Raw genomic sequence first — 72089 nt, 5'->3', positions numbered from 1 at the left:
AAATGCAACATCAATTTTGAAATTTTAGAATTAGAAACCATATACCTTTGATGGGATTTCTAAATTTTTTTCAACTTATGAAAAGTTGGAATTTGAATTCCAGCACCTATTTGATTTCAAATGTGGAATTCTATGAAATTGCTTCAACTAATAACAAACAAGTCATTCTTATCTAATTCCAGTTCATGTAGATTAATGTTGGCTTAAAGCTTAATTTCACCCCTGATATTTAAAGTTTGATTTAATCTATTTAAACTTTTTATTTAAATTAGTTCAAAAGATTCATTTCAAACTTAATTTAGTTCAAAAATAAAGAAAATGAAAAAATTGAGCTTTTTAATTTTTGGTTTGAAATCAAGAAATCTAGCTCTAAAATAAAGAAATTAAATTACTTAATTTTTTAATTTAAATTAAGAAAGAAAAAATTTAATCAATAAATTTTAATTTTTGAATTAAATTGAATTTAAATTAAAACTTTTAAATTAATTTGAAAAAAAAAATTGAAACAAGGAAGCCCCTGGATCAACGAGCTTCAACCCTATACATCCAATGTAGCTGCACAAAAGTTTAGAAAATCTATTCTTCTGTATTGAAGTGAATTTAACTTTCATGAATTGAAAATCAAAAGGTAGTATTAGAGATTTGGGGAGTTTAAAACACTCGAGGAGAATTTTTTTTTTTTATGAGTATTATAAAAGAATAAACTCATATGCTGGATATTATATGTAATCCAAAATTTTAAACGATAGATTTAGAGATTATTTTTATTTATATATCCTTCGTTCATTTATTTTTTTTCGATTTCTATTTAAAATTCTAACATTTGAACATTCCTAATAAATAGATACATATAGCCATGTAAATTATATATGGAACAGCCCACAAATCCATTATGCAACTTGGTCATTAATTAATTACCGATAATAGAATATCAGGGACATGTGAATCCTTCATTGCATGACCATTACTACATAGACATTATCAAAGTCTTCAAATGCATCATGGAACTGCAAGAGAATTCTGTGCCTTTTCACATTCTCAACTGCAACTAACAGATGTTGTCATCAAATACATCATAATGAAATAATATTTTAAAATACTACTTTAGGGTTTTTTAAAATATTTAAAATTTATCAAAAATTTAAAATATATATACGTGAAATCCATCTATTTAATAAGTGAGTTTCACTATATATCTTATATTTCGAGTCTAATCAATTATAAATGAATGGAGTGACAAATGATATTTATTAATCAATTTTTATTTTATTTTAAATGTGCCATTCAATCAAAAAAATAATTATATGGCACGTACAATCAAGACAATTGATATTAAAAAAAAAATTGTGATTTAACCTTATAAAATAAGGGGAAAAAAGTTCTAAATACACTATATAAGATCTCTTCTGTAATGTTCATGAATTATTTTAATGTTTCAATATCTTTTATAGTAAATTATTTTAGTCTTTTGGGCGATCACTAGGCACAGTCTTGTATAAAACATGAAAATAAAACCCACATTAAGAAGATAACCATATGAGGAAATTGACTCACAAAGAGAGAGAAAAATAAAACAAAACTCTACAGAATGAAAGAAATAGAAGAATAACAACATATCTATTATTAAAAAAATAAATTGGAGTTTATTGAAATCAAATAAAGTAAAAAAGAAGTAGGGCTAATTACAGCGACAACCTCAAACTAAATTAAGAGTTATAAAATTTACTTTAAAAAGAAAAAAAATTAATTTTTTTCCTGAGTTATGTCAATTAATGTGTCTCTCAATATTCAATAATTAATAATTTAGTTCCTATATTTTGATTCTTTCAAATTGAAATTAAGTTTCTTTATCCCTATTTGAAAACAGTTTAATGGGTCATAATATAGATATTAAACTATTAGTTTTTGAAAAGCCAATGGACATGTATATAAATTTTGACATAGTTTAAGGAATAAAAAGTAATTTATCTTTAAGTGCATTTTTATCATTTCTTAGAACATTAATGAAAATTAGACAAAGAAATTTCAATTTAACGGAATTAAAATATAAAAATTAAATCATTGATTTATTAAAAATTAAGAATATATATATTAGTTTTGATATAATTTAAAGCAAAAAATTAATTTAATTTAATATAACTTAATTTTGCAGCAACGCATAATTTTAAATAATTAATATAAATAAATTGTAAATGTAATAATATAATAAAAAATAATGCACCAAATACTCAGTTGAGTTTTAAATTAAAAAAAAAAATTTAAAACTCAAACATTTATGAGTGAAGTTGCACAGGCGTATGTTTCCAATAATCAGCCATTAACATAGTCTCTTGACTATCGGGAATGAGCTAGTTTTGCCTTGAAAAGTTTCCAACGCACTTGACACTTGTCCCTACGGTGGAGCCAGCGGTGAGTCCCCATGCAACCCACCAAACACCGCGCCCTGCAGTTGCTACCTACATTGATATCGGAATAACCAGTCAGCCGCTAGCTGATAACTAATCAGAATTTCTCAAAGCAAGATCAGCTTTTTAGTGCTAAAAATTATGCTAATCACAGCTTCAAAAGGAAGAAAATTCTCCAGAAGAACAATTCCTTACTCCTCCACATAAACGACGACTTTGCCTTTCCCGACGTGCAAACTAATGCTTAGCTGAAGAACAAACCCTGAGATATGTATTCCCGTCAAAAAGACCAGCCGACACAGATTCCATACATACTGTGACTTCAACAGGAAACTTAAATTTTATTGGTATTATTATTTTTTTTTTGTAATCCATTTATTTAGACTTCGTTAATTTGTTTTAAATTTATATTTTTTTTAAAAAAAACTTAAAAATAATTTTGCTTTACTTGAGAGGAAAAAAAAGGTAACTGCAACAAGAAATTAATTTTTATTTTTCCTATATATACATAAAATATGTAATTATTTTTACATTTTAAAATATTGCTTTTTAATTGATTCAAAGTGAAAAGGGGTAAGTCCATTTTTGGAGTCCGCTCTAGTTCAGCCTGAAAGACGTACTCTGGAAGAAATGAAGTCTTTTTTTTTTTTCTAATTGGAAAATGTAAATTCTGGGTCAGGGTTTTCTTTCTAAGATTCAATATTCAAGCTTTCTTTGTGTATATATATATGCAGCGGAAATATGAAAACTATACATATATAGGTGGAAAGAAAAAGGAAAAAGAAAATGGCTGGCAAGGCTGCATGGCTTACTACTGTAGTTGGCATCATCATATTGGTTTGGCTATTGTCTTCACCAATAGCCTACACTATTGATGAAACCAAAATCCCCAACCCCAGTAAGTAGTGTAATTAATTAACCTATTATGCACTTTCCTAAGTACGCTTTATATATATTAAAACATTTAAATATCTACTGATTAAATGTAAATTCTTAATATAATTAATTGTTGCAGGAGATAAGAAGAGTGGACAACATGCATTTTATGTCGGGGAAAATAAATTGGGTGGGCCTCCTCATATTTCACCACCAGACGGACATCAACGCCCGGATAATAAAGGTGGCAGAAATTAAGCTGAGGAATTTATATATTATACATGTACACGTCCTATTAAGCCATCAATAAAGCCCTTCTGGCTTTCTACAGAAAAGATAAGTAAATGAATAAAGCCCTTCTAGCTTGAGGCAGCACAGATATGTATAGCTATAATAATAATAATAATAATAATAATAATAATAATAATAATAATAACAGCAGCGCCTGATGAATAAGATATTAGGATATTATTTCTACAACTATATTTGATTGTTTAATAAGTTTCCCTTCTTTCATCCATTTAGCTTGCTAGCTAGGGGTGTAGGAAATAAATAACGAGAGAAATGATCTTGTTTGTATATTTTGTAAAATTAATTAATCTATGTATTAATAAATGATCTTCTTTATCCATTTGAGTCTATAGATTAATGTGGTTGTTAATTATTTATTATAGTTTGCAGACTCATGTGAATATGTTTCAAATCCTAAGCAATAACAATTCCCATTCTAAAGATTTAATGTATAATACATAAAATAAACGAATATTATGGAAATTAAATTTATTGAACTAAATTAATTTCTGAATTCATCAATTCCTATCAAAATGGTCATAGTTGATTTAGGCATTGCATAAAGGATATAAAAAGAAAGCTAATAAAGTTAAAAGGATGGAATGTAATTACATGAAAATGGAAAAGGAAGGTTTATTGTTCTTATTTTATTTAATTTTTTAAAAAAGTAATATGAGTTAATGGGAAATTAGTTTTTAAAAAAATTCAAATATGCCAATAATAATAATATATATGATTGGTCTTTCTACATTTTTTAAGTGTAAAAAAATGAGAGGCTTTGACTTTTAAATTTAAGTTTTTTTTACCTATTTTATTTACTAACTCCGCCTAAATAGTTTGCGCTTAGCCGGTCCCAAGCCCGGATAAAGGAGGAGGGTTGCGGTAGGTGATAATCAGTGTAAAAATCTCGTCACATCTTATGATATGGATTCAAATGATATAAACGTTGGGGCGTCCTCTACTTAAGACAAACTACATCGGAGTCCGGGTGTAGTGAGAAATATGCAAGAGTGTAGGGCATTCACCGAAAGGGATGCGCTATGCTGGCGCCCGGGTGTGGTGTTAAATGAGTAAGGGTTCCCACATCATGGACGGGTATGGGTAAAGAAGTTAGTCCGTAAGACAGATAGTAGAATAGATAGTAGAATAGAACACCAGATAGGTATAAAGAACAATAGAAGATATCATAGAAGGAGATTAATTAGGAAGGAACATGTTAGGAAGAGAATCAGGGTTGGTACTTGGAATATTGGATCACTTACAGGAAAATTAATGGAGCTTGTAGATACCTTAGAAAGGAGAAGGGTGAATATTGCTTGCATTCAGGAGACTAAATGGGTAGGAGAGAAAAGTAAGGAAGTGGGTAATTCAGGGTACAAACTGTGATTTACCAGAAAGGAGAGAAATAAAAGCGTGTAGGCATAATCACAGACAGGACGTTAAAAGATGCTGTAATAGCTATGAAAAGAGTAGGAGATAAAATTATACTAGTAAAGCTAGTACTAGAAGGAGAAACAATAAATGTAGTTAGTACTTATGCCCCACAAATAAGACTAGATAGTGAGAGTAAACAAAAGTTTTGGGAATATATGGATGATCTAATGCAAAGCGTATCGAATGAGGAGAATGTTTTCATTGGTGGAGATTTGAATGAACATGTAGGAAGTGATAGGCAAGGCTATGAGAATATTCATGGAGGTTTTGGATTTGGCAACCGAAATGAGGAAGGAAAAAGCATTTTGGATTTTGCTATGGCATGCGACCTAATACTAGCAAATGCCTACTTTATAAAAAGAGAGTCACATTTAGTGACTTTCAAAAGTGGGCAACATAGAAGCCAAATTGACTTTCTCTTAACCAGGAAGACAATTAGAGCTCTATGCAAGGATTGTAAGGTCATTCCGGGAGAGGCTTTAACAAGTCAACATCGATTAGTAGTCTTGGATGTCAAGTTTAGGAATAATTCAAGTAAAGTTAGAAGAAATAGTGTAGCACAAACAAAGTGGTGGGAGTTCAAAGGAGTAAAGTAAGTGAAGTTCAAAAATGAGCTTCTCGAGTCCAAAGCATGAAATCTGGATATGGAGGCCAATGATATGTGGATACAGATGGCATCAAATATTAGAGAAGTAGTTAGAAAAGTACTTAGAGAGTCTAGAGGACATAGACCACCCTCAAAAGAGAGATGGTGGTGGAATGAGGAAGTACAAAAGGCAGTGAAGAGAAAGAGAGAATGGTATAAGAAATTACCTAAGTATAATAATAATGAGGCATATGAACAGTACAATATAGCAAAAAAAAAAAGCAAAAAAGATAGTTAGTTAAGTAAGAGCGTAGGCCTTTGAAAAGTTATATGAGAAGCTTAAAACTAAAAAAAGGGAGAAAGATATTTATAGATTAGCAAGGAGGAGAGAAAAGAAATGTCAAGATATCAATCAAGTTAGGTATATTAAGGATAAAGAAGGACAAGTGTTGGTGAAAGATGAGAACATTAAAGAAAGATAGAGAAATTATTTTGATGATCTCTTTAATAATAGTCAAAATGGTAATAGCGTGATTATAGACAATAGAGCAATAGAAAAGAATGTGAATTATACTAGAAGGATTAGATCTTTAGAAGTAAGGAAAGAACTTAAGAGAATAAAAGTGGGTAAAGCCTGTGGACCCAATGAAATACCAATTAAAGTGTGGAAGTATTTAGGAGATATGAGAATAGCACGGTTAACTATATTGTTTAATAAGATTCTAAATTCAAAGAAAATGTCTGATGAATGGAGGAAGAGTATTTTATTACCTATTTTTAAAAATAAGGAAGACATACAGAGTTGCTCAAACTATAGGAGAATTAAACTCATGAGCCATACTATGAAGTTGTAGGAGAGAGTTGTGAAACATCGACTACGTCATGATACTTCTATCTCTCTCAATCAATTTGGCTTCATGCCTGGTCGTTCAACTATGAAAGCGATCTTTCTCATCAGAAGCTTGATGGAGAAATATAGAGATGCGAGGAAAGATTTACACATGGTTTTTATCGATTTGGAGAAGGCTTATGATAGTGTTTCAAGAGATGTCTTATGAAGAGTGTTAGAACAAAATGTGGTATCTATTAGGTACATACAAGTATTGAAAGACATGTATGAAGGAGCAATTACTATTGTGCGCACAGTGGGAGGGGACACAAGAGATTTTCCTATCTCAGTTGGATTACGCTAAGGTTCAGCTGTAAGCCCTTACCTTTTTACATTAGTTTTAGATGAATTAAAGAAACATATACAAGAGAGTATCCCTTGGTGCATGATGTTTGTGGATAATATAGTTCTGATAGATGAGACGCAAGAAGGAGTTAATAGAAAGCTAGAGCTTTGGAGAAGTACTCTAGAGTCAAAGGGCTTTAAGTTAAGTAGAACAAAGACAGAATACATGCATTGCAAGTTCAGTGAAGGTCGAATTAGCGATAGGGAAGGAGTTAGTTTGGATGGAGTGATACTGTCCCAAAGTAATCACTTTAAATATCTCGGCTCAGTCCTTCAAGTAGATGGGGGATGTGAGGAGAATGTTAGTCATTGGATTAAAGTCGGATGGTTAAAGTGGAGACATGCCACGGGAGTTTTATGTGATCGCAAGATTCCCAATAAGTTGAAAGGAAAATTTTACCATACAACTATATGACCGGCCATGTTATATGGCAGTGAGTGTTGGGCATTGAAGGAGTCGTATGTGTCTAAGATAAGAGTTGCGGAGATGAGAATGTCAAGGTGGATGAATTGCCATACTAGACTATATAAAGTCCGTAATGAGAGTATTGCAGAAAATATAGGAGTGGTATCAATTGAGGATAAGTTGAGAGAAGGGAGATTGAGTTGATTTGGTCATGTGAAGTGTAGACATACGGACGCTCCAATTAGACAAGTAGAGCACATTAAGGTAGAGAATAGAAAGAAAAGAAGGTATAGACCTAAACTGACTTGGAGGAGAGTAGTACAACATGACCTAGAAGCATTACACATTTCCGATGATTTAACCCAAAATTGTTTAGAGTGTAGAAAGAGAATCCATATAGCCGACCCCAAATTTTTGAGCTAAAGGTTTAGTTTAGTTGAGTTGAGTAGAGTTTACCTATTTTATTTACTATGTGGTATATTACATTAATTATTATGAGAAAGAGAGATAATTACATTATATTATATAACTCAACAATTATTATTTTTTACAAATTCTCTTAAAGGAAAGAAAAAAAAAAACCACTTTTACTATAATATGTTTAAAATAATGATCGAGTGCTCTTCATCCATTAAAAGATGATACCATACGTGTCATTTACTTGAAAATTGCTAAATTGTCTTAATGCCATGGAAGCATCAAACAAAAAGAAGAATCTGAGTAAGGGTGTCAATTTTAGACAGATAATAAAGTTTGGGTTGACTTATCTAAATTTATATCAAAATCGTATTGTGTCATAAATTGACCAATTAATTCGATTTGATATATTTATAGTATGCTTTATTATTTGTATCACATGTCAATTTGCGATTCACAATTCATTTTGACCCGTTAAACCTTTTGCCCCCAATCCGTTTAACCCATTAACTTGTAAATGATATTATTAAATATTATAAATCGATAAATATTAGACCAATTATTTATTATTTTAGAATTTTGTTACTTTATAATAATTGGTTTATATTTTCTTTATTAAGTTAGAATTTATATTTTTTTATAATTATTTTTTTTAAATTAGTTAAAATATTAATTAGCTAAATTACTTGTTTTATGTCAAATTCTATATTTTTATATATTATTAAATTTATGCATAATTAAAATTGTGTAAATTTCATGTAATATATTATTTTATGAAAATTAAATGTGTTAAATAATAGCAAGACTTTCAAATGAGTTATATTGATTGTGTTAAATCATGTTAAATAGATTGAATTGTGTAAAATCATGTTATATGGGTTGATTCGTATCAAATTCTGTTAAATGGGTCATATCATATCGAATTAATTCAAAATAATTTAATAATAATCACGTTATGTCGTATAACCCTTATAATAAAATGGTTATATTTATATTTAAATTTTTTACACGATTCATTAATTATGTCATGTTTATGTCAATTACGATCGTATATATGTTCGTGTCGTTGATACTGTTTGTATATCCGCAAGTGCACGGGTCACAGTAGTATAGTTTTAAAAAAATGATATCGATCCCACAGGGAATTGTGCTTAAATTGGAAATAAAAGTATAAGCTAATTAGAATGACAAAAATTAAAAGATATTAAAAATAAAATCTAAAAATTAAAATTAAGACAAAAATTAAAGATGTAAAATGAAATTTGGAATTAAAATTGGTATTTAAGGAATTAATGCTAAATCAAACAATTAACTAAAATTAATTAAACTAGATTACCAAAAATTAATGTGGAATTTCTATTTATGAAATTTGAGAGGAATTAAATCTAAATTCAATAAAAATAAAAATAAAGTGATTCTAGAGATTGGATTTAAATTTAAATTGGATTTAAATTGAAATTGCTATTTATGAGATTTGGAGGATTTAAATCTAAATGCAATGAAAATTAAATTGATTCTAGAGATTGGATTTTCAATATTGTTTGCATGTGGTTTATCCTTAATTTAGCCAAACACATGAGAATTGCAATTTTGAGGGAAATCAATTCTTAAATTTTTGAAACCTTTTTCAAGCATCTCAAAATTGGTTTTCATTAAATCAAACCCTGTTTTCACGGTATTTCAAATCTAACAAAAACCCAACTAATGCATAAAATTGATTTTTGGAAAATTCCCCTTAATCTTCTTAGCTTATTTCTAACACCAAGAAAATAAAGTTTATTGCAAGATTATCCATCCCCAATATTCACTTTTCAGTCCATCTATTAAGGATTAAAACTTAACTTAATGTGGGCCCATTCATCAAGCAAGGCAATAAGCACACAAGCAATAAATCAAAATATAACAAATCCCATTTAAATGGCTAAATCAGTTCAAAACCACAATACAAATCAATATTTACAAACCCATCTCTAGAATCTCAATCAACTACTCACAAATCATTGTTTAAAGACAAACCCAAATGAAGAAATGAAGAAATAATGGAAATGTAAGCTAAAAGGGGTAGAAAAAACCCAGCAAATTGCAGAAGGATCTCTGCAGAAAAGTGCAGAAACGTGATCCTTGCTGCTGCTGGAAGAAAATGCAGAAAGTGCTCCTCCTTCTCTCTTTCTAACTTTTCCGAAAATGACTCCCTTGCTCTCTATGGAAAGAAAGTGATAAAGGGCACTTTATATAGGCGAGGGGACTGTTCTAGAATGGGTAAAAGGGGGAAGGATCCAGAGAAAGTGAGGTAAAAAGGCTGGAGTAACGGAAATGCCACGTCAACAATTTTCCAGTAAAAACGACATAAGCCGAGTCAGTTGTGTCGCGGGTTGTGTCGCTCTCGGCGTGAATATCTGACGATCGACACAACATGCGACATAAGATAATTCGGTTGTCTTTGCAGTTGTGTCGCTCTCGCCATTTTTTACTCAACTTCAAAATTTTTGCAATTCGATTTTAATCGCCTCCAAATGGCTACTCTGATCAAAATACATCAAATTTCTCCAAATTTATCCTACAAAACAAATGAATTCCAAAAATTAAACTAAGAAAAGTGAAAATTGCAAAATTGACTAAATATATACTAATATCTAAAATAATAGCTATGAATAAGGGTAAATTATGTGCAAAAATTACTCCTAAATGATGATCTAAAATGCATGCATCAAATTCCCCCATACTCAAACTCTTGCTTGTCCTCAAGCAAAATTTCATTAAAACTCATTTGGAAGGGAATAGAATCAGTCTTTGAAAACACAAAATTCACTAATCCAAACTACCAACTTACCTCTAGCCACCAACATTCCAAATTCCCACCAGCAAAAGCACAAAGAATGAAGCAAGCACTCTCAACTATTACAGAATAGCTAAGAATTAACCAATCAACCCAAGCAACAAATACCAATCAGCTACAAGAGTCAATTGTGCCAAAACAAACCTAAATGAAATAGATAGCCAATGTGTCTCAAATAGATGGTGAGTAATGTATGGAAGATTTTATTGCCAAACCCATATGCAAGCATAAAAGATCTAACTCTACTAATGTAACAAGCATTTTTCAAAGAATCATTAGGTCTTTTTAAGGGTTGTAATGGGGTCAAATAGGGTAAGATTGTGGTTATCAAAGAAAGGGAATAAGGTAAACAAAATATGAGAATAATATTAACCATGAAACTCAAAGTGCATCCATTTTTTTTTTTTTTTTATAATACTAATTTTTTTTATCAAGAGGAAAGAAATTCACAATGAATCTTAAGTGCTAACACAATAAAGGGACTACTTTTATAATATATTTTTTTATTTTGTATGTGTCCCTATTTCACGTCACACCCAAAATTACCTTTGGGATATTTTTGTGACTATTTATTTATTTTTTTTTATCAACTTTTCACAATTACTCTAGCACTTTTCAAGATGTTTCAATCCTCCAAGTTTTTTTTTTTTTTTATGCACTTAATTGCTAAAATATTATTCTCATAATAGGTGGTAGTGTTTAGGTTTAATGGCTAGGTAAATGATTTGGGTTCCAAAGAAATTAGGGATTTAAGGTTCAAGGGGGTTTGCAAGGGTTAAAATGAAATTAAGGTAGATTAAGGCTAAATGTGAGGTTTAAAATATGAAGAAATGCCTAAATCATATTCTTATCAAATGCAAGTTAAAAATTTCCCTTTGAAAGATCTAAGATGCTTATTCTAGGAATGGTGAGACGACAATGACCATTTTCTTTCTTAAAGGCTTATCCAGACACTCAAAACTCAAAATAACTAATCAGAATCTGCATACCTAAATGAATGTATTAATTTTCAGCTATTAAGTAAGAGAAAGAATAATGCTTAAGACTTTGTACCCAGCTGGAACTTTCATTCCACTAACCATCTAAAGGCAAGTTGGATTGCTTGAATAAGTGGCTTATGGAATTCAAAGACTGGTTTAAAAATCCAAAAATTTTAAATGAAATGCATGAGTGTAAATGTCAAGTCAACCTATATGCAACTAAATATGCATAACTAAGTGTATGAAGCTATATGCAAGTGTATGTATGTGAATATGTACAAGTATGAGTGTGTCGCTAAATGAAAAAGGAAAAAGTAATTTTTGCAAAAAATTTACCCTCTCCCCCATACTTAGAATGAACATTATCCTCAATGTTAAAAATGTGCAGAAAATGGGTAGCTGATATGTGCATAAAGAATTATTACCATGTTGCATAAGCGAGAGCACAACTTGTGTTGTGATGACACAAGTCGAGATGAGAATTGTTACCTCATTGAAGTGCAGCCAATTTAATTAGATAAAATTTGGACAGCTGCTGCACTCATTGCAAAAGAAACAGTGCAATGGAATCCATTAATTAAATCGATTAATCTCAAAAATTTGGAATAGGGAAGTTAAGCGCAGAAAATATAATTATCAAGTGTAAATTCTGAAGGAGCATATTAAAGCAAGTGAGCAATGTACGAAAGACATAAAAGAAAAAATGTATTTTATGAGGAACTAAAAAAAACTGAATAAGTAAAGGGTTGAAGTAAAACAACACAAGCAAAATAAGTTCAAAATACTAAGTAATTAAGCAAAGAAATTAAAGACATGAAATGTAAATGGAGAATAAAAGCTGGTCAGTCGGGTACGAGAAGTCCTTTGCCCTTGCCATCTTGTGGAGGCGGTGCTTGTGGTGGCTGCTGTGGAGAGATGATGCTCAAAATCAGTGCCTGGTTTGTTTCGATCTTCTCCAGCTTAGCTCGCATGACTTTCAATTCATCTTGCATTTCAGCACTTCGATCCAAATATATGTCAGCTAAGTCTCGCAGTGTCTGAAAATTAACATCCGTCATTTGCCGAAAAGAATAGATCTCATCACTGAGATTCTCCATGAATGTCAAAAGAGTTGCTATGGATGGTCCAGAAGCAGGTTGAGCGGCTGGTGGAGCTCGTCTTGAAGGTTGTGTAGAAGGCTGCACAAATGGTCGCTCAGAGTCTGAGGATGAACTAATGGCAGTGGGAGAACCAGGTGGTTTGTCTGTTAGTGCAGGAATCTCATACTGCTTAGTAGCTTCATTTTTGATACAAAATTTTTGGTTGGCCAGATGAGGTCCATCCAAAAATAACAAACCAGTTGGAAGAGCAGGACACTTGTGCATTTGAGGATTAAACCCAAAATAATGTGCAATAGGTGTGACTAAGCCTCCAAAGACAATACTACCAGTACCCCTAGTGGTCTGGCGAATCACATGGCGGCAGAAATAATAACCAGGGGAAGCCTTTTTGCCGGTTTTTGCACACCACAAAAAGAATAGATCATACTGTGACATTGTGCCAACACTGGATATTCTGCCTAAAATTGTATTTGCAATTAGGCGCTGAAGCAATCTCAAGGCATGATTTTCAATTTTGGAGGCCTTACTGTGTCCTGGTTTGAAGTTACCTGCTGAAGGGGCAATGCGCTTCCAAAATTCACATGCATTATAGTCCCATTGGTTAGTAGGTATTTTGAACAGACCATCAGGTGGAAAGCCAAATATATGGTGAAAATTATCCATAGACAGCACCCTATCTTGACCAAGGCATCTAAAATGGATCGTCAAGTCATTGTCCAAAGCAATTTTATGCTCATTAGTGGACAGGGAGGCCAGAAATTCCTGCACTAAAATGGGGTAGACCAGTTCCTGTTTATGTGCAAATCGCACCCAACCTAAAGCATCTAACAGAGACTGCATTTCATCATAAATCTTCAAGGTTTTAAGTGTAGACACATCCAAATACCGAGTTTGAACCATTTGTCGGGCTGCAACTCTTGCCTTATTTTTCTTCATTTCGGCAGTAGGTAATATCCAATGTATAGCAGTAGGTGAAGAGGAAGGGAATGCAAGGTTACCTTTAGACGTACCGGGGCGCTTAACTGCTGATTTCGGAATGCCACGTCGGTCAGCAGGTGCGTCCGGCATTGGAGGCGGGATTGGGGGTTGTTTTGTGGCCGGTTCTGGTTGTTTCCGCTTGACGCCGCCCGTCGATTTGTGAGGTTTGATACTTTTCGCCTTTTTCTTCTTGAAGGTGGCGATCGGAGCGTCACCAGAATGGGCCGGCGATGGGTCGGCTTGCATGGGTGGCGTGGTTTGGGGTTGTGGCGGCTGTGAGGAGTGGGGAGGTGAGTTTTCGAAGGATAATGGGGAGTCGGACATGGTGAAATGGAGGGGCGTGATCGGAAAAGGAGAAATATGGGAAGAATGGCGGCCGGTGAAGGCGACGGGAAAAATGAAGGTTACGGCAGGGAGGGTTGTGTCGGGGGCGATGTCGAGAGGAAGATGAAGGTAATGGGCTATCGGGTTAGGGTCTTTAGGTTTGGGTTGTGGGCTTGGGTATAGGCTTTTGGGTTTTGTTTGGATTTTAGGTTTAATTTCGGGCTTGGGCTGGTGGGAGTGCAGTTTTAGGGTTTTGGGTTTCTTTGGCCCATTCCGGTGAAGGGAGTTTTTATCCCAAAAGGGTGCCCAGCGAACACAAGCGGCGACACAAGCAAAACCCGGTTATGTAATCTGCTGCCCAATTTGACCAAATTTCATAACACCTAAAAAAAAAAAAAAAAAAATGAAACAAATTAGATTTCAAATAATTAAACCTTCATAACATGAATTCTAATTGTCCAACTTGTTGTGTTCATCAAATACTCGCACAAAATAATTTTTTTTCAAAGCACCAATTCACACACCCATATTCAAATAATTTTCTTGTTAAACCAAGATGTTAAAATTTGGAAAAATTTTCTCTTAAAATTAACCAAAAGGGCAATGAATCCAGCAATATGAACCAGCAAATATTCAACAAAAGAGAGATGAAAATTATAAGTGAACAAATTAAAAACCTAAAATTTAAAGCTAAAAAAAAAAAAAAAAAATTTATTGCTCATTTGCTTGCAATGCATTGCATCCCATCTGCACAAGGAAATTAGAACAATGTTAAACTCTGAATAAGGAGTATAGAAAAACTTAAAACAAATATATATATGAAAGAAATAAAGAATCAATGAAAAATTATGAGTTATGCCAAAAATGCTAAGTTTAGGTCTTTAGCTTGACCATACTCACTCAAGATGTTATGGAGAATGAGAAAGATAGCAAGTTGCTATCTTCTCAATTGGCTCACCAGCTGAATAATGCTTCAACCTTTGTCCATTTACCTTGAAATTACCAGATTTTTCACCAAAAATTTCCACAGCACCATGAGGTAAAACTTTCACAATTTTGAATGGACCGGACCACCTTGATTTTAATTTTCCTGGAAAAAATTTCAACCTTGAATTGAATAAGAGAACCAAATCTCCTTCTTTAAAGTCCTTTTTCTTGATATGCTTATCATGCCATTTTTTTTGTTCTTTCTTTATAGATCCTAGCATTTTCATAAGCATCAAGTCTCAATTCTTCTAACTCATCAAGTTGCAAAAGTCTTTTGTGTCCAGCAGCTTGTAAATCAAAATTGATTGCTCTTATGGCCCAATAAGCTTTATGTTCTAACTCTACGGGCAAATGGCATGATTTTCCAAAAACTAACCTATAAGGTGTAGTTCCTATGGGGGTTTTAAACGCTGTTCTATATGCCCAAAGAGTGTCATCTAATTTAAGGGACCAATCTTTTCTGGACTTATTGACAGTTTTCTCCAGGATTTGCTTGATTTCTCTATTTGTGATTTCTACTTGGCCATTTGTTTGAGGGTGATATGGTGTGGCAATCCTATGCTTTACCCCATATTTTCTCATCAATTTTTCAAATTGGTGGTTGCAAAAATGGCTACCACCATCACTGATTATGGCACGTGGGGCACCAAACCTTGTCAAAACAAATTTTTTCAGAAATTTCACCACAACTTTTGCATCGTTGGTAGGTGTAGCAATAGCTTCTACCCATTTAGATACATAGTCCACCCCTACCAAGATATATTTATTCCCATAAGAAGATGGAAATGGCCCCATGAAATCAATTCCCCACACATCAAACAATTCAACTTCTAATATGGACTGTTGGGGCATCTCATCTCTCTTGGAAATGTTGCCTACCCTTTGGCACCTATCACACTTGCTTACAAAGTCTCTCACATGTTTAAACATTTTAGGCCAATAGAAACCTGATGTCAAGACTTTTTCAACAGTTTTTGAGACACTAAAATGACCACCATATTCAGTGGAATGACAATGGCAAATAACATCATGCATTTCTTCCTCTGGTATACATCTCCTAATTATTCCATCATTACATCTTCTAAACAAAAGAGGTTCTTCCCAAGAATAAAATTTAACATCATGCAAGAATCTTTTCTTTTGCTGCCAAGATAAATCAGGTGGCAAGACACCACAAGATAAGAAATTCACAATATCAGCAAACCATGGAAGTGCAGAATTCAACACATACGACTGCTCATTCATGAAAAATTCATCAATTGGCACAATTTCATCATCTTTATTTTCAGTTTTTATCCTAGAAAGGTGATCAGCCACCACATTCTCAACACCTTTTTTATCTCTTATTTCCAAATCAAATTCTTAAAGTAACAATATCCATCTAATCAACCTAGATTTAGCTTCTTTCTTGCTCATTAAATACTTTATTGCTGCATGATCAGTGAAAACTATTACCTTTGAGTTGACCAAATAAGAACGAAATTTATTGAGTGCAAATACTACATAAGGAACTCCTTTTCAGTTTTGGCATAATTAACTTTAGCTTCATCAAGGGATCTGCTTGCATAATAAATGGCATAAGGTTTTATATCTTTTAGCTGGCCAAGGACAGCTCCAACAGCAAACTCGCTTGCATCACACATGATTTCGAATGGCAAAGTCCAATCCGGGGGTTGCATGATAGGAGCTGTTGTTAATGCCGTCTTTAACCTGCAAAAAGCAACCATACAATCTTGATTAAAATCAAATTTAACATCATGATTCAAAAGATTTGTTAAGGGTTTAGCAAGTTTAGAAAAATCCTGAATAAATCGCCGGTAAAACCCGGCATGTCCAAGAAAACTCCGCACTCCTTTGACAGTGGTTGGAGGGGGCATTTTTTCAATAATTTCTATTTTAGCTCTATCCACTTCAATTCCCCTATTTGAGATTAAATGCCCTAAAACGATCCCCTCTTGGACCATAAAGTGGCATTTCTCCCAATTCAACACCAAATCATTATCAGCACATCTCTGCAAGATTTTAGACAAATTAGTCAAGCATGAATCAAAATTAGTGCCATATACTGAAAAGTCATCCATGAAGACCTCCATAATTTCTTCAATAAAATCAGAAAAAATGGCCATCATGCACCTTTGAAATGTGCCAGGCGCATTACACAATCCGAATGGCATCCTTCGATAGGCAAAGGTGCCATAGGGACAGGTAAAGGTAGTTTTTTCTTGGTCATCAGGATGTATTGGAATTTGAAAGAAACCAGAATATCCATCTAAGTAACAAAAGAATGAATGCTTGGCTAATCTCTCTAACATTTGATCCATAAAAGGAAGGGGAAAATGGTCTTTTCTTGTAGCATTGTTCAACTTCCTATAGTCTATGCACATTCTCTAACTTTATAGATTCTAGTGGGTATCAATTGATTATTCTCATTTTTAACAACTTTCACTACACCTTTATTTGGTACAACATGCACAGACTAACCCACTCCTTTATCGAAATGGGGTAAATAATTCCAAAGACTAGTAATTTTAGGATTTCCTTTTTCACAACATCCTTCATTGTAGGATTCAATCTTCTTTGGTGTTCAATGGAAGGTTTACTATTTGGCTCTAGGAAAATCCTATGCATACAAACTGTTGGACTAATTCCCTTTATATCATCAATTGCATAACCCAAAACTCTTCTATATTCTCTCAAAACTCTCAACAATTTGTCGATCTCAATATTAGTCAATGATGCATTAATTATAACAGGATATGTTTCATTTGGTCCAAGAAAAGCATACCTGAGGTTGGAAGGAAGAGGTTTAAGATCTACCTTTGGGGCATCCTCTACCTTTAATGATGGTGGTTTGATCTCCAAATTTTGCACTCCTTCAAGTTGAAAAATTGTGGCTTCAGGATGTGGTGGAGAGCTCTCCAAGTGTTGTGCAAAAATAGCCATGTTGTGATTATCATCATCAATGCTCCCATCATGGACTAAGCAATTTTCAAGTGGGTCTTGTGGATAGCTTTTTCTGAAATGCTCTTGAACAATTTCTTCAATAATGTCTACCCGCAAACAAGACTCAACTTCTTCATGTTTCCTTTTCATGGCAGGATTGATGTTGAATATCATTTGATCATCTCCCACTCTAAGTGTCAATTGCTCACCCTTCACATCAATTAATGCACCAATTTGCCAAGAAGGGTCTTCCCAATAAGATAGGAACTTTTGTGTCTTCTTCCATATCCAAAATGACAAAGTCTACCGGAATGTAGAATTTCCCAACCTTGATAGGCACATTTTCAAGAATGCCTTCCGGATACTTAATTGAACGGTCAGCCAATGAAAGATACATGTTTGTGGGCTTCAACTCTCCCATATTCAACTTCTCATATATTGAAAGTGGCATTAGGCTGACACTAGCTCCAAGGTCACATAAGGCATTTGCCACACAATTATCACCAATATGACAAGGAATGGAAAACACACCCGGATCTTTGAGTTTGGGAGGTAACTTCTTCTGGATTATAGAACTGCATTGCTCTCCCAAGTTGATGGTGTCATAATCTTCTAGTCTTCTCTTGTTGGAAAGAATCTCCTTCAAAAACTTGGCATAACTTGGCATTTGGGATAGTGCCTCAGTGAATGGCACATTGATATACAACTTCTTTAGCACTTCAAGGAATTTGCCAAATTGTTTGTCTAGCTTGTGCTTGATGAATCTTTGAAGGTAGGGAAGGGTGGGCTTGTAAGGTTCAGGTGGGATGTATGGTTTCTCTCCCTCATCTTGCTCACTTTTGCTTTCTTCTTCTTTTTCATTTTTCTTGCTCTCAACTGAATTTTCTTCTTTTGTGCTCTCTTTTTCTTCTCTCTTGTTTTCACTCTCTTGACCAACTTTTTTACCACTTCTCAAGGTCACCAACTTACATTGTTCATGAGGGTTTTGTGGTTGGCTAGGTAGTTTCCCATAGGAATTGCTTCCTGATGAGCTTGCTTGTTGCGCCAATTGAGTTTCCAACATGCGGTTGTGGACTTGTAATTGATCCATGGTTTGTCTCATGTGTTGCATTTCTTCCTCCAATTTGCTATTCATCTTGCTTTGTTCAGCAAAAAAATTTTCCATCATGTTCTCCAAAGATGGCTTCGGTTCATGGGATGGAAGGGATTGTTGTGCTCTTGCTTGATATCCCGGTGGTGGCTGCCTTGTAGGCTGAAATTGAGGCTGAAATTGAGGCTTGTTCTGCTGCATAAACTGCTGGTTATGAGCATAATTTGAGCTTTGGCCTTGTTGAGCAAAAGTTGCTTGTGGTCTCCATGTTGAGTTGTTCACATTAGAGTAAGCATTTCCCATAGGTTTTTGTTGATAACCTCCTGCATAAGCAGCTTGTTCTTGCAAATAATCATCACCATAAGAAGAATAATCAACTCCACAACTTTGAGTTCCATTTGTGAAGGCAACTTGTTGCATAGTTGTAGGAGTTGAGGTTGTTGCCTTTGTGCAAAAATCACTAAGAAGCTGAGTCAACTGATCAAATCTTGCATTCATGTAGTTAACTGAGTCAAGTTCATAGATCCCAGCTTTCTTTGGCTCAAGTGCTCTAGGATTTCCCCATAAATGGGTATTATGAGCAATTTTCTCTAATAGATCATAGCATTCTTCACTTGTCATTCTCATGAAATCTCCTCCTGCTTGTGAATCAATTGTGTTTCTTATGGCTAGAGTAACTCTGGTGTAGAAATTTTGAACAATCATCCATTTCGGTATTTCATGATGAGGACATTGCCTTTCAAGCTCCTTAAATCTCATCCAAGATTCATACAAAGTTTCATCATCTCTTGGTTTAAAAGCTACCATCAGATTCCTCAAATGAGTGGTTTTCCCAGGTGGGAAAAATTGAGATAGAAAAGCTTGAGATAGCTGCTCCCAAGTAGCTATAATAGCTTGTGGAAGTGAGTCATACCATTCCAATGCTGAATCCCGAAGAGAAAATGGAAATAATGTGAGCCGAATAACTTCATCAGAAACTCCAGGTTGCCTTTGTGTACCACATATCATCAAAAATTTTTTCAAATGAGAATGAGGATTTTCAAGTGGGCTACCTCCAAATTGTGAATTCTGAACCATTTGAATGAGACCAGTTTTTAATTCAAATTGATTAGCTCCAATAATAGGTCTGTTATCTCTCACATCAGTACATCTAGGAAAAGCATAGTCTAACATGGATCTTCTTTGAGGATCATTTTGATTAACAACAGCATTTTGCCCGTTCTGCTCGTTTCCTCCATTATCTCCACCAATAGCTCTATTTTCATTCTCCATATTTTCTATTGTCTCCTCTTGCTCAAATATTTGTTGTTCTTCTTTTTCTGCTTCTTTTCTTCTCTTGTATTCCTTTTTGTTAGCTCGACAGAATTTTTCAATTTCAGGATTGAACAACAATTCAGTGTCACTTGCGCTTTTCGATCGTCTCATAAACAAGAAAAGTACCTGAAAAACACAAGGAACAATAGTGAAAATAAAAGAAAATAAAAATTCTAATTAGCTTAAAACAATTAAAATCCAACTTAAAACAAACAATTTCCCCGGCAACGGCGCCAAAAACTTGATACTGTTTGTATATCCGCAAGTGCACGGGTCACAGTAGTATAGTTTTAAAAAAATGATATCGATCCCACAGGGAATTGTGCTTAAATTGGAAATAAAAGTATAAGCTAATTAGAATGACAAAAATTAAAAGATATTAAAAATAAAATCTAAAAATTAAAATTAAGAAAAAAATTAAAGATGTAAAATGAAATTTGGAATTAAAATTGGTATTTAAGGAATTAATGCTAAATCAAACAATTAACTAAAATTAATTAAACTAGATTACCAAAAATTAATGTGGAATTTCTATTTATGAAATTTGAGAGGAATTAAATCTAAATTCAATAAAAATAAAAATAAAGTGATTCTAGAGATTGGATTTAAATTTAAATTGGATTTAAATTGAAATTGCTATTTATGAGATTTGGAGGATTTAAATCTAAATGCAATGAAAATTAAATTGATTCTAGAGATTGGATTTTCAATATTGTTTGCATGTGGTTTATCCTTAATTTAGCCAAACACATGAGAATTGCAATTTTGAGGGAAATCAATTCTTAAATTTTTGAAACCTTTTTCAAGCATCTCAAAATTGGTTTTCATTAAATCAAACCCTGTTTTCACGGTATTTCAAATCTAACAAAAACCCAACTAATGCATAAAATTGATTTTTGGAAAATTCCCCTTAATCTTCTTAGCTTATTTCTAACACCAAGAAAATAAAGTTTATTGCAAGATTATCCATCCCCAATATTCACTTTTCAGTCCATCTATTAATGATTAAAACTTAACTTAATGAGGGCCCATTCATCAAGCAAGGCAATAAGCACACAAGCAATAAATCAAAATATAACAAATCCCATTTAAATGGCTAAATCAGTTCAAAACCACAATAAAAATCAATATTTACAAACCCATCTCTAGAATCTCAATCAACTACTCACAAATCATTGTTTAAAGACAAACCCAAATGAAGAAATGAAGAAATAATGGAAATGTAAGCTAAAAGGGGTAGAAAAAACCCAGCAAATTGCAGAAGGATCTCTGCAGAAAAGTGCAGAAACGTGATCCTTGCTGCTGCTGGAAGAAAATGCAGAAAGTGCTCCTCCTTCTCTCTTTCTAACTTTTCCGAAAATGACTCCCTTGCTCTCTATGGAAAGAAAGTGATAAAGGGCACTTTATATAGGCGAGGGGACTGTTCTAGAATGGGTAAAAGGGGGAAGGATCCAGAGAAAGTGAGGTAAAAAGGCTGGAGTAACGGAAATTCCACGTCAACAATTTTCCAGTAAAAACGACATAAGCCGAGTCAGTTGTGTCGCGGGTTGTGTCGCTCTCGGCGTGAATATCTGACGATCGACACAACCTGCGACATAAGCTAATTCGGTTGTGCTGCAGGTTGTGTCGCTCTCGGCCATTTTTTTACTCAACTTCAAAATTTTTGCAATTCGATTTTAATCTCCTCCAAATGGCTACTCTGATCAAAATACATCAAATTTCTCCAAATTTATCCTACAAAACAAATGAATTCCAAAAATTAAACTAAGAAAAGTGAAAATTGCAAAATTGACTAAATATATACTAATATCTAAAATAATAGCTATGAATAAGGATAAATTATGTGCAAAAATTACTCCTAAATGATGATCTAAAATGCATGCATCAGTCGTATCAGTTTTTTTTTTCTAAATGATTAAAATAATTTAAATTCTTACATTATTTTTAATTTTAAATTTTAAATAAATATTTAATTTTATTAATTTAATTATTAATCTCTAAATAATTTTAATTTTAGTAATTCAATCATTTGTACCTAAAATTGTTTAAGCCAAATGAAGTTTCCTTTAACTTGTTGAAATATGTTTTTCCAGTGAATTCAATGGAGCCCACTAATAAGTCCTAATAAATATGACAACATGTCATATTAGAAATTTCAGGTATTTTCATCCATGAAATAATTTAATTGTTAAAATGGAAATAAAAATTAAAAATTGAAGATAAATTAATAAAATAATAAAAAGGGGTTGAAAATGAGTATAAATGTTTTATTTTAGACATTAGGCCTTTTTTAGTACTTTAAAAAATTTTAAAACATATATTTTCAATCAATAAATTAATTAGATTATTAATTTAATGATAATACAAGGATAACCAAGTTTTAATCCTAAATTAGTTAGAGTCAGTTGTGTGGACATTTTTCGTTTTTCAGCAATATTTGAAATCAATTTTATTCAATATTCCAATATTATAAATCTTTTGAAATTGTTTCTCCACACATCATTTTATGTCTCATCCTTTTCCTCTTTCCTCTTTCCATCATTATTTTTTTTATTTATATAAATTATTAAAAAGAAAGGAAACAACAAAGAGGGAAAAACCAACAGATGCAATGTCCAAGAACAATAGATCCGCTTGAAAAGAGGGTTTAATAAGAGAAGTCAATTTATAAATATATATACACATAAAGTAATTTTAAAATAAATAGAAGTTAATTGACCTCTCATTTATGTTAATACATTTGTTGATGCTTATTTTAAGGATTATATATATATATATATATATATATATATATATATATTCTTTGGGAAATGAAAAGTCCTTCCTAAAATTGAGAAAATGTTCATTCCAACAAAATAAGACATTTCTCTAAGATATGTCATATCAAAATCAGTTAATAAAAAAATCATCAATATATATAGAGAAAATAATCAAAAGATCACACAACCATTTTACTTCACTGGAGCTTTTAACAAAGCCAATTTATTGTAAATGACTATCAATTTTATTGTACAAAGCTCTTGGAGTTTGTTTCAAACTATACAAGGCTTTCTTAAGCAAATGCACATAGTCTTCACTCAAGGGCGAGTTGTGGGTGAGGGCCCTGTCCCCATCCAAAATTTTTTTTTGTCCTCTTCTTATTTTTTTAATAATTTTAGTGATTATATATATATATAAATAAGTTATTAAAAATTTTAATTTTAATGAATAATTTTATTATTTTATCTCTAAAAATTTTCTTTCAAATTTAAAAATAATAACTTATCAAATTTAATATTTAGAATTATTAGTTTTACCACCAATTATAAAAATAAATTAAATATTAAAATAAAAAAATTTATTTTCTTAGCATAAAAATTTATTTCTATTTATTTTATTTTTATAGAGTCAAAATTTTTATTAGTTACTATTTATTATAATAATTATAAATTATTATTTTAAACATTAATTTCCTTAAAAATATTTCTATAATAAATGTTGATTATTAATTTATTATTTAATAAAAGTGTAATCTATAAAGTTTTAATAATTATTTAAATTTTGGCCCCTCCATTTATAATTTGCATCCACTTCTGTCTTGACTGCCCTGGCCTCTACTGTAAAACCCCCAGGCTGCACAACATAAATCTCTTTAGCAATGTTGCCTAGAATAAAGGTATCCGATCCGACCAAATCTTAATATGATGGGTTTGAGTAATATATAATCGGATTTGAGACGAGTTTATGTTTAAAAAATAGTACCCATAATGGATTCGGATCAAGTTCAGCTTTTACATATTGAGTATCCGTTGTCTATATCCATTCACATAAATACTTAATTAAATGTAAGATATATATTTTTATAATAATATTTATATATAATATTTATAAATTTTATAATTTTAAAATATAAATTATTAACAAAAAATAATTTTTATGTTAATTATTAATTAAAAAATATAAATTTAAACAGATTTACGTATTTTTCAGATAACAATGATTGGAATTAAAATGAATTCGAGTAGTTAATAATAAATTTTAATAAGATTTAAAATAAATTTAAATTTAAAAATATTAATCAAATTTGAGTTTGAGAACGACAATTTTTACGATGCTCTACTGGTTTCCATTGCAATGTTGCCAATGCGGTTGAGCAGACATGACATCCAATTGAAGAATCTTCAAGTGTTTTGAGCAGTCTAGTGTACCATAATGCCCCAAGCCTAGTAAGTAGTGTAATTAATTAACCTATTATGCAATTTTCTAGGTAGGCCTACTTTATATTAAATATTTAATATCAATTGATTATATGAAAATGGAATCGGTGCGGCTTATGTGCATAGTTCAGCACCAGACGATTATCGTCATGGGTAATAGAAGGTGGTAAAATTAAGCTGAGAAATATATATATATATATGAGAAGGAAGAATATTGTTGTAGCTTTGCATGCTATCAAAAATTCCCACATGTTTGATAAACTTCTCTAGATTATGGAAATCAGTTGAGCAGGATTTGTTGGGATACTTTGCCCAGAATGCAATAGGTAAAGTGGTGCAGAATGTAACGCCCTCACCAAAGTTAGTCCGTACATTTTACTGTTCTGACGACTAATATCTGTTCTGACAGTTAAAATGTCTGGAACTACACCTAAACTATAGTGAGGAGGCAAAAATTGAAGAAATAAATGTTAAGAAAATATAGGAAAAATGTAGAGAAAAAATAAATAAATTAAAGTTTAGAGAATTTCTAAATTGATACAAAAATAATAAAAATAACCCAATATGCACTACTAAGGCCATTTTGATCATTTCACCCCCAAAGGTGAATTTTGACCTAAATGTCAAAAAAAAATAGAGAATAAAATAATTAACATTAATTAAAATTTATGAAATAGATTAGGAAAATGAGAAGAGAAAAAAAAAAAGAAAAGAAAAGAAAGGAAAAGAAAAGAAAAGAAAAGAAAAGAAAAGAAAAAGCTTAGGAAAATTCAAAAAAAAAAAATTATAAATAGGCACTAGAGGACAAACTCCCACCCACTTCCATCTTCTTCCTCCATTTCTTCTCTCTCTCTCTTTCCCTCATTTCCTCCATTGTTGTCAATTTTCCAAGCTTGATTTCTCAAGCTTCTACCCATCAAAACCTTTAGCACCCTTCACAAAAAATACTCCCCACTCCATAAGGAAGCCATAGATACCCATAAGAAGCAAGAAAGTTGAGGTTTGGGCAGCTCAAGTAAGGTTAGTGCACTAATCCCTTTTCTTTTCTTTATTAAACATGAAAAGCATGTTTAGCCAAGCATAAATATCATTAAAACAAAAAGAAAATCTAGAGGAAAGAACCCTTGAATTTTTGGCAGCCATGAAACTTGAAGTTTATTGCTTTTAAGTGATGAAAAATGGTTCCATGAGAATGTGTGATGAGTTGAAATGGTTGGGAGTTTGATTGTGTAGTGTTTATATAAATTTGAAACTTTGAAAACTAGGGTTTGTGTAAATGTTGAGGACTTTGTGTAAAATATTGAAATTGACCTATTGAGTTGAGATTGTTGCTTATAGAAGTGTATTGCATGCAAATTGAAGTAAGGAAATTGGAGGAATTGAGATATTGGGAGTGTTCAATTTTCTGCAGTTTTGGACTCAATGAGTCCAGTGGGTTTATTGACCCATAATTGAAAATGTGTGACTCTATTTGGTATGAGGCCAATTGGAGGTGAAATTAGACTCAACATAGCCCATTTTCTATAAAGAAACCATGCCCAAATTCTGTCCAAAACTTGACCTAAATACTACCCAAATTCGGATTATCCTGCACCAAATCCAGAAAATGACCAAATGAACAGCACGTGTTCATTTGTTCATAACTCTCTCTATACTGGTCCAAATGACCTAAAATTTTACCCATGGAAAGTTTAGACATAGGGCTACACTTTTCATGAAGAACACTTAACCCAGTTTTGCATTTAACAAATTCAAATTGTTAGCACAAGTTGGGTCAGTGAAACTGCCAACCCAGAAAATGACCAAATGAACAGTACGTGTTCATTTGGTCATAACTCTATCTATACTGGTCCAAATGACCTAAAATTTTACCCATGGAAAGTTTAGACATAGGGCTACACTTTTCATGAAGAGCACTTAACCCAGTTTTGCCTTTAACAAATTCAAATTGTTAGCAAAAGTTGGGTCAGTGAAACTGCCAACCCAGAAAATGACCAAATGAACAATACGTGTTCATTTGGTCATAACTCTCTCTATACTAGTCCAAATGACCTAAAATTTTACCCATGGAAAGTTTGGACATAGGGCTACACTTTTCATGAAGACTACTTAACCCAGTTTTGCCTTTAACAAATCCAAATTGTTAGCACAAGTTGGGTCAGTGAAACTGCCAACCCAGAAAATGACCAAATGAACAGTACGTGTTCATTTGGTCATAACTCTCTCTATACTGGTCCAAATGACCTAAAATTTTACCCATGGAAAGTTTAGACATAGGGCTACACTTTTCATGAAGACCACTTAACTCAGTTTTTCCTTTAGCCAATTCAAATTGTTAGCAAAAGCTGGGTCACTGAAACTACCAACCCAGAAAATGTCCCAAAATACTATTCCTTTGGTATTTTGACCATAACTTGAGTTCTATAACCCCAAACTCAGTGATTCAAAAACTGAAATTCAAGTTTAAACATAGAGGAGCAATTGTTATGAAGGAATTGTGACTAAATAGACATCCCAACCTAGTCAAATTCCTAGATAAAGATAACACATCAACATGAACCTAAAGAAAGGTTCATGGGAAAAATGCTATATATGATAATTAAAATACTCATAAGGAGAATTAAATATTAAAAATGATATGAATATGTAAATTGGGACTAATGTCCTATTAATATGAAATTAATGATACCAATGAACAGTACTAGAAAATAGTAATAGTGAACAGTGCTAAATTAATTAAAAATGTTTAATTGCCCATAGTATACCTAGACTTATTTATTTAGTTTGGATAAATTGGTATACCAATTAGGGACTACAGATAGCAGTACTGCCTACCGAGAAAATCATGAACTGACAATATATGTCTGGTATGATTGTTCTACAGGCTATATGCCTACTTTATTTCTGGCTTTACAAGCCTGACAGCGGGTCTCGTGCGATACCGCCTCGTGCTGACAGACGATATCTTTGGATAGACATATGGCTGTCTAACCAGTATACACCCGTACATCCAGCTTTTATAATTTGTTATAGGTTTTCTTGGGCACTGATAAAAAAAAATTAATTAAGACTTAAAATACAATAAGTAATCATAAAAGATCCCGATAATGTTAATTATTTCCAAAGAGCAATAAAAATGTAAAAGACCCAAAAATTATGAGTTGCATATATTGTTTCAAATTATTAAATTATTGTTATTATAAATTATGCACCACTAAGCGTTATGCTTAGCGCGTTGGTTTTCCATCAGAGGTAATCGAGATCACCAGACGGGCCCCAAAGCGCAGCCGCTGTGGCAAAGAAGATCGATGAGTGCACTGACAGAGCTCTGATCAGATCTGTCATTGTCCAAAGTCACCTCACCGGTCTTTTGTATTTTGGTAGGGCCCATGTATAGACTAGTATTTTGGTTCATTATATTTAGTCATGATGTAATTACTAGTTTATGATGTATTTCATTTTGGACTTTAAATGAAAACTTATAATTTATTATCTATGAATTTCTATATGAATGCAATAGATGACACTTCATTTTGAGATCTCATAAATAGTTGTGAATGATATGATAAAAGAGAATATGATATGAAAATATGTGAGATGACTATGAATATGTTAACAGGTGATAGTGGAACCCAACAGATGCTAATAAAACAGGGGAGGCTCTGTCCGGGTCTCCACATAAATAAAATAAAATAAAATAAAATAAAATTCTACACATTGAATACATGTTTTAAATGACATTAAAAGTTTACAATAGATATGATAAAACAAGATAGGGTGCTCCGGCATCGAATGTGGCACTTCTTGCTCGGCTATACGGTAGACGGGTAAGGGGCGTCACACAGAACCTGTTGTTTTGATCGTTGAATGCTCGTTCATCTACTTTAGACTAACTTTAATTTCTTAGAAAAGGGAAAAGAAACCAGATAAGAAACCCAAAGTTTATTTGTCTCTTATCTAGCAAATTTAGTAAACCAATAATTTCTTCAGGGAGAGAAAATCTGTAGAAGCTGTCGCTGCTGGTTCCATTGAGGGCTGTGATTAGAAATTTCGTCCAAGCTTTGTGAACTGAAGCCCGCAGGTTCTGGTTCCCCAGTTTCGTTTCTCCTTTCCGTTCACCTCTTGACTAAAAAGGAGGCTTGGGAACGCTATATGGGTAGCTAAAGGAGGCAAGAAACAGGTTAGGAGCTTCGGCGACGCTAGAGACGCAGCTGGTGGCGCCAAGGACAGAGCCCGATTCTTCCTTTCCTGTCGCGTTTCAGATGGAAAGGTCAAGAATTCAAGCACAAGCAAGGCTATGAAGGGATACGAGGCGTTTCTCACGGTCGGGTTGATCGGATTTTGACTGGAAATGGTTGAGTTTAGTGGAAGTCACGGCGCAGCCCTTCTCCCCCTTTTATCTGTTCTCGAATTATCACGATGCTGCTCTCTTTTATCTACTCACTTGGCCAATTCATCTCTCCTTCCTTTCCTTTTCTTAGTTTTAGAGGATTTTATTTAAAATATTCACTTCCATCCCTAATATATTATTTTAATTAATTTTAAAGCTCATCTTTCCTTTTATTTCTTTAACAAAATTCATTCCATGTACAATTAATAACTAAAATTTATTATATCCCTTTCTGGACATAAAATTAAAGTTTTTATCATATAAACTAATTTAGAACATAGAAGTTATAATATTTTAATTTTTTTAGAAATAGAAATTACAATATATCAGTAGTGCCTTTCTTAAAAAATTGCATTATATAACTTGGACCAAGTGCAAGGGAGTAATCATTGGTCTATCGTGAAATGCAAATTATCACAAAATTTGTAAAATTTAATTAAATTTTATATTTTTTATTAAAAAAAATTAAATTTTAATTTCATGAAATTAGTTGTAACTAAAACTAATTCATACCAAATTTGATAGATAATAAAATGAATTTCATAAAATACAATAATATTAAAAATTAAAAAAAAAAACACATTATCTCAATAATAGCCTATCTCTCTAGTTTTTTTACAGTGAGTTTTCTCTCAATCTTCCTGTTTTCTAGTTTTAGATTTTTACAATTTGGTCGAGCTTTGTGTTTTTCGTTTGGCTTCCCCTACCCGAAGGTTTTTGCTCTAACAGAGTGTTTGGGGTTCCGTCCCCATCCCATGTTAGGTTGTTACTTGTGAAGTTTTTGGGTTTTCATCACCGATCTTAAAGCTTCATCGAGAGGGAGAAAAGGAGATCTGGATTTCGAGTGAGTTGGTGTGTTTGGAGCTTCACTTGGGTTGATGGTAAAGGGGTCTAAAAGTTGCCACTGCTTAGCAGGAGGATTTAAGCATTGATCAATGTTGGTAACTCCAGGTCTCGTAGCCTTCCCTCTATACTGGAAGGCCGACCCTTAAGGCTAAAGGAGATTGAGAGGTCGGGTGAGCTCTAATATGTCACTCTCCTAGTAGTGGATATTGGTTCTACAGGGTGAAGACAGGAGTTTGGTGCCGATTTGAGTTTTTAAGATCATGTTATCCTTTTTTTTGTGCTCTTTGAGTCTTTTAATCAATAGTGTCTCTCCTTCCCAGTCTGCAATTCTGTAGCAGCGCTGATTTGGATGGGTGGCTGGGTCTTCTCTTTCATGCCAGTGGCACCATGTAGAAAGGGTGGCCGGGTCTTGTTATGCAACCTAGGGTTCCTGGGTGGGTTCTGGACCAGGTTGTTTCTGTTTTTAGGCTAAAAATTTGTGCTGAGCTTAGTTTGGCCCTCTAAATTGTATTTGTACATGTTTCTAGGCCTTTTTTTTTTTTGTAAGTTTGCCCTCTATACCTTGTTAATGCAAAAATTGTTGCATATTAAAAAAAAAAAAAAAACATTATTTAAACTAAAATATCCTTGTATTCTTAGTAAACAAATTCCTTTTTACCTTCCCCCCACACTCTCTCTTTCTCTCTCATATATAAAGAAGGAAATTATATTTTTTTATTTTATTATTAAATATAATGCAAACACATACCTTTTCTCGCTCTCCCTCTCCCCTTCGTTTTTCTCTTCCTCCTTCCCCCTCTCCTTCTTATACCTTTCTTTAGCACTATGCAATTAAATGATGGCTCTGTTATATTATTAATAGACCTCTCTCTCTCTCTCTCTCTCTCTCTCTCTCTCTCTCACACACACAATATATATATATATGAGAAATTATATAGTGAGAATAAATAAATTTTAATTATAAAATTATATCTTTTATAAATTATATGTAATTCATTTGAATTTTACATTTTAAATTATTTAATGGTAACCAATGAAATTCATTTAAAATGAATTAGGTAGGTACATTCAGAAAATGACATGCCTAATGTCTTCCCTACCAATAACTATGGTAAAATAATAAACTTCCCTACCAATAACTATGGTAAAAGAATAAATATTCTTAAAAATGAAAGAAAATAAAATAACAGAATTCTCTTATGAAGAACTCTCCTTTTGAATTTTGTTAGGAAGGCTGATTGTAATTCCAGAATGATTCTTGAGAATGGTATGAATGATTTACCTTTCACTATAAATCAATTAAATAGACTCAATATAATATAAGATAACTAATTTTTAATACAATATAAACAAAATATTACAATAAAAAAATTTAAAATATTTTATTTTAATTAATTTTTATATATTATATTAAATTTATTTTCTCATTATAAAGAAAAACATATCAATGTTGATGCTGAAAATTAATAAGTATCATAATTCGCAGATATAATATTTATAGTATGTTCTCAAATTCTATTAAAAAGATTTGAAAAGTGCCAATCAGGTAGTACTGGATTACTCTTTTCATCTACTTATTATAAGATTATTTACCTTAGGGTGAGAAAAGAATAGAATTACTTCTTTCTGTGTAGCCCACTAATTATTACCCAACTTATTGCGACTCCATTAATTAAAAAAAAAATTGAAAAGTTTATGTTCACTTATCAACCAGACTATTATTTGTAATAAAATTTTTTTTGAAAATTTTTTGGACTAGGCTCAGTTTTATGATAATCAGCATATGTATAGAAAATAAATTTAATATAATAAGCAACTAGGCTTAGTTTATACAGGCCCAAAGCATATATATCAAGAGATATATTCAATCCACCAATTTTATATTAAAAAATTCATTTATATGTTGATTCATATGAATGGAATTAAAAAAAAAAAATTGCTAAATTAATTGAAGTAATTTCATAGAATTCCACATTTGAAATCAAATAGGTGTAGGAATTCAAATTCCAACTTTTCATAAGCTAAAAATATAGAAATCTATCAAAAGTATTTGATTTCTAATTCTATGTTGGTCTTCTTTGATTTAAACGATTAATAAAACTTGAGTTCAAAAATAAAAATAGATAAAAATTTTAAATAAAAGAAATACATATTAAAAAAATTATAGTACCTACCAAGCACATAACTTTTTTCACAAGTTTATCATAGATGTTATATGTAATGTTTAACAAAAAGGGCTTATTTCATCGTCCAGTCCTTATTCCATTCCATGGCCATGGAAAAAGCTTTTCATTTTCCTCTTTTCGAATGGAAAATTTCCAAAACCTTGACCCACAAATACGTAGTTTTTTCTCAGTTTCAGAATCGTTGCTTTCCCTATAAATATCTAGGCAAGGAAATATAGAAACATACCTATTCTTCATAGTTTAAAAAAAATTAAAAAAAAAAAATGTTTAGCGGGAGCTTGCTTGTTGCTGGCATGATGCCTATTACATGTGTTTTCATTTGATGCAGTGTTGGCTGATCCAACCAAAATCTCCAAACCTAGTAAGTTTAAATAAGCCCTCGTTGTTCTATTGTCAAAAAAAGGAAACCAATATTTATTATTGACTACTAATGCATGCAAAATTTCTTGTAATAAACTGTTGCAGGGGAGAAAAATAAAGGAAAGCATGAAAACTTGGAGGAAAAGAAAACCGGTACGCCTGTTCGTCGTTCACCACCGTCTGGTCCGGGCCATCGAAAATTTTCTATTCCAAATTAATTCCTTCAATTCAGCTAGAAGCACTGCCAAAAAAAAAAAAAAAAGTAGCTTGTTAATGAAAAGAAAAAAAAAATCGATATGTATATAAGTATGGACTGTGTATTGACCGAGTTAGTTTGAACTGTATTTACAAAGTTTTTCCTAAATTTTCATTTAATAAAATTTGCTTATAATATATATATATATATATATATATATAACGCTATAATAAAATCTAATTTATAGCGTGACTGCCACTGGATTAATAGTCGAATTAATCTATTAAATGAATATTTATATATTTTTACTGCAGGAGAGTTTCGAATCTTGAAAATATCAGCTTTAAAATTTCTGGAAGTATTAAAAAGCTTAATGATAAAAAAATTCAAACATTTGCATAAATTTTTAATTTTAATTAAAATTTTTAATTTTATTATTAATTTAAGAAAAAAAAATCTACAGCATGGAGTAAATGTTGAATCCAACAGATACTAATGTAATGAAAATATATTTTTGTTAATTGGGCTAATTTGAGAATAAATTAAAATTTATGGGTTAAATTGAACCAAAAGTTAAAAATGGGCTAAATTGAATCTCCCTAACAATTACATGGGGTAAATTGAACTTTATTCCATTAAATTATTTTATTGATGAACATCATCAGATTTCTAATATGACATATTGTCATATTGTCATAGTGGGCTCCTTTGAATTCACCAGAAAAACATATTTTTACAAATTAAAACAACTTAGTTTGGCTTAAATAATTTTAGGTACAAATGATTGACTTGCTAAAACTAATGTTAAAGCTTAATGATTAAATTAATAAAATTACTTACAAAAACTAAAAATAAACGTAAGAATTTAAATTATTTTGATCATTTACCAAAAAAAATGATATAGCAAGAAGATGAAACAATTAATAAATCATGTTAAAAATTTAAATATGAACATGACCATTTATTATATGGGATACATGATATAATATGATTAATATTAAATAATATTCATTTAATTAGACAAAACATGATCCAACATAATTTATTTGATAAGTTTATACACAATTTAACACTTTTAATTTTGTAAAATAATATATTACATGAAATTTACACAAATTTAATTATGCATAAATTTAATAATATATAAAAACCTTAAATATAACATGAACAAGAAAGGGATATTTTAACATCTAATTAATCAATATTTTAACTAAAAATTTTAAAAACAATTAGTTGTAGAACAATATATATAATTTTTAAGTAACTATTATAAAGTAATAAAATTCTAAATTAATAAATAATTAGTTTTATATTTATTAATTTATTTTTTTAATAGCATCATTTTGGATTAAAATAAGTTACTGGGTTAAAAAGAGTTATTAGGTTTTGAAATGACATGCGATGCAAATAATAAAGTATATTATGAATACATCAAATCAAATTAGTAAATTAACCCATAATACGACGCAAGAACATAAATAAGCTCAACTTATGTGTAACAATTTGATTTTTTTATATATAGATGGAGAATATTTAAAAATTAGACTATTAATTTATTATTATTTTATTCATGATATTAAATTAGTGTTTTCATAATAATGATATTTTTACTTTATGAATGTTAATTTTACATGCATTATTATTATTATTATTATTATTATTATTATTATTATTATTATTATTATTAAATTGCTATTAGTAATATTGTCATTATCAAAAATCAATTAAAGTTAATTAAGATTAAATCATATTAAATTTCTTTAGAGTATTATTATTATTGTTACCAAAGTTTTATTTAATTTAAATATAATAAAAGAATTTTGGACCTAATTGTACATATCTAAAAAGTTTAGGGATCAATAGGATAATTAAAAATTTTTTATTTACACAAAATTAGGAGAGAGAAAAATGGATTTTTTTTTTTATATTTTCGATTATATTTCTGGCAATCTAACTTTCGAATTGACAATTTGAGACCATCGATGGACTCAGCGCATCGAGACCTTTGAGATGGGACCTACTCCACTCCGATCGGACATCGTTTGAAAAAGGTGATCATTAGACAGTCCACATCGCTTGGTAAGATTTTCGAGTCTTTTCGATTCCATAAATTAAAAATGATTATATAATAATTTTTAACAATTTATGTGCTTTGTTTAGGTGCAATCGAATCGATATTAACTCACCAGTGCCCAGGACTGAGTTTTCGACCTGATCCGACTGCCAGGCGACCCGTCTCAGAACATAATCAATATTACAATCGATCTCAGTATTTTCAAATATCCCGAACGCGTTCCAGATAGCAAAATTTATAAAGATAGTCTCTAACTCAAATTGTACAATTTGTTCCTTGTTTAAACTAACTCATAAATCTATAAAAATATTCCTGATTTAGTAAAATTAAATAAAATGATTTTAATTAATATAAGAATGATATAGAGGACCTCCAGGAATATTTTTATAATTTTTAAAGTGCTAAAAATAATTATTTAGACTGTAAAAGAGTTAGAGACCCGAGTTAGAGTTTGAAGGATTGGACCTATATTAGAATTCTTGTAGGCCCTAGATGGGCATTATAATTTTTATTGTGGACCTGAGGCCCTGTGTGTTATTGTTTGTTCATTTTCTTACAGGGGAGTTAGGTTCAATTATAGTGGAAACTCTACCGAAATTTCGGCAAGACCTTAAGATTTTTTTTAATTTTATAGTTTGAATTAATTATTTAATTTTTTCAGTCTTTCGATAGAGATCAATGTGTATGTTTAGATAATCGGTACCAACCATCTTCCTCTTCTAACCGTACTAACTACAGTTCAGTCAACCAGTTTGTGAGTTGGATATTGAATTTTTTTTGCAATTTCAATATTAGTTATATATTTGGCATGTTTATGCGTTTTATAAATATTTAATTATACACATGTATAATTATTATATTAGGGGTATTTTAGTTGGTGCATATTTAATTGTTGTTATTTATTTGTGATTGCCACCCTGGGAATAATTTGGAGCTATGTGGGTGTGTTGGCGTGAGTATAGTGTGGATATGGATATGGGTAAGACGGATAGTCGTAGCTGGAGCTTGACTCGCTGGGACTCAATCCTTATATATAAGTCGTGGTGAGTACGGCTTTAAGTTAATCTTGCTGACCCCCGCATCTGGATTATTAAGTGAAAGTCCGGCTTGAATTGACTTCGCTGGTAGGTATTAGATTAAGAGAGCTGTATAGGGGATCAGATCCCATATATATATATATATATATATATATATATATATATATATATATATATATATATATATATATATATATATATATATATATATATATATATATATATGTATATATATTGATAAAATGCATTGGGTGTGTGAGTAGTTCTAAATTAACTTCTTGTGTGATTATTGGATGAATTATTTGTTTTATGTGTTGGATGTGTATTTCATGGTAGGATTGCACTAATTTTATATATTTATAGAAATTGCATTTATTTTCAATATCTAAACTCTCTGAGTTGAACGCTTATTCCTATTTAAATATTTTTTCCAAGTTGCAGGAGAAGCGAGTTTATTTTTTCGAGTCTAATTTACATTTTTCTTCCACAGATTGTGCTTCTTAGTTTTTATTCTTGTATCTATATATTTATTTATTTACTTATTTATTTGTTTAATAGTTAGAACTCCGTTGTGACGTTAGGTTACATAGTTATGGTATTAATTAATGAAAAATCATTATGATATTAAATAGTTGTACATGATGGTATCAGAATTGAGCTGGGCTCTCATAGTTCTGGTTTCTGATGGTTATTGGATTGAGTTGACCCAAATAAAAATATAATATTTTATTTTATTTTATTTGTATGTTGAGCCTTAATTTTGGCTCTGATTATGAGTTTGAGAATAGTGATGCTTACTACGGGTCTCTGGGTTTTTATGCCGGCTCAGGTACTGGTGCCGATTCAACCTATGGAGTTGGGTTGAATCATTATGTCTAAAATTGTCACCCCTAATTTTTTTTTTTTTTTTTTTATGCTTCTATGGCATGAAAGCTGCATTTAGCAATTTTCAGGCATATAAATGAAATATATGGTATTTTTTTTAATGAATAAAGAGCACTTGATAATTATTTAAAATTTAAATTTTAAAAATATAATATAAGTGATTTTTTCTTTCATTTAAAGACACCTAATATGATAAAATAATAATCGATGAGTTACATAAGGCATGACAGATATTATTCTTTCTCCTAAATAAAAATAATATATCTCTTACTCAAATTTAAAAGTCAAAATCACTAATTCTTTATACCTTAAAAATAAAAAAAAATTAAAAAAAAAAGAGTAAATCACGCTACAATTGATAGGCATATTTGGAATTTCTTTCACACTTATTACCCATTAGCTCATATTCCTTTTTAAAAAAACATAAAATAAGAACAACTAATCTGCCTTTTCCATTTTCTTGTAATTATATTCCATCTTTTTACCTTTATTAGCTTTCTTTTTGTTATCCTTTATGCAATGCTTAAATCAACTATGACCATTATGATAGGAATTGATGAATTCAGAAATTAATTTAGTTCAATAAATTTAATTTCCATAATATTCGTTTATTTTATGTATTATACATTAACTCTTAAGAATGGGAATTGTTATTGCTTAAGACTTAAAACATATTTATATGAGTTTACAAACTATAATAAATAATTAACAACCACATTAATCTATAAACCCAAATGGATAAAGAAGGTCATTTATCAATGCATAGATTAATTAATTTCACAAAATATACAAACAAAATCATTTTTCTCGTTATTTATTTCCTACACCCCCTAGCTAGCTAGCAAGCTAAAAGGATCGAAGAAGAGAAACTTATTAAACAATCAAATATAGTTGTAGAAATAATATCCTAATATCTTATTCAACCAGCCCTTTTATTATTGTAATCTTTCAAACTTATAGCTATACATATCTGTGCTGCCTCAAGCTAGAAGGGCTGTATTTATTTACTTATTTTTCCTGTAGAAAGCCATAAGGGCTTTATTGATGACTTAATGGGATGTGTACATATATCATATATAAATTCTTCAGCTTAATTTCCGCCACCATTGTCATCAGGTCCGTCTGGTGGTGAAATATGAGAAGACCCAGCCGATTTATTTTCCTCGAAATAAAATGCATGTTGTCCACTCTTCTTATCTCCTGCAACAATTAATATTAAGAATTTACATTTAATCAGTAGATATGGAAAATGTTTAATATATATAAAGTGTACTTAGAAAAATGCATAACAGGTTAATTAATTACACTTACTGTGGTTGGGGATTTTGGATTCATCAATAGTGTAGGCTATTGATGAAGACAATAGCAAAACCAATATGATGATGCCAACAGCAGTAGTAAGCCATGCAACCTTGCCAGCCATTTTCTTTCTCTTTTTTCTTTCCACCTACATATGTATAGTTTTCATCTTCCTGCTGCATATATATATATATATATATATATATATATATATATATATATATATATATATATATATATATATATACACACACACACACACACAAAGAAAGCTTGAATATTGAATCTTAGAAAGAAAACCCTGACCCAGAATTTACATTTTCCATTTAAAAAAAAAAAGGACTTCATTTCTTCCAGAGTACGTCTTTCACGCTGAGCTAGAGCGGACTCCAAAAATAGACCTAACCATTTTCACTTTAAATCAATTAGAAAGCAATATTCTAAATGTAAAAATAATTACATTATATATATATATATATATATATATATATATATATATATATAGGAAAAATAAAAATTAATTTCTTGTTTCAGTTACCTTTTTTTCCTCTCAAGAAAAGCAAAATTATTTTTAAGTTTTTTTAAAAAAAAAAAATAAAACGAATTAACGAATAAATAAATGGATTAACAAAAAAATTCAAAATTTAAGTTTCCTGTTGCAGTCACAGTATGGAATCTATGTCGTTTGGTCTTGTTGACGGGAATATATATCTCAAGATTTGTTCTGCAGCTAAGCATTAGTTTGCACGTCGGGAAAGACAAAGTCATCGTTCATGTGAAGGAGCAAGGAATTGTTCTTCTGGAGAATTTTCTTCCTTTTGAAGCTGTGATTAGCTTAATTGTTAGCATTAAAAAGCTGATCTTGCTTTGAGAAATTCTGATTGGTTATCAGCTATCGGCTGACTGCTTATTCCGATATTCATGTAGGTAGCAACTGCAAGGCATGGTGGTCATTGGGACTCACCGCTGGCTCCACCGTAGGGACAAGTGTCAACTACTTTGGACAACTATCCAAGCAAAACTAATTCAATCCGGATGGCCAAGAGATTATGTTAATGGCTTATTATTGGAAACAATCTATCTATGCAACTTCACTCATAAGTGTTTGGATTTTTTTTTTTTTTTTAAATTAAGGTTTTAACTGAATAATAGGTTTTTTTTATTATAATGAATATATTTTACAATTATTTGTTTATATTAATTATCTAAATTACAAGCTATGTATTCAATGCTGTAAAATTAAATTATATTTAATTAAATTAATTTTTCTTCTTTAAATTATACCAAATTAATATATATGTTCTTAATTTTTAAAAATTAATGATTTAATTTCTATATTTTAACTCCATTAAACTAAAGTCCCTTTGTCTAATTTTTCATTAATTATCTGAGAAATAATAAAAATACACTTAAAGATAAATTACTTTTTTATCCTTAAATTATGTCAAAATTAATATATATGTTAATCAACTTTTTTAAAATTAATAGTTTAGTATTTATATTATGACTCCATTAAATTGAATATATATATATATATTGTGACGCCCCTTACCCGTCTACCGTATAGCCGAGCAAGAAGTGCCACATTCGGTGCCAGAGCACCCTATCTTGTTTTATCATATCTATTGTAAACTTTTGATGTCATTTAAAACATGTATTCTATGTGTAGAATTTTTTTTTTTTATATCTTATTTTTGTGGAGACCCGAACAGATCCTTCTCTGTTTATTAGCATCTGGCGGGTTCCACTATCACCTGTTAACATATTCATAGTCATCTCACATATTTTCATATCATATTCTCTTTTATCATATCATTCACAACTATTTATAAGATCTCAAAATGAAGTGTCATCTATTGCATTCATATGGAAATTCATAGATAATGAATTATACGTTTTCATTTCAATCTCAAAGTTTAATTACAAGTCCAAAATGAAATACATCATAAACTAGTAATTATATCATGACTAAACATAATGAACCAAAATATTAGTCTATACATGGGCCCTACCAAAATACAAAAGACCAGTGAGGTGACTCTGGACAATGGCAGATCTGATCAGAGCTCTGTCAATGCACTACTGGTGGTGCTGCTGCGGCTGCTGTGGCTGATCTCCAGTACTTACGCGATGGAAAACCAACGCGCTAAGCATAACGCTTAGTGGTGCATAATTTATAATAACAATAATTTAATAATTTGAAATAATATATGCAACTCATAATTTCTTGATCTTTTATATTTTTATTGCTCTTTGGAAACAATTAACATTATCGGGATCTTTTATGATTACTCATTGTATTTTAAGTCTTAATTAATTTTTATCAGTGCCCAAGAAACCTATAACAAATTATAAAAGCTGGATACACGGGAGTATATGGGTTAGACAGCCATATGTCTACCCTGTATACATCTGTCAGGCACGAGGCCAGCTGTCGGGCACGAGACCCGCTGTCAGGCTTGTAAAGCCAGAAATAAAGTAGGCACAATGGCCAGTAAGTAGGCATATAACCTGTAAAACAATCATACCAGACATATATTATCAGTTCATGATTTTCTCGGTAGGCAGTACTGCTATCTATAGTCCCTAATTGGCATACCAATTTATCCAAACTAAATAAATAAGTCTAGGTATACTATGGGCAATTAAACATTTTTAATTATTTTAGCACTATTCACTGTTACTATTTTCTGGTACTGTTTATTAGTACCATTAATTTCATATTAATAGGACATTAGTCCCAATTTACATATTCATATCATTTTTAATATTTAATTATCCTTATGAGTATTTTAATTATCATATATAGCATTTTTCCCATGAACCTTTCTTTAGGTTCATGTTGATGTGTTATCTTTATCTAGGAATTTGACTAGGTTAGGATGTCTATTTAGTCACACTTCCTTCGTAACAATTTCTCCTCTATGTTTAAACTTGAACTTCAGTTTTTGAATCACTGAATTTGGGATTATAGAACTCAAATTATAGTCAAAATACCATAACTGGTCCCTTTCCTTTACCTCTAAGCTGTCCAGAATTTACAATTCCTAGTCAATAAACTTTGACCAGTCATTTGATCATTTTATGGTCATTTTTAGACTTAGGTTCCTTCACAAGATATGTTCCTCTATGTCTTAGGGACTCCCAGGTACAATTTCATAATTTTTCAAGCTTGGTATAGTGAGTTATGGTCAATGTATTAATCTGGACTCTCAATCCTATAAGGGTAAAAATCAACTTCAGGGCAGTATGTTTGACCCTCTTTTTAGGGTCTTTACACTTAGAATTTGGCAAAGCTGTCTAAATCAATGTTGTATCCCTAAGTATCATGTTTCTAGATCATATTGGTAAATCTCAAATGGAATTTCCTAGTGAGAGTTATGACCAAATGAACACACAGGTATCAAATGGCATTCTGGGTTCAACTTAACATTTTCTAGATTTCAATTCCTAACTTTGGCTAATATTTTCCCTAGGATGCAATGGTTTCTAGAGCTTGGTCAAAACATAAAAATTGTTGTGCTATGCCTTATAAAACTTTTGGCACTAGTTTCACTCAATTTGCAGCTTTGGAGACCAAGTTATGGCATTTTTGCCAAAACTGGTCAAGCATACCAAAGGAACAGTATTTTGGGCAATTTCCGGGTTGGCAGTTTTAGTGACTCAACTTGTGCTAACAATTTAAATTGGTTAAAGGCAAAACTGGGTTAAGTGGTCCTCATGAAAAGTGTAGCCCTATGTCTAAACTTTCCATGGGTAAAATTTTAGGTCATTTGGACGAGTATAGAGAGAGTTATGACCAAATGAACACGTACTGTTCATTTGGTCATTTTCTGGGTTGGCAGTTTCAGTGACCCAACTTGTGCTAACAATTTGAATTTGTTAAAGGCAAAACTGGGTTAAGTGGTCCTCATGAAAAGTGTAGCCCTATGTCTAAACTTTCCATGGGTAAAATTTTAGGTCATTTGGACCAATAGAGAGAGTTATGACCAAATGAACACGTACTGTTCATTTGGTCATTTTCTGGGTTGGCAGTTTCAGTGACCCAATTTGTGCTAACAATTTGAATTTGTTAAAAGCAAAACTGGGTTAAGTGGTCCTCATGAAAAGTGTAGCCCTATGTCTAAACTTTCCATGGGTAAAATTTTAGGTCATTTGGATGAGTATAGAGAGAGTTATGACCAAATGAACACGTACTGTTCATTTGGTCATTTTCTGGGTTGGGTGCAGGGAAATCCGAATTTGGGTAGTATTTAGCTCAAGTTTTGGACAGAATTTGGGCATGGTTTCTTCATGGAAAATGGGCTATTTTGGGTCTAGTTTCACCTCCAATTGGCCTCATACCAATTGGGGTAACATAATTTCATTTATGGCCTAAAATGTACACTGCCCTCAACAAACACAACCTGCAGAAAATTGACACTTCCAAAACTCAATCTCCTCCAACTTCCTTACTTCAATTTGCATGCAATACACTTCTATAAGCAATAATCTCATCCCAATCAGGTCAAATTTCAAGCATTTACACAAAATCTCCAAGTCATGTACACAAACCCTAATTTCCAAGTTTCAAACTCAATCAATTCAATCCCTTTTCACTTCTCATACATATAATCATATCAATCATCATCTCTAAACTCATTTACATTATTTGAACACAATAAAGCCCAACACATTTCATGGCTGCCAAAATTTGGGGACATCATGGGTTCATGAATTTCTTGTTAATTTCTTGAAATTCCCACTTATCTCAAGTCACTTTCAAGTATTAAAAGAAGAAGGAAGGGAGAAAAGCACTAACCTCTTGTGACCCAACTTGGAAATTTTCTCAAAACTTCAACTTTCCTTCTTCCTATGGGTACCTAGAGCTTCTTTATGATGTGGGCTAAATTTTTAATGAAGGCGACTATGGGTTTTGGTGAGTGAAAGCTTGGGAAATCAAGCTTGAAGCTTGATAACAATGGTGGGGAGGGAGAGACCAAGGGAGACGGCAAGGAGAGAGAGAGAGAAAAGGAAGAAGAAGATGGTTGGTGGGTTTTGTCTCTTGTGGGTATTTATATATATACATTTATGTGTACTTTATTGTTTTTAAATTTCATAAATCTATTTCCTTTCTTTTCTTTTCTTTCCTTTTTTTTTTCTTTTCTTCTTCTTTCTCTTCTCATTTTTTTCAAATTCAAATTCATAAAATTAATTTATGTTAATTATTCTATTTCCAATTTTTAATTTGACATTTAAGTCAAAATTCACCTCTAAGGGTGAAATGACCAAAATGCCTTTCATGGTGCTCATCGGATTATTTTTATTTTTTTATACCAATTAATAAATTCTCTAAATTTTATTTTATTTCTCAAAATTTTTCCTATATTTTTTTAATATTTATTTCATTAATTTATGTCTCCTCACTATAGTTTAAGTGTAGTTCCAGACATCCTGACTGTCCGAACAGACATTAGTCGTCGGAACAGTAAAATGTACAGACTACCCACGGTGAGGGCGTTACATATATATTGTTTTCTAATATAAATGAAGAGACTTTTAGTTTGACAAAATTAATATGTAGGAACTAAACTATTGATTATTGAAAATTGAGAGCCACATGTATTAATATTGTGTAATTCAGGGACAAAAAAAATTTTTTTAAGTAAATTTTATGACCCTTAATTTAGTTTGGGGCTGTTGCTATAATCAGCCCTACTTCTTTTATTCTTTATTTGATTTCAATAAACATAAATTTATTTTTTCAATAATAGATCCGTTATTATTCTTTTATTTTTCTCACTCTGTAGAGTTTTTTTTTTTTTTTTTCTATCTCTGTAGAGTTTTTTTTTTTTTTTCTCTCTGTGTAGAGCCAATTTCCTCATATGGTTGTCTTCTTATTCATTATGGGTTTTATTTTATACTTTATATGGGACTGTATCTGGTGATCTCTTAGAAGACTACAATAATTGTAATTGAACTCTACTATAAAAAATAAGACATTGAAACAATTCATGAACATTACAGTTTTGATATCCACTATGAACCAGATTTAATCAAGAAAACCCTAAAGTAGAAAATCTTGATTAAATTTGATTCATTATGAATTCAAAATATAAAATATATAGTAAAATTTACCTATTAAATACATGAGTCACACAAACTATTTTAAAAATCTCAATAATTAAAACAATATAATATCAAATTGTAAAGTTAATTAAAACAATATAATATCAAATTGTAAAGTTATTTGTCTTTTTAAAAAAGTAGTCTTAGATTATTTTAAAATATAAATTTATTTAATTTTTATTCTATTTATTTAATTTTATTTATATTATTATCTTAAATTTGAAGCAGAATTGCTATTTTTTTTTCCTCCTCTAGTGGAAGTAATTTTCAAATTTAAATAATCTAAATTGACATGGTGGAAAGATTTTGATATTCTTTTTTCTGTGCTAGTTCTTCTAATTTTCTTACACCATATATATTATTTCATTCTGATGTATTTGATGCTGCCAGATGACATCTATTGCAATTGAGGATGTGAGAAGACACAGAGATATCGTACAGTTCCATGATGTATTTGAAGACTTTGATAATGTCTACGTAGTAATGGTCATGCAATGAAGGATTCACATATCCCTAATATTCTGTCATTGGTAATTAATTAATAACCAAGTTGCATAATGGATTTGTGGGCTATTCCATTTAAAATTTACACTAGTTTATATTTGCATCTATTTGTTGGAATATTAAGTGTTAAAATTTCTATATTCAAAAGAATAAAATGAGCGAAGGACATTTCATAGAATTCCACATTTGATTTGATGTTGGAATTCAAATTCCAACTTTTCATAAGCCGAAAATTTAGAAATCCCATCAAAAGGTATATGGTTTCTAATTCTAAAATTTTAAAATTGATGTTGCATTTATATTGTAAAATATTTTTTTATGGTATAATTAGTTTTGATTGGGATTTAAGTTTAAAACCTCATAGTTCTGAAAATTATTCTAATACTATATACTAATACTCATTGGTGATATTGTAAAAATTTAAAATTGCTTCTATTCATAATTCATAAAACTTGAATTTATAAATAAAAATTTTAAATAAGAGAAATACATATTGAAAAATATAAGTACCTAACACAAAATTCTTTTCACAAATTTATCTTAGAAGCTATATAAGGTTTAACGAAAAGTTTTCCATTATTTCAAGCCACTCAAAGGGTTCAATTTAGTCTAATTTCATCGTCCACCCTTCTTCCATTCCATGACCATGGAAAAAACATTACTAATTTCCCCTTCTTTGAATGTATAATTTCCAAAATTTTGACCCACAATTAGTTTCTTTCAGTTTCAGAATCGTTGCTTTACCTATGAATATCTAGGCAAGGAAATATAGAAAGATATCTATTCTTCATAGTTTAAAAAAGAAAAAAAATTGTCAAGCCGAAGCTTGCTTGTTGCTGCTATCATCCTATTACTTGTGTTTTCATTCGATGCAGTGTTGGCTGATCCATCCAAAATGATCTCCAACCAAGTAATACTTAAGCACTCATTAGAAAGAAAAACCAAAATTTATTATGGATTCATAATATCATAAACTGTTGGAGGAAAGAAGAATAAAGGAAAGCTTGAAAGCTTGGAGGAAAATAGAACGAGTACGCCTGTTCGTCGTTCACCACCGCCTGGTCCGGGTTTTGCCCCTCAAACAAAACATAATTGAAAGGCCAATCACTTCAGCTAGCAGTCATATGGCGATACAAGAAATAATAATAACTTGTTAATGATAACAATAATCCATGTTAATGATAACAATAATCCATATGTATGAAGTGCAATAAATTTTTTAGCTATATGTAGTTCAATGTTTGAATTATTAGTATCCGTTTGGATTCAACATTTTGTCATGCTGTAGATTATTATTTTTTTTCTTTTTTTCCAAATGACCAAAATAATCTAAATCTTTATATGTTTTTAATTTTAGTAAAAAATTTTAATTTTATTAATTTAATATTAAAATTTTGATATTAATTTTAATTTTAAAATTAAGTCATTTATACCTAAAATTACTTAGGCTAAAATAAGTTTATTTTAATTCATACAAATATATATATATATATATATATATATATATATATATATATATATATATTTTTTTTTTTTTTTTCTCGTGAAAACAATGGAGCTGATCATTAATAAAAGTCCTAAACAAGATTACAAATTTTATGTATTTTTATCTATAAAATTATTTAATTATTAAAATTAAAAACAAAAGTTAAAAGCTTATGATTAATTTAATAAAATTAAAAATTTTTATTAAAATTATAGCGAAAATCTCTTTAAATATTCATGATTACGCAAAAGGAATCTTAACAAAGTCACCCTTTTAAAAAGAAGATTAGGAAATTGCTTTTTTTTTTTTAAAAAAAAATTGAAGAAATTTAAGTAGTTAACATGTGCTAAGAAATACTCCATCTTTCGTTGCCAAATATATATATAAATAGTTACCCAGAAGAGGTTCACAATTTAAATGCATAATTACCACCAACCGTGGTAGTCTAGTAATTAATTCGATGAGATGATCTTATCTCATCCAAATTCAACTCCCCGCACAAATATGATGGCTAAATATTATCTCTATTTAAAAGTACAATGAGAGGTAGTGACAAATTATCCAATAGTTCATCTCATTGGGTGTCACTTTAAGCTCGGTGGTATATCCCTCCCTATTGGGTTTGATTAAATTAAGGATGTTAATTGGCGACTCCCAAGTCTCGAATTTAAAGAGGCTATGATCATTATTCCCGAAAGCATTGATTTTCTCATTTTCAAAAAAAAATTAAATGCATAATTTACCAACTAAAAGTGTAATAGAAGTGTGATCACTATATAACTTTAATATTTTATTCAATTTACATAAAAATTTTAATGAAATAAAATGATAATTATATATAATATAATAATTATATTTTGATCATGTATAAGGATCATTAAATACAGACATAATATTTTAATTAAAGTAATTATTAATTACAAATTTTATAATAATAATAATAATAATAATAATAATACCTAACCAAACTTGTTTGGTAAGTTTTAACCCATAGATTCACATTTTCAATCCACGAAAAAGAACAATAGAGAAAATGATTTAGAAAAAACTTATTCAAGTCTAATTTATTTTTTTTATATAAGTAAAAATTTTATTAATTATAAGACAAAAAAAAAATTTCGCATGAGCGTCACTGACTAAATCAAGTCGATAAACCACCACATTGCGCCATGGTTGCGAACTTCGTCGATAAACCACCACATTGCACCATTGTTGCGAACTTCGCAAGTATATGGATTGTTAAGTAGTAAAGAAAAGATATCGTCCCACAGAAATTTGTTGTTTGAGTACCAAACTATAAAAGTTATTATTATTTGGGCTATCAATAATTTGTGCCAAAAATAGAGTAAGAGATGCATCAAATTAAATTGGGAAAAATAAAGAAATTATAATGAATTAAGTAATTAAAATTCTAAACACTATACTAATTTACTAAAATTTCAGCAAGTAACAAAAGATTTAATTAATTAACGGTAAAAATTGATTCCAGAGTTAGGATTCATGAAGTAAATTTCATTGGAATTTTGATAGGCAAAGCCAAGATTAAGGGAAATACAAGTTTGAAGGAAGTTGATTCTGATTTTCTTTAATTTCTCTTTCAAGCAAACTAAAGAGTATTTTAAAGGAAACTAAACCTCATTCTCATGTGATGTTTAATTATCCAAAACCCTTTAAGCATTTTAATCAACTTTAAATTCCTCTTAACCCACTAGTTTATCTCTAACACTAGGTGATTAAGTTCATTATCTTGATTATCTATCATAGATTTTCACCTCTCGGTTCTTCAATCTAAGATTAAGAACAAAACCCAAAGGGTACCAACAATGGGTATGTAAATAAGCACACAAGATAAGAATCAAAGCTTATATATACTAAAAATCTAGTTAAAACGAGTCCAAATCCACAAATAAAACTTAAATCATTACATCCAACTCTGAAATCTTTAAGTATCTACTCACTCATGCTTGTATTTACAAGTAGAAAATATGAAATAGAGTAAGAAAACATGAAAATAAAACTAAAAATAAAAGAACCCAGAAGAAGAGAATCTAAATCTCTGAAAATGGAATATGAAAAACGTCACTCTGCAGTGTTCTTCCTCCAAAAATGGCGTGATTCTCTCTTTCCTTCCTTTTTTGATTTTTCTCTCTCTTTCTCCTTATGGTAAAAATGAGAATATGATGCTTATATATCCCCTCAAGGTTTGCCCTAAATATAGTCTCTAAAAGGATAAGGACAAAAGGTGTAAAATGTGTCAAAAGAGAAAATTTTTCTATATCAGCAAATCTGCCAGTGCCATCCCACATGCCTCATGTTAATTTAAGTTGTTTTTCACATACCTCATATTGATTCGGAGAAGGAGCCTTTAGATTCTGCATGACCAGCTACACGGGACATGTGGGAGTCCCTGAAACTTTTGGCGTGTTTTGCTCCAAAATCTCTGTTTACACGACCCGCCACACGGGGCATGTTAAAGCCCATGAAACTTTCAGCGTGTTTTGTTCTGAAGTCTCTGTTTACACGACCCAGTGTGAATTTACATGGCTCATGTGGATTCCTGCTGGCTAACTCTTATCTTCACACGACCTTCAACACGGGGCATGTTGAGACCCTTGAAAGTCTCAGCTGGTCTTCTTCTTTAAGCGAATTTTCTTCATTTTTCACACTACTTTAGACTTCCAAATCACTTTGAATTTCTTCTATATGGACCTTTTTGCCTTTAAACCTTATTAAAACCTATCAAAAATATTAAAATTCCGAAAATCAAATATAATGAAACTAAAATTAACGAATTAACTAAAATAAGCATTAAAAGCATAAAATTACTAAACTAAAAAGGCAAAATGGATGCAAAACTACCCTAATACTTATATAAAATGAGTTTATCAAATTTCCCCAAACTCAAATCTTTGCTTGTCCTCAAGCAAATTAAAAACAATTATATGCAATTGGGGTATCTTTTTTTAAAATTCATGAAAATCACTCATTCAAGCTTTCAAACTTACAAACTTACCTCTAGCCACCAACAAACCATATACCCACCTTCAAGGTATAAGAAATTCAATTATCACCAAAGTTATCACCGCTTAGCCTTAGGTCAATTATTCATTCCATCAAACCCAAACCAATCAATTACATAGAGAAATCATGCTAAAATAGACTCTAAAACAATCCATAAACTAAATGTCCCAATGCCATAGGCAAACCAACCAATCCAATCTCCACTAATGTAGCAAAACACAATTAAGAGATCAAAAGGACTTTTAATAGTTGTAATGGGGCTAAGGGGTAATAATGTGGCTAACAAAGAAAAGGTAAAAGGGAAGTAAAACATGAGAATAATTAAATTGTTAAAAAGATCAAAATACACTTTTCTTTTATTATTATTATTATTTTATTATTTATTTATTTATTTTTATTTTTTTATTTTTTTATTTTTTAAATAATCAAATGGGAGGAAGAACTTTACAATAAATCACCAATGCTAGCATACAATTTTTTTTTTTTTTTTTTGCAACTCTTTTAGGGACTAAATAAATAACATTGAATTTTGCATTGTAATTGTTCCTTTTTAATCCACCCCCAAACTCATTTCTTTATATACTTGGGGGGTAAATAATTTTTTTTTCGCAACATGATATGATTGCTAGCCAATTTTACATTAGTACTTCTCCCATTTACTTATTATACTTTTTCTCTCTCTTTTTTTTTTATATCTATCACTTAAACAAATTATTCTCATAAAGGGTAGGTAAGTGTTTAGGTTTATGGCTAGGTAGATTATGGGTATTAAAGAAATAAGGGGTATAAATGAAGGTTCAAATTGGTTTTAAAGGGAAAATTTGAAATGAGGTTAGTTAAGGCTAAAAATGTGGGTTAAAAATTCGAAGAATGCCTTAATCATTTCTCTTTTCAAGTGAATGCTAAAATTTCGCATCGAAAGGTCTAGAACGCTTGTTCTAGGATTGGTGAAACACAATTAGTTATTTCTTATTCTAGAGTTTTCTCTAAGCACTCAAAACTCAATGTAATTAATTGGGTGACCCTTGGCTAAAAAGGTATAAACCTAGATAAGAATCTCAAAACCTCATACCAATCCAGAACTTTCAATCCGTCAAACCCATCTAGAGGTAAGCTCAATTGCTTTTCAAAATGATTCTCAATCTTCTAAGAATTAGGTAAAAATTTATTTTTTTTTTTTGTATGCATGATTCCTAAAATGAATACAAAAATTAAATAAAAATAAAAATAAAAATAATGAAATAAAAACTATACGTAATCTATATGATATATATATGCAAGTGTATATATTTACATGGTGTAGGTGTATGGTGTATGTGAACTAAGTAACTAAGTACAAATAAAATGCAATTTAAGTAATGTAAATGAAAATGATTAAAAATTTTGTAAAAATTTTGCCCTCCCCCAAACTCAAATTAGACAATGTCCTCATTGGCTTAATCGAAGTGGCAGAAATATCAATGAAATCAATAAATGATAACTTGGAGAGATATAAACCAAGAAAGAGTGGAACAGAGTTACCATGTATAACGTACATGCCTAGTAGTGAATGATCAGAATATGTACATAAGGCATGTGAATTATAAGTATTGGGAGCATGAGGCATGTTAATCAAAATGCATGAGGCGTGTTGAAGTAAAGGTAAATTAGCATGCCCTATGCCAACTGCTAAGGAACTAATATGGGGTATCAACATGGGGCATGTCATGCTCCATGAAAGTTTTGGTGGGTTTTAAAAAATTTTGAAAATTTGAAGCAATGCAAATAGCTCATTGGAGAGCGTGGCCCTTAGCATGAGGCATGGCAAAGGGAAGTAGTGTCAACATGTGGCAGATGAATGTCAAGAAGTTACCTTAGAGGCAGAATTGTCAAGGCTAAGAGAAGAGCAGCTGCTGTATTGTCAATAATTCAGTTATATGACTATTGAAAAGCAATATCAGTAATGCTATTACCATGGTCAATAGAAACTGAAATTAAAGAAAATGATCAATTCAATAGAAATCTGGATAACAAGGATAGTGTAAGTATCACAGCAAAAGAAAACAATGCAGCCAGCAACAATGAACAAGCCAACGTAAGATTCATGAAATAAACAAAATTAAAAGAAATAAAAATTAAATCATTTGCAAATAGATAAAACATATAAATGTTCCAATAACTAGGAAATTAACAGTTGAAGAATAAAGGAAACTGACCAATTTGCGCAATTAAAAGCTAAAGTTTCAGAAACTAACTGAAATTAACAAAAACAAAATTCTAAAACTAGACAGCTGGTTAGTCTTTTTCATTAGTGGATGGCATGGGCTCATTTGCTGCTGCAGGTACTTGCTCAGTGGATTTCTCAGAAGCAGTATCCAAGTTTTCTACCACAGCCTTCATCTCTTTAAAAATGTCTTGGCCCCATTTGTACAGCTGGTTAAAAAAGGCTGCCAGCTTATTGTAAATGTCAATCATTTCTTTTTCATGGATTTTCTGCTTTTTCCTCAATGCAGAAAACTTCTTTTTAATCTTTTTCTCAAGCTTGGCTTACTTCTGACCAAGAGTATCAACCTTAGCTTCTAAAGCCTTTAAAGCAACTATAATATCAGAATTAGCATTAGATATAGGCTGTTGTGCTGCACTCATTCTGTCAATTTTTGCTTCCAAATCCTTAAGAAAAACAAGTAAGTCTGATTGTCCAGCAGTAGGTGGGTGTGAGCTAGAAGGACCAGCATCAGTATGTTGTCCTATACCTTGTGATTGCTGCTGCTCTATACCCTTATGTCCCCCATTTACCAACACATAAACATCACCCTTCTTTACACAAATTTTCATTTGAGTAATAATAATTCTATCTAGAAAAGACTGGCCAACCATAGACACCATAGCATACTAGTCAGGGTTAAAACCAAATGATTTGGCAATTACAGTCACCATCCCTCCAATAAATATACTGCCAGCTGAATGCTTAGAGACTATATGTTCCATATTAGAGCAAAGAAAATAAGCATCATTTATTTTTTTTTCTTCTCTTTCATGCACCATAAAAAGAATAAATCATTCTTTTCTACAACCCCATTACTGTGCCCTCTACCTAGTATAATATAAGACATGAATCTTTGCAAGTATCTCAGAGTAGGGTCTTGAATAGCTGAGGCCTTAGCAGAACTAGGGTTGTAGTATTTCCTATATGGTGCAATGGACTTCCAAAATGTAGGGGGGTCATAAATAGTCCTTTGCCATTCTATCACTTTTGCTCCATCATTACAAAAACCAAATAAGGCATTCACTTGAACAGTGTCAAGTTCTCTGTCCTAACCCAAACACCTAAAGGAAATGGTGTCCTTATGGTTACTTTGCATAGGCTGGAAGTCCAATTGCAATGAGCTTAAAAATTCAATTGTCAATTCCCTAGAAGCAGGTTCTTGAATTCTAGCAAAATCACTCCAACCTATATTTTTCAAATATTCACTAACAGATTCATAAAGCCCTATCTCCCTAAAACTGTGTTCATCAATGTACTTGGTGGCTAAAATTTTCTTTTTAGCAAGGGCCTCATAATTTTTCCTCATTTCAAAGTCCCTAAAAGTCCATGGGTAAGATGAGTTTACCTGACTTCCAGATGGAGGGATAACTGGAGCAGTTTGAGACACTGTTGGTGAATGATGCAGGGGTGATTGGACCCTAATTGAAGTAGAAGAAACCTGCGGTGAGATAGGGTTTTGGGCAGTAGAGCAGGTTCTGGCGCTAACGGGTATTGGGGAATCAACTCTAGGCTGTTTCGGTGAAGCAGAGGAGTGGAGAACTGATTTTTTTATTTTTCGTGTCTCATATACAGCTGAAGGGGCAGATTTGGTGTGTTTTTGGGAGGGAGGTGTGGCGTCTTGGGTGGCATTGTCGGGATTAGGGGTGGAATGAGAGGATTGGCGAGGTGGAGAACTAGGGTTCGTATCCGGAATTTGGGGATTTAGGGATGAAATGGGTGTTTCGGGTTGAGCATTGGGTGGTGTAGGATTTGGTGTTGGGGTTAAAGAATTACTATTGGCAGCCATTTTTATGGCAACAGTAACATAGTGGAAGGCATAATTCCCTTAAAAAGGGTGACTACATGATTGAAACTTATTGTTATTATTATTTTTTCTAACAATCTTAAGGGAATTATTCAATAATGGAGGCTTCTAGTACTAGTGTTTTTTTATTCAGTCTTCAACAAAATTGTCAATCTTGATATCTTCAAATTTGAGCACTTTGATGGAACCAATTTTACTCACTAGAAGGACAAATTATTATTTTTGCTTACTGAATTAGGTATCGCATATCTGTTGAGTGATGATCTGCCCTAAATTCCTTAACCATCTAATAATGAGGCTGCAACAATCTCAACATCTGGCAAGAAACATGGAGAAGATGAAGTTCGCTGCAGAGGATTTATTCTGAATTCTCTTTCTGATAGACTCTATGATTTATTTTGGCCTATCAAAACTCCACAAGAAAGTTAGCAGGCCTTAAAGAATAGGTATACTTCTAAAAAACAAAGTACGGACAAATTTCTAATTATGAAGTTTTTTTAGTTTCAAATGTTGGAAAATAAACTTGTTACAAATCAAGTAGATGAATTATTTGTTTTAGTATCTAAACCCAAAGATTTAAAAATAGAAGTTTCTGAAGAACTTCAAGTGGCTGTTGTGATTGCAAAATTGCCCAACACTTGGAATGATTATAGAAAGAAACTACTACACATTTCTGAAGTTTTCACCATAGACCAACTTTTAAAGCATGTGCGTATTGAGAAGAGACTCGCATTCGCGAGAATAAATTTGCTTTAGAGTATAGTACTAAGGTGCATAATATAAAGTCTAGTACTAAGAAATCTAGAAATACAAAGTCTGAAAAAAAAGAGAAAGTATACCGATGTTGCTTCAAGTTCTGATTCTGCCAATCATAAGAAAAACAAGTCATGTTTTTTACTATGGAAAAAAAAAGGGTCATTTTAAGAAAAAATGCAAGTTCTATAAGAAATTAAAATTAGAAGAAAGTGTTAGTCAAAAAAAGGCAAATGTTGTTGAAAATGAGCCATGGCCTTTAGAAATTATTGCTATGGTTATTGGACTTAAAATCAGTATGGTAATAGAATGCCACCTGGCAACAATTGAGAAATCTGCTAATTGGTGGTATGATTCTAGTTCTATTGTTCATATCTGCAGCAACAAAAATCTGTTTAAAAATTATGAAATTGCAATAAAAGATGAAAAGGTTTTGATGGAAAATGAAGACACGACTAAGGTTCTTGGAAAGTGAACTATTGAACTTTAATTCACTTCTGGAAAGAAGTTGATGTTAACAAATGTTTTTCATGTTCTGGATGTGAGGAAGAATCTGATTTCTACAAATTTATTATACAAGAGGGGTCTAAAGACTGTCATGGAAGCAGAAAAAGTTATTTTTTTTTCTTTAAATGGTGTATTTGTTGGAAAATGATATTCATGTGATGACATGCTCAAATTAAGTATTAATAAGTTGATATTTCTATTTATATGCTTGAGTCTTCTTTTAATTTATGGCATGCTCGTTTATCGCATGTTATTTTTCAATCAATTAAATATATGTCGAAACATAAATTGATTCCTAGTTAATGACAATTCTGGAAAATGTGAAATTTGCATACAAGTAAAAATGACTAATAAATCTTTTCCAAAGAATGAAAGAACATAAAAATTGTTTGAACTTGTACATTCTGATATTTGTGAATTAAATGGTCATTTAATTAGAGGAGAAAATGGATACTTTATTATTCTTATAGATAATCATTCTTGATTCACTCATGTTTATTTAATGAGAACAAAAGATCAAGCTTTTAACATGTTTAAAAATTATAGAGCCTTGATAGAAAATCAATTGGAAAGGAAGTTTAAAATCCTACTAAGTGATAAAGGTGGTGAATACTTTCCAAATGAATTTTCCAATTTTTGTGAAGAAAATGGTTTGATTTATCAAACAAGTGCTCCTTATACCCCATAACAAAATGGTTTATCTAAAAGGAAAAATAGAACATTGGTAGATATGATTGATGCTATGTTTATGCATGCAAAATTATCAATGAATCTATGAGAAGAAGCATTATTAACAGCTTGCCATATGCATAACAGAATATCTTCAAAGAAATTTAAAGATCTCTCCATATGAAATATGGAAAGGAAGAAAGCCTAACTTAAATTATTTAAGGATATGGGGTTGCATAGCCTATTATATAATTCTAGATCCTAAAAGAACCAAGTTAGGATCTTAAGCTCTTAAGAGTGTTTTTGTGGGATATGCTGAAAATTCAAAAGCATATAGATTGTTGGATTTAAATTCTAATGTAATTAAAGAATCTAGAGATGTTGAATTTTTAGAATCAAATTTTCTTGAGGGTAAAAACATCAATCCACAATCAAATACAAAAGGTCATAATCCTACATTGACTTAAGATACCAATTTGAATTCTAGTTCTTCTTCAAATAATAAACAAAAAAAAAAAATGGATTCTCCTATTAAACCTAGGAGAAGTCAAAGAGTTTGAAAAGAGAAGAACTTAGATTCTGATTTCATTTCTTCACAAGTAATAGTCTTCCTTGTTGAAAGTAGTAGAGATAAGGTGTTAAATAAAATACTTATTGTTTTAAATCTGAAAGAGGATCCTAAATCTTATAGTGAAGCAATTGCTTCAAGAGATTCTACTTTTTGAAAAGAAACAATAAATGATGAAATGAATTCTCTATTATCAAATGGTACATGATTAGTAGTAGATTTACCTCCTGGTTCTAAATCTATTGGATGTAAATGGGTGTTTAGGAGAAAATATAATATCAATGGTCTCTACAAACTTTCAAAGTTAGACTAGTTGCAAAAGGTTTTAAACAAAAAGCGAGAGTTGATTATTTTGATACACATGCTCCTGTGTCAAGAATTACTTCAATAAGAGTGCTGTTTGCTTTAGCATCGATTTATAATTTATTTGTTCATCAAATGGATGGTAAAACAACATTCTTAAATGGAGATCTTGATGAAGAAGTATATATGGAACCAAATAAAGGGTTTGCATTTCCTGAAAATGAAAAAAAAAAAAGTTTGCAAATTAGTAAAATCATTATATAGTTTGAAGTAAGCCTCAAAACAGTGGCATGAAAAGTTTGATAAAGTAATACTATCACATGGTTTTAAACATAATGGAGTAGATAAATGTATTCATTTTAAATTTACGAAAGATTATGGTGTAATAGTGTCTTTATATAGATGACATCTAATAATAGAAACTAACATGTAAGGTGTGAATGATATTAATAAGTATTTAGCTTCTCAATTTAAAATGAAATACATAGGAGAAGTGGATACTATCTTAGGTATCAAAAATAAAAAACATAGTGGAGGTTTTACTTTGAGTCAATCTCATTATATTGATAATATTCTTTTCAAGTATAATCATTTGGGTATTAAAGAAGCTAATACTCCTTTTGATGTTTCTAACAAATTAGTTGAAAATTCATGAAGATTTGTAAGTCAATAAGATTATGGTACTGCAATTGGTAGTTTGATGTATGCCATGTATTGTAATAGGCCAGATATTGCTTTTGTTTTTTGTAAACTTACAAGATATACTTATAATCCTAGCACTAATCATTGGAAAGCTATTGGAAGAATTCTCAGTTATCTTAAAAAGACAAAGTCTTTTACCATGTTTTACAATAAGTTTCCTTCAGTGCTTAAGGGTTATAGTGATGCCAGTTAGATAACTGGTATTAATGATAATAAGTCTACATTTGGTTCAATATTCACTTTAGATGGAGGAGCTATCTCGTGGGCTTCTAAGAAATAGACATGCATCACTCATTACACAATGAAATCTAAGTTTATTACTTTAGCAACAGTAGACAAAGAGGCGAAATGGCTGAGAAATTTATTGCTAGATATAAAATTATGGCCACAACCGATGCCAGCAATCTCTTTGCACTGTGATAATGAAGCTACTATGTATAGAGCATTTGGCAAGATTTATAATGGCAAGTCTAAATATATTGCTTTAAGACATGAGTATGTTAGATAACTAATTTTTTATGGTATCATCACAGTTGTCTATATCAGATCAAAGAATAATCTTACTGACCCATTAACCAAAGGGCTCCCAAGAGATATGATTAGTAGCACACATATGCAATGGATCTAAAATTTTTCTTACTTGTCACTAGTACTGGGAACCTTACCCTTCTTATTGCTTAACAATTTTAAAAATTTAAAAGGTAATAACAAGTTGATGAAGTCCAAAACTCTTGCTTCACTAATATAGTCCCACTTTCATCATCTTAGCTATAAGGGACTTGCAAGCAAAGAAAATGGAGTCAAAGGCCCACTAGGGAGGTCCCTGGTAAGAATCCCCTGACGCTCAAATTAGAGAAGATAGTAGTACAGTAGATGTACAATAAAGAGAGAAGAGAGAATAGGGAGGCAGAGTAGTAACAGAAGAGAGAGAGAGAAGGTCTAAGAGGAAGGAAAGATTTTCATCTTTACTTGATCATATTTATAAGGAAAAGTGATAAGGGCATATTATTTGGCATATTTTAAAAAATATTCCTTAAATAGTATATTCCTTAATAAAAAGGGGTATATATTATATGTAATTATTTTATAGAGTATCACAAGTTATAGTTTCTGACAGTTTTCGAGCACTAGAAATTAAGCAGTGCTTAAGAGAAAGAGGTCGAGTATTTATTATTCTTAATGAAGATATTAGGTTTTTTTTTAGAACCACAAAGTCCATAATTATGACTTTATTTAAATTTCACCTATATAAACACAAGAAGTAATGTCGTTTCTATCAAAATTTGGAGAATAAAACTTTGTGAGTGTTTATGAATTCAAAAGGTAGCACAAGACCATAATATGATGCTAAAGTTCACAATAAACTTATTAAAAAAGTTTATAAGATTTATATGTATGATATTTCCAATTTTGTCAATATAAGAATTATGATTTAACATTTAAATATAACCAATAATTTCTTTGAAATATTTATACTAATAACAGATTTAAGTCCAAGAAAATCTTTTGTATGCATAAATCTTAATTCATGTTAATTGTGCTTATCACTAAGTTGGAGATTACTAGAAATAGTGATAGGAAAAGTTGTCCTCTATCAAAAAAGTTATATCTGTTCATTAAAGGTATCAAAATGAATTATTTATTACCAACAGTTATATATATTCTATGAGATATAAGTGAACAGATGTAATTATTCTAAAAAATACGAAAAGAACTATTGTATTTGTTCTAAAAATGTACAAGTGAACAGATGTAATTTTTCTAATAGAAACGAGATAAAACTATTGTATCTGTTCAAATGATACAAATGCTTTATAAATAACAGCATTGAATAGAAATTTATTAACTCTTTCTCTTTTGTCTCTTCTCTTCATTTCTACTTAAAATCAACATTGTTATTTTTTTATTCGTTTTTAAGAGAATTCTAGAATTACTGGCTTTGTTATCCTATAGGGATCTATCCAAACTATCCAACAATAACATATTAAAGGACATAATTCTTTTAAAGAAAGTGATAACACGATCCAAACTTATTATTGTTGTTATTTTTCTAACATGACCAAGTGGTGGTTGCAACTAGCAAAATGATTTTTAGGTATGAATTGCTAATTGATTAACTGGGCAAAAAGCCAAACCCACTATATTGGTTAAACAAAGCAGCAAAAATTGGAGAAGCAATGGAAATGGAACATTTATAAAGCATCAATAGTGGTTACAAGGAAAATATCTTTTTGCCTGAACTGTACCTTTACAACGCAACGCCAGTGATCGATTTATATTTGAAACGAACCAAAGGCAAATGGCAAGTACAGCAGATCATGGTGTCTTACCCTTTCAAGAATTAGCATGAGAATGAAGGCTCTCATCATCTGCACCAAGGGACGATTCACTAATATGAAAGCAACTGCTGATGAAGCTCCAAAACTTTTTGGAGTCACTAAAAGTTGCTGTGCAGGTAACCTAATATATCTCACGCATCTTGCTTACTGTTTGGACAAGAAATATAGTGACCTCGGTAGTTCCAACAGGTCAAGAATGCATCCAGTATTCACTGCACCTTTGCCATGGTTCGGCTGGACATACCATGCAACAATTTGACAAACCCATGGAAGCTGAGTTTTCCATCAGTATGCCTTATCCAGTCATTGAGAACTGCATGAACTGGAACAGAGGGGCCAAGCCCAAGTTCCTGAAACATCATAAAAATTTCAAACAGTCATAAGCCTAGTTTTGTTCCAATTTCTCTCAGAAGTTGCCTACTCCAACATGCTTAATAATTTTAGATATCATACTCTTGTAAATGGACAAGTCTAGTGGCAGCTCTATAAACTGCAGAATAAATGGCCAAACTTGAATTACTTAATCTCTTGATCTTCTCCTTTTCTTTTTTTCTTTTTTTTTTAAATAAAATCAGGCACTGGAGAGACTACCTTCACAAGGGCCCCAGTTGACTGCAAGCTAGTTCAAAAACATATGCAACAAAAATCTAACCTATTACTTATTCCTTTAATGATGGTCAACTTCCAAGTACTGCCAAAGAAAACATTTGATGTTATGAATTGATAGTTAAGTCAATAAATCAGCTGATAGGCTATCACATTTGTTGAGGTTTTGTTGTCTTCCAATTATGCAGTCGGGCATCAAAATTACATGAATCATTGGAAATTCCCTAGCATTTAAAAAAATTCAAACTTACAGAAGCAAGCTCCTCAATGACAATAGCCCTGTTTCCATCCTTGTCGAAAAGCTCATATGCACAACGGGCACGCTGCTCCCAATGATCAAGTGCCTCCAGCTGATAGACGCTCAATGCAGCTGCACAAAATTCTTCAAAATCCATTCTTCTGTATTGAAGTGCATTTAGCTGTCATGAAACGAAAATCAAGAGGTAGGTACAGATATAAACTTGAAGCCTATAGCTATATAAATTCTGGAACAGCCCACGAATCCATCATGCAACTTGGTTCTTACCGATGACAGAATATCGGGGATGTGTGAATCCTTCATTGCATCCGTCGCATTTTTCATCAAAGCCTGCTCCAAACAAAAAGAATGCACAACACTTACCATTATCCAGTCATCCTACCTGAAAAATGCACGTGTATGCGTCTTTTGCCATGCATGTGAGCGGGAAAAAGAGACGGATAGAGAAGGGATACCAACCATTCTTAAGTTTTCCAAAGTTATGCTGCCATTGTAGTTTGGCTCTAATAATGCAAACTGTTCCTTCAAATAATGAAGTTCATCCACAGTCAACGTCTTAGACAATGCCTGCAAGGACCAAAAAACAAGATAGGTGATTAGAAGCAAAGTGACATAAAGCTTATTGCTTATAATAATTAGGGAAATGGATGTACAGAAAATTTTCAATTGCTATACTGGATCCTAGTTTAAAGCAGGAAGCCTCTTAATCAATTGTATCGCTGAGAAAATACAGAAGTGAAGATTCAAATCAAAAGATGCAAATTTTAAAATATTTCAACATCAGAAGACATAAATTATATGATGGAGTATATACACAAAATTGCACAAAAAAACATATATTTTTTTTCTGTTTATTTGTCATCACAAAATACACACCCTTAAAGCAGCCTTACGCAAAGATGACGAGCGCATATATGCCTTCATGAGTCTAAAAATTAAAATATCAAGGGGTACTTTTACATCATTATGATTCCGGATCCAAGGATGACCTGAAAACAAAAAATTGTCTAGGTGATTCACAACAATGACATTGAAACCTAAAAGCATAGAAGATGAATCACTCACTTAAAGCCTGAGCTGCAGTCATTCTCTTCCTGGGGTCCTTGTTTAATAGTCGTTTGACAAAGTCTTTTGCTTCAGGAGATAAAGAAGGCCATGGAGCTTCATCAAAACTTGGATCAGCTTTCAAGACTGCTCGAAAAATTCCAGACTCCGTACGAGCCCAAAACGGACGACTACCACACAACAGAATATATCCTATAACACCTATACTCCATACATCAGCCTCTGTGGTATAAGATCTATGGAGGACTTCAGGTGCCACATAGTACGCGCTTCCCACAATGTCATTAAGCCTTTCATCTGCAGACCACAACAGGCATCAAATATCCACATGAGATCCCTAGGTCAAGTAGGACAAGCAAGCAGTGACTCAATTGCCAAAAAGGACAAACCTGGTCTGACAAAATCAGATAAGCCAAAGTCTATAACTTTCAGCTGAGAATGCTCATCCTTAGAAGTGTACAGAAAGTTCTGATAACACAAATGGATAACTTAGAATTTTAGATTGCAACATAGGAAAGAATTATAAAGACATCACAAAGTATCTAATTGTAAGCCATACATAAGCATTCACTGTCCCCACAATGCGTGATAACAAATGATTTAACACAAGGAGAAATGTCGCGCGAACCATCATTTCTTTATTTAGTTAGTATCTCCATTCTTTTGCTTATTCTTTTGATACATGAAACTAAAGAGTATTAAGGAAAAACTAAAAACTAGCCAAAGAAGATAGCTGACCAGTGACAAATTTTATTTTATGTATGACAAACATGAGTAAACAGCACCCAGATATATAGAAAAACGCTCAGTAACAGAAAGAATTTCAAGTCAATTTTTTCTGGAGATAGATAGGACAAGATAGAGTACACCCATCCTATCCCAGTTTACTTCCAGGTTTTTCCAAACAGAGCCTTCATAGGATCCTTCATAGGATCAATTTCTTGTGCACAGAACTCTCATATGATTTACTCTACAAACACAAAACTGAATGCTCGACAAGCTCTTTTCCCTTTCTTTGCTTAACTTTTTTTTATCTTTTTTGGTAAATGTAATATCAGCATGCATGTGATTCTCTTCTTAAGAAAAGAAAAATAACAAACATATGTTTCACCTCTGGTTTTAGATCTCGGTGCACCACACCCTGAAGATGGCAAAAAGCAACAACATTTAGTATCTGCGCCAAGACGGCCTTTGCATCATCTTCTGAGTATTTCCCACCCCTGAAAATGTAAAAAAAAAATAAATAAATAAATAAAAAATAGTTTGTCAGAAGCTACAGTGAGGCACAGAAAACTCAGAGCAACTTAAAATTTTCAATACAACAAAGAATTACCTTGAAAGTATTCTATCTAGGAGCTCCCCTCCTTCACATAACCTGAAAAGTCCATAATAACTAATTAACTGATCTCTTAAAGCTGCAAGCAAGCAGTGAATACCGTAGGAAAAACTTGTATTAAATATATCGACAGACAAAATTTAAGAAAGCACATCCTTAAGCTAGAATATAGGGAGAATGGTTTGGAATCAAACAGGAACAGTGTCAATGACCCTCATCTGAATCATCCAGGAGAGAAAAGTTTAATTCAATTATTTAAAAATAAGCATCCCCCAGAAATGACATGATGTAAATAATATTGCATGCATTCGAAGCTTACTCCATTACTATGTAGACATTATCAAAGTCTTCAAATGCATCATGGAACTGTACGAGATTTCTGTGTCCTGTCAAGGCCTTTAGTATTTTCACCTCCCTTCTCACGTCCTCAACTGCAATAGCTGTTGTCATCTGGCAACATCAAATATATCAGAATGAAATAATATGCTGTAAGAAAATTAGAACTAGCATAGAAAAGAGAATATCAAAATCTTTCCACCATGTCAATTAGATTATTTAAATTTGAACATTGTTGCTAGTAAAGGAGGCAAACGAAAATAGGAATTAGCAATTCTGCTTCAAATTTAAGATAAGAATATAAATAGAATTATAGTTGTCTTATATAGGATTAGTTGTCTTGTCTGATGTATAGGTTATTGTCTTCTTTTATCCTAATTTTTATCTATTTTCGAAAATAACGTCAAAGAAAGTTTTAGGCTTCAATAATGTTTGCTAAGTATAAATTTAGGCTTGAGCAATATAAAATTTAAGAAAAATAACTTTATTGTAAAAAAATAATATTTTGAAATTAATTTTTATAATTAAATGGTAAGTTTAAAACTTAATTTTAATTTTAATGCTTACCTTAGTTATTATACCTAATGCATAAATAAGTCAATCTAATGGATGGGTAAGTGTAAATAAATCACAAAGATATATTTTGTAATTTAAAAAAAAATACAATAAGTATGTTTGATATATGTAAACTTATCACTAACTTGTATATCTAAGTTATTTTAGTAAAATAACGAAAATAAGTCAAACTACCTAGTTATTTTAGTTTTAAATTGATTAATGTTATGTTATCTAAAATGAAGGTTTTAATTTCTTTATTTGATGTATTTGTACTTATTAATTAGTTGTATATCTTAGTTTTAATTATATTTTCAAATATCTATTCATTTCATGAATTTTATAATTTTTTCCAAAAAATTTTGTGTGGCAATAAGTTGTTACCATTATGTTACAGCAGTTACAGCCATGTTTTCTTTACCAGTGAATGCGGCCACGACCATAATTGAAATTCATTGTTCTTATGAATAAAACATATCAAATATAACTTCAAATCAATTTTTAATACACTCTAACAAATATATTTAAGAAGGTGCTTTTCTCAACTGCTGCTCCAACAGCAATGCCAAACAAAACCTTCACAATCAAATGCACTCAGCCATTGCACTATTCCCTTTCCTAGTCCTTTAATAGCAAATGTCAAATCTTGGGTGTCGACAAAACGCAGTTGGAACATGCCTTTGGAAAAAAAATTTAACAGTAGTTCCACTCCCTTTTAGACTAAACACTTTTATTAGCTGGCAAACACAAAGATTGTTGATGCAGACTACTGCCTTATGGACAAAAATTGCAATTTAAACAAACACAGTATCAAACCATTCAAAGGAAAGTGAGGTGGGCCTTAAGATCAATTCTTTCCATTGACCGCAAAACGAAAATATTAATAAACAAAAAAGAAGGTTGCTTCGTGTCTATCACGCTCAAAGAACCAATCTTTAAGGCGGTTTGTTCACATAAAACTAATTTCAATACTCCAACTCTCTAAGGATTCCAAGCAGCAACATCTGTGAACTTATTGTCTTTATTCCTACTAGCTTTTTTGTATCCATTCAAACTAAAAGTCTTCAGGTTGCTTCAAATTAGTAATTAGAAAAAGTAATAATACCCAACAGGGGAAAAAAAAAAAAAAGATTCAGCTTCCAACTTTGAAAAAAGCAGATAACGTGAAAATGGGAAGGAAAATAAAGGAAACTGAACAAAATAAAACCTAAAACACCAAAGGAAAAACCTGCGAACTAAGTATTATATCAAATTCAGAGAAGATTAAAGGAAACATTAGTAAAAGAACCTTGGATTTGGGTATGACTTTGACAGCAACCTGCTGCCCTTTACGGTCACCTTTCTTGAACCTAGCAGAACAAGTATACCCGAAATGCCCTCTGCCCACCTCTTCCCCTACCTCCAACCTACTATTGAACTCTTTCGAAAACCCAAACCTCTTATCCAAGTCTAAACCAGTCGCATCCTCGCTCTCACCTTCTCCTTCCTCCGGAATTGCTGCCTTCTTCTTCTTCTTCCCCAGTTCCCGCCGACGGAGGACTGCCCTAATGTGCTTGGCAGGAGACGGCGGAGGGAACGGCTTCTTAAAGATCCGTAACGGCGTAGGAGTGGAGTTAGCAGCTACAGATTCAGTAGAAGGGGATTTCTTGAACAGATAAGCAGGACTCGGTGTGTAAAATGGGAAATAAGGGGACTGTTTGGGGTTGGGAAGGGGTGTGAGTGGAGATTTAGGAGTCTGGGTCGGATTAGACTGATCATTTACAGGTTGGTTTTGGGGGGCGTAAGGGTTGGGTTTGGTAGGCTTTGAGGTGCAGGTCCCCATTTTGGTTCGTGGAGGAGGAGGAGGAAGAGGAGGAGGAGGTATAGGCGGTTATAGCATTGTATCAAATAGCTGCCGGCGGCGGTGGCGGTGGTGGTGCTTCGGGGAGAGGGAGAGAGAGAGAGAGTCAGAGAGAGGTGATTGGAAGGAAAAGGCTGGAATTCCTTGTAGTATAATAGGAGCAGGAAATGAAAGTGAAAGTGAGAGTGAAAGTGAGCTGTAGGGGTTGATGGACCACGAGCCACGAGCCGTGCACATGACTTCCTTTTCATAATTTCTCTCTATTTTACATTTTGACTAATTTTTTCATGAAATATGGAAATCATTATGCTCATTTTTTTAATTCTTGAAAAGTCAATTTTAATTTATTTTTTATTAATTTTGCTTGAATTCAATAATGGATTAAAAAATATTTACTATATAACATTTAAATAATTTTAAAACAATTACTAAATGATGAATAACATAATAGATTAATTAAATTTACTTAAAATTTTTTTTAATTTTTTTAATGGGCGTAAATTTACACTTAAATGGGTACAAATCATATTATTTCTTAACATTTTTATTTATAGTATTTAAATTTTACATAATGATTAAAGAAAAGATTGAGTAAATTACATTTTATTTCATAAAAAAAATTATATAAATATTTATTATATTTAATAAAATTAAAATTAAAAAAATTAAATATGATGAATAAAAATAATATTTAATAAATTATAAATTATAATTCTCACTGCATTAAATGAATTTTAATGAATACAAATTAAATTTCTTATATATTTGCTCTCATTGCACTAAATATTCAAGTTATGTAATTTAAATCATAAATGAAGCATTTTTTATTTATATTTTTTAAAAAATGTTGAGATAATATGAGTTTGAAAAATATAAAATAATTCTTAATTATATTAAGATAAATTTAGTACATATAATGCATATTAAAATTAATTTATATTATTATTTATTGAAATTAAAAAATAATAAAAGTGATGTGAGAATTTTTAACTTATTAACGTGTGATGAAAATATAAAATAAATTAAATTAACCTCACCCAACTATTAAAAAAAAATGATAGTCATAGACCAACAACTATTCTTAACCATTTTGAAAGGGAAATTGAAAGTGATGGTTGAAACTTTAGACCAAAATAATTTAAAATATGAAATTTTAATTTATATTTATAATTTTTTATTGAATATATATCTATTTAATTATAATTTAATTAACTATGTGAGGATGAATAATTATTATTATCAAAAGTATTAGGTGAACAAACCAAGCACATTTTTTGTTGAGTTATATTTGGCTAAGCTTGAAATGGTTAATTAATTAATTAATTAATTATAATTAATCAGTGGATTCGTTAAGTCAAAGAATATTAAATTAAATTAAATATTATATAAAGTAATTCTATAGGCAATTACTTGAGAGATTATCAAAAAGTTCTTCAATTTTGTCTTTCTTGGTGTCTACACCTCATCACAATCTTTCACTGATTATGTTCTCAATTCTCAATTATCTTAATCTCTAAGGGATAGTGGAGATTTTGCATCTACTCGTATATATTTTATTTATTATTGCAATCCAGCACAAAAAAAAAATAATTTAATTAGTCTCTTGATTATAATAATATGAATTTTTTTACTATAATTTACTCATTAATTATGAAATTTTAATATAATTAAATTTAGAGGATAAACTCTAAAAATATACTGATTTATTTGTTTATAATAATTTTTGAATTTATAAATTAAATTTATAAATTAAAAAATAAATAAATTAGGGACTTAATTTTTTTATTTTATTTAATGCTTATAATGTTTATGTTCATAAGTTAATTTGATCAAGAATTTTACTATATCATCCTTATTAATTTTTTTAAATTTTATCATAAATTCCATTTAATTTTTTTTATGTTATTCTAATAATAAATGAGATTGTAAATAAAAAAAAATTGTAATGATAAGATAGTTACTAATTATAATTTAATATCAAATACATAATTTATTATGTTATACCATTACTTATATATTGGCATGGCATTAAATTATAACAATGTTTGTTGTAAATAATAAAATTAAGGGAAAATTAGTATTTAGTCCATACATTTTAATGAAATTAATTATTTAATATTTTTTTAATTTATAAATTATTTAATCTCTTATTACTTTAAAGTAATTTTTTTGCTCAATTATTTTTTTTCCTGATTAAATAATTCAAAAATAAAAAATAAATAATTATTAATTTTATTAAAATAAAAGAATAAAAAAATTATTTTTCTTAAAATTAAAGGGTATGGGAATGAAACTACAAATAAATATGCATGTGTGTGCAGGTAGTACGGATCCTGTGCAAAGATAAAAAGCGACATATCACTTATTTTGCTCTATTTTATGTGCATAAATTATATAATTATTGGGATGATCCAATTAATCACTTGGATTTGGAATAGATATGGAATAAATTATTATTATTATTATTATTATTTAATATTATAAATAAATAAGTAAATTTATATGGAATTCACGTGCATGGAATTGATGCGCAATGCACGTATATGGACAAACACGATTACTTGTACATGTATAGGGAATAATGCATGCTTAATTAAGCCTAATAATGTCAAAATTAATGGTTAATGCATTGCAGGAAACATGGATGATTGGATGCTTATATATAGATTAGTGCTTAGGTGAAGAGATTCGTATCCTATTATTAATAGTTTCTGCAATCATCTAATCAACCCCTCTAATTACGATCCTTCCCCGTAAAGGCGAACCCACAAAAGGCCAACTATCACATGGAAAGTGGAAACCGACACCCTTTTTTATTTATTATCTTAACAATATTCAGTGATTGGTTTATTTTATTTTATTTATATAATAGCTATTGGACGAATCTAGGTTATCGAAAAAAGATAAATTAAAAAATATATTATATATTTAACAAATAAGTCTCCTTATATACTCTGCCTGTGTGTGGTATAATAATTCATATTTATAGCTTTTTAAATATAGATATTGCATTGAATCTTGCTTTTGTCAGAAGCAAATTACGTAGGAGTAAATTCCAAGTTAAATAATATTAATTTCCTACTAGTCTTCATATTAATTTCTAAAAATTGACATTAAAAAATTGTAGCTGTCCTGTAATAAATAGCACAAGAAAATTGTTTTAAAAAAAATTAACACAAGAAATTATAATGCACACTGAATTACATAATTTTTGTTTTTTTTTTTTTTATATTGAGTGAGTCTCTCCCATTATAAAAAATGAATTTTTTGTATATGTAAATAAATGGATGATACTTTAAGTATAATATTATTTTAAAAGATCTAATGAAATGACTTATAGATTTATATTAAGTCAACTTATAATTTTTTTAATAAAATAATTTTATTTTATATTAAATCAAATAATCATAGAAATCACCAATTATTAAGCTTTTCCATTTAAGTGTTTATTTATAGAATTCAAAGTAAATAAAATTGCCACCATTGTTGACATATGGTCATTTGTGTTTTTTTTTTTTTTTTTCTCCTCAACTTTTTGGTTTCTTAAAGGGTGCTCAAAATAATTGAAAAGAATTAATGGAAATGACTGGGATTCCTTTTGTTTTGATCTCATCATTGTCTATCAAACATCAATGAGTGGGTTGGCCACTAAAAGTGTCATTGTTTACAGAATAACATATGAAATGCCTATTCTCTTTCTCATCAGTATGTTGTTGACATCCACATTATTTATTTTTATTACTTCATGTGCACTCTTCAAAAATGCACTTTCTTGAATTTTTCATATCTATTTTTCCAATCAACGGTTATCCAATTTTAATTTTAAAAAAAATTATGATTTTTCATCTTCATTCAAATATTTGCTTAAAATTTCTAAAACATCCACTGATAATTTCATTCACCCATATCACAAGAGATTTAAAACACAGTAGTACCCAGAAAATAAGGATAAGCAATAATCCTGGTTTAAGATTTAATGATGTTGGATTTGTGTTTTAATTATGAATTCAAACTTTAATTAAAGCCTAATCAACCAAAAAAGTAAAGGGTTTTCTTTAAGCGTGGTTTTCACTAAGGTGATTAACTTTATCAGTTACTGTTCATGAAAATTGATCCATGATGCTGTTAAAGGAGAAAAGGGTTTGGCAATTGCTACAAGAAGCCTTTTATTTTCTAATTTGACATAGGTGTCATCCTAGTGATGATGAATTTGTGCTTGCACTAGTTAAAATTCTCATCAATAATGCAAGTCTAGGTACAATCACTGCTCATTTCCATAAAAGAAGCTGAAAATACGATTTGTCAATGCAGATTCACAGAAACGTTGAAGAATGCAAATATTTGCTAACTGTAATGGATAAAATGCACATGAATAATTCAGCTCTGAAACAGATTTTAGTTTTAATATTGTTAGCAGTTGAACATCTAAGCTTCTGACCTAATCAACCATAAATCTACATGATTGAAGCCACAACTCAAAAATCTAATCTACTTGTTCCACTGCTTGATTGTGAATGTAGATCAACCTCCATCTTCAGCCATCCAATACCATCAAGAAAGAAGAAACATTGCTTTATCTACGGTTCTTGGAAAACCAAAGAAAGCAATCACTATGCGCGTCAAGTTACCTTTAAGTCCAAACCATGGTCAATGATCTTGAGCTATCAAATATCTATCAAGAGTCTTCCAAGAAAATCCTTGTTGAAATTTACTTAAACAAGACATACATTTGGATCTTCTTCATCAGAGTCAAACTCAACCTGCAAACAAATAGCTGCATTAGAACACTAATTAAACATTTAAGTAAAAGGTTTCATCTATTTGAATTGTTTGATAAGGCTAACGTCTTTTCTGAACATAACAGTTAATTAACTTCACTACATTTCCAACCTACAGCAAAAGCCATGATACACAAACAGCAACTAAAAAAAGCAAGAACGGGTGTAAAAAGTTGAATGAAGAATATGAAAGAGAAACTTTACATTTTCATCCTTGAACCATTTTCCATGACAATCTCGCTTCCAACCTGCTTCTATAAACTTGAGTTCTCGCTCTCTATGCTTTCGGAAATCCAATTGATGCTGTATCAATAACCCACTAGATCCTTCAACTAAAGGACATGAGAGAGTTTTCACATCAGGAACCTGTCCCTTGCTCAATTTCACATCACAACTTTGGTTTCCAGAATTTTGCCGGGGAGGTTTATTGCATAGTACCTCAGAAGCAGCCTTCCTTGTCTGTTCAATTAATGGTTTACTACTACATGCTAACCTAACTTTTTCGTTTAAGCTAGTGTAGTCAGCAAAGCCAACAGAAGAGTCTGATAATGCCAATCTCTTATTTATCTCGTCTTTTCTCATAGATTCTCTTTCCTTCAGCCTGGACTCTGCAGCAAGATGGCGTGATCCCTTGCAGTGCATCTGCAAAAACAGCTCTTTTTACAATCTGAAAACTAATTTTACACGAAGAAACCTTCCATCCAAATAGAAAAGCCTAATTGGCTCAGCCAGAAGAACCACAGGAAATTGGACAGAAACAGACAACTGAAGATTAAAACACTATCAATTAACCCCTTTTTAAATTGCATACGAAATTTTAAGATAATGATCCAACTGCTGAAGATTTTCAACCATTCAGTATAATTATGATAATGGAGTGCATTGAGCGGGTCATCACAAAAGAAAATTCCATATTACACAAAAGGGTTCGGTATTCAGCAAGTTCTATCTATATCCCATTTGGGTTTTCAAAGAATGAATCAAATAACAGGAAAAGAAAAAAGATTGAAATTAAAGCTTAAAAGGGAAGAAGAGGATTGAGAAGAGTAAGAATCTAGTATGCTTACAGAGAGCATGAGAGGGGAATCAAGAACGGGATTGTGAGGACAGACAAGACATGCGTATTTGCCGCTGGAAAGCTTCTTGTAAGAAGAGCCTTCGAGGCCTTGTATTGCAAGATCATCCAACCTTCGCTTCCTGTATTGTGCTTCTCTTGCCCAACTGTCTCCCCCAAACACACTCATTTCTTTCTTTGCCTCTTCTGGGATTTTCGATTTCGTTACTGACGACGTTAATTTTTCTGTTGTTGGAGAAATAGAACTATGCTCGAGGATTGGCCCACTGGGCCGGCACATAAATTTATTACTAACCCTATCACAAAAATATGAATCCTCTGGTGAATAGTGGATCCTATATGGGTTTGTAAGACAAGGCACATGAGCAATGACAAGGTGAACTCACTGTATAATTCCTCATTTAATTTAGCACTTTATTTGGGAGGATCTGCCTTAAAAAATATTTGAAATTTTTAAAGAGGGAGCTTTCATACCACCTTAAAAATTAAATGCATTTAGAAGTTTTAAAAAAAAAAATCCTAGAATTTAACTTTAAAAAATCACAAATTCTTTTAAATACAAATTTAAGATTTATAAAAATTTAAAAATCTTCTATTATCTTAAAAAATAAGGATGACAATCGTTTTCGATCTGTTCTAATTTGCTCTGCATCCAATTAATTTTTCCCAACCCTATTTTATTCTTTGAGGCTGGGATGGAGAGAAGTCTCCCCATACAATAGTATATTATTATTATTATTATTATTATTATTATTATTATTATTATTATTATTTAAGTATTTAAATACTATTTTTTTTAAAAAAAAATATGTATATTACTTATTAAGGATGTGCAGTTTTAATTATGGTTCAATTATTTATAGGAATCAAAATTGGAATCAAATTTCGATTTTTTCATTTTTTTGAAACCAAAGATGAACTAAATTTCAGTTCTGATTCCAATTTGGTTCTAAATGTTTTTTATTTTGGTTCGATTTTGATTTCAATTTCAATTTTTTTTTTATTTGGTTTTCGATTTTTACATCCAAAATTACATCATTATTGTATTTCTTTTAAAATAACAAAAATAATTATATATTTTTAATATCAAAATATCAATAAAAATAATAATACTAATATTAAAATAACAACACCAATATTAAAATAAAATCTCAATAAAGTAACATAAATATAATGACTTATTCAAAGAGAAATATTAAAATCAAACTAACTTATGTAAATACACGAGATCACACCAAATATCCAGGATAAATTATATAATATTTCAATTAAATTATAAAATAACAGTAAATTAATGAGTATAATATGGGTTAAAATTAATGTAACCTAAGTCAAAAATACAAAACTATATAGTTTTGGATTTTAGAGAAATTATTTATTATATTTTCATCTAACAAGTTAAAGTTAAAATTTTATTGGACAATAACAGTTTTTACTAATTTAAATTTTGATTCACAATAATAAATATTAAAACTAAATTTAATTTTAATATAATAGATATTGTTTATGAAAATCTTTGTAGATTATAATTAAAACTTTTTCAAATTAAAATAGGATAGC

General features: G+C 31.0%; 3 protein-coding genes and 1 non-coding gene across 4 annotated transcripts; 1 reads left to right on the top strand and 3 right to left on the bottom strand.

Annotated features, from left to right (window-relative positions):
* The first annotated feature begins 19602 nt into the window (after positions 1-19602).
* Positions 19603-19709, top strand: LOC131174258 (small nucleolar RNA R71). Its single transcript, XR_009144506.1, has one exon. It is a non-coding gene; the product is annotated as a small nucleolar RNA R71 (small nucleolar RNA).
* Positions 19710-52082: 32373 nt separating this feature from the next.
* LOC131174067 (extensin-like) lies at positions 52083-52820 on the bottom strand. The gene has a single exon (XM_058137109.1). The coding sequence runs from the start codon at positions 52818-52820 to the stop codon at positions 52083-52085; it is 738 nt and encodes a 245-aa protein (XP_057993092.1).
* A 5686-nt stretch (positions 52821-58506) lies between these two features.
* LOC110645596 (CDPK-related kinase 5) lies at positions 58507-64824 on the bottom strand. Its single transcript, XM_021798806.2, has 11 exons — positions 64125-64824; positions 62265-62395; positions 61943-61984; positions 61721-61829; positions 60999-61077; positions 60610-60906; positions 60421-60533; positions 60004-60111; positions 59812-59874; positions 59537-59704; positions 58507-59029 (listed from the first exon to the last, which is right to left on the bottom strand). The coding sequence occupies exons 1-11, from the start codon at positions 64656-64658 to the stop codon at positions 58889-58891; spliced, it is 1785 nt and encodes a 594-aa protein (XP_021654498.2). The 5' UTR covers positions 64659-64824; the 3' UTR covers positions 58507-58888.
* A 4192-nt stretch (positions 64825-69016) lies between these two features.
* LOC110645582 (uncharacterized) lies at positions 69017-70834 on the bottom strand. The gene is made up of 3 exons (XM_021798792.2): positions 70522-70834; positions 69659-70096; positions 69017-69436 (listed from the first exon to the last, which is right to left on the bottom strand). Exons 1-3 carry the CDS (start codon positions 70807-70809, stop codon positions 69389-69391), a joined length of 774 nt encoding a protein of 257 aa, XP_021654484.2. The 5' UTR covers positions 70810-70834; the 3' UTR covers positions 69017-69388.
* Between the last annotated feature and the right edge of the window lie 1255 nt (positions 70835-72089).

The sequence above is a fragment of the Hevea brasiliensis genome, chromosome 15 (assembly GCF_030052815.1).
Source record: "Hevea brasiliensis isolate MT/VB/25A 57/8 chromosome 15, ASM3005281v1, whole genome shotgun sequence".
Lineage (NCBI taxonomy): Eukaryota > Viridiplantae > Streptophyta > Magnoliopsida > Malpighiales > Euphorbiaceae > Hevea > Hevea brasiliensis.
The sequence above is the reverse complement of the archived record's forward strand: the minus strand, read 5'-3'. Positions and strand labels throughout refer to the sequence as shown.

What these genes read in the sequence shown, in the direction of transcription:
- LOC131174067 (XM_058137109.1), bottom strand. Translation starts at nt 52,820, where the DNA reads ATGGCTGCCAATAGTAATTCTTTAACCCCAACACCAAATCCTACACCA.
- LOC110645596 (XM_021798806.2), bottom strand. Translation starts at nt 64,658, where the DNA reads ATGGGGACCTGCACCTCAAAGCCTACCAAACCCAACCCTTACGCCCCC. An exon ending in AAGTCATACCCAAATCCAAG is followed by an intron (nt 62,396 to 64,124) that starts GTTCTTTTACTA and finishes TGATGTTGCCAG; the next exon opens with ATGACAACAGCTATTGCAGT. An exon ending in AATGTCTACATAGTAATGGA is followed by an intron (nt 61,985 to 62,264) that starts GTAAGCTTCGAA and finishes TGGACTTTTCAG; the next exon opens with GTTATGTGAAGGAGGGGAGC.
- LOC110645582 (XM_021798792.2), bottom strand. Translation starts at nt 70,809, where the DNA reads ATGTGCCGGCCCAGTGGGCCAATCCTCGAGCATAGTTCTATTTCTCCA. An exon ending in ATTCCCCTCTCATGCTCTCT is followed by an intron (nt 70,097 to 70,521) that starts GTAAGCATACTA and finishes CTGTTTTTGCAG; the next exon opens with ATGCACTGCAAGGGATCACG. An exon ending in AATGGTTCAAGGATGAAAAT is followed by an intron (nt 69,437 to 69,658) that starts GTAAAGTTTCTC and finishes ATTTGTTTGCAG; the next exon opens with GTTGAGTTTGACTCTGATGA.